The sequence below is a fragment of the Anomaloglossus baeobatrachus genome, chromosome 10, assembly GCF_048569485.1.
Source record: "Anomaloglossus baeobatrachus isolate aAnoBae1 chromosome 10, aAnoBae1.hap1, whole genome shotgun sequence".
Taxonomy (NCBI): Eukaryota; Metazoa; Chordata; class Amphibia; order Anura; family Aromobatidae; genus Anomaloglossus; species Anomaloglossus baeobatrachus.
In genome coordinates this window covers 42,302,877-42,367,175 of record NC_134362.1, presented here as the reverse complement: position 1 = coordinate 42,367,175, position 64,299 = coordinate 42,302,877, and the positions used below count along the sequence as shown (strand labels likewise).

Genomic DNA, 64,299 nt, shown 5'->3' with positions numbered 1-64,299 from the left:
GCCCTGGTCAGAAGGCCATCTAGGCTGGGATAGTGTGTTAAAAATTGCTGGACAACAAGGTTCAACACGTGAGCCATACAAGGCACGTGTGTCACCTTGCCCAGGCGAAGGGCCGCACCCAGGTTTGCAGCATTGTCGCACACGGCCTTACCAGGCTGCAGGTTGAGTGGAGACAACCATTTATTAAACTCAGACCGCAGAGCTGACCACAACTCCTCAGCTGTGTGACTCTTATTCCCAAGACATGTCAAGCTAAAGACCGCCTGATGCCGTTGCGCTCTGCTGCCAGCATAGTAATGAGGGGTGCGTGATTCCTTCTGCGCAGTGAGAACGCTGGTGGCCTGACCAGGCAGGCTTGGGGCGGAGGTGGAGGACACAGATGAGGTGGAGGAGGCAGAAGCAGTGGCGGAATTTGGACAGACAGAGGATTGACACACAAGTCGTGGGGACGGCAAGACTTGTGCAGCAGACCCTTCACCATCTATCACCATAGTTACCCAGTGCCCAGTCAGCGACATGTAACGTCCCTGTCCATGCTTACTGGTCCAAGTATCGGTGGTGAAATGCACCAGTTGACACACAGAGTTTCTCAAGGAAGCGGTGATGTTGTGTGCGACATGCTGGTGTAGCGCGGGCACACCTTTCTTAGAGAAGTAGTGGCGACTGGGCATCTGGTACTGGGGCACAGCGACAGACATAAGGTCTCTAAAATCCTGTGTGTCCACCAGGCGGAAAGGCAGCATTTCGGTAGCCAAGAGCTTACAGAGGGATAAAGTCAACCTCTTAGCTTTGTCATGGCAAATTTTACAGATCACATAATTTGGGCGATCTTTTTCTATCTCAAAAAAGGACCAGGCTAGGCAAGGCTTAGAGGGCATGCGACCTGCTGAGCCCCCCCGAATAGTGCTCAGAGGCAGAGTGGTGACTGATGATGCAGTTGTAGACGTGCTACCAGTGCTCCGACTCTGTCCAGGAAGGCGCAAGGTAACTTCGTCGTCGGTTGCATCCTCCTCCACCGCCTCTGTTGACCTCCTTGAGTGCCTGACTGTGGGTTGACAGTAGGTGGGATCTAGAACTTCCTCATCAATTGTTGTGTTTGCACTCCCCTCACCCTCAGACCGAGCCTCTTCTTGCCCTGACCGAATATTTAAGTTGTCATCCCAATCTGGTATCTGCGTCTCATCGTCATCAGTATGTTCCTCATTGTCTATAACCACAGGTGTTACAGTTTGTGACAAAGGGTCAACATTATGCTCAGAAACTTGGTCCTCACGGCCTGAATCAGAGTCACAAAGGTTCTGGGCATCACTGCAGACCATTTCCTGGTCTGTACTCACTGTAGCTTGGGAGCAGACCTCTGATTCCCAGGCTATAGTGTGACTGAACAGCTCTGCAGACTCAGCCATCTCAGTTCCACCATACTGTGCAGGGCGGATGGAGACTTCAGAGCTGGGAGAAAGCAAGTTTGATTGGGATGACAACTCAGAGGACTGGTGTTTTTTGGATGCGGTAGTTGAGGTGGCTGAGAGGGCACTTGTTGGACCACTTGAGATCCATTCAAGCATTTTCCTTTTTTGGCCATCATCTACCTTTGTTCCAGTTGTTTGTGTCCGTAAAAAAGGGAGCACATCGGATTGTCCACGGTAAGTAGTAGACATCTTACTTTTGCTGGTAGATGGTCTATCTTCAGCAGATGTTAATGGAGCTTTGCCACCTTCCCCACGGACAAACCCTTTTTTTCCTTTTCCAACACGCCTCTTCCCCTTTCCACCAGCATCTGTCATTTTGCTACTCATGTTGATTGCGACAAGATTGTGCACTTAAAATGTGGTAGTAAAAATTGAGAGGTGGTGTAGATTGCAGCGGTGGTCTATCTTTATTAACAGCAAAATAAACAACAATAATTATCCCTGACAATGCAACTACGGCCCTTAAAATGGCAGCATAAATTGCTAGTATAATAGCTTTGTAACAATGAGCTTGGATGTTCAATGCAGACGTGCTGCAAATATCTTTGCACTAGTGGGACAATACAGAAGTCCAACAGCCACGTTTAGGATGCCACTAAGTTCACTCAGTGTTTGCTAGTATAATGGCTTAGTAACAATGAGTTTGAGTGTGCAAAGGGCAGGAGGGTACAGTGGCAGGGTTGTGGGTCTCTTGGTAGAGGAAAGGAAGCCTGCCTTTCTATCCCTCCTAATGGGGAAATGCAGCGAGGAAATCCCTGACCTTAGCTACACAGACGCTGTCATCTTGTGTAGCTGTTAAACTCTGTTTTCACGGACCTGTCACCTATGGCTCTGACCCTGCCGGTATTAGACCTTAAAAGGACTGATAGAAAGTGCTATCCCTATGCTGTCCAGCGCTGTGTATGGAGCGTACACAGCAGTATCGGAGATAGGAGCTGCACAAGTGATGACTGACACCAAGGACGCAGAAGGCAGATAATGGCGTGCTGGAGGAAAATGTCCGGTTTTATAATGCAGGGACATGTGACATGGACATCCTATCACACATGCCGTTGCTTCTCTGGCTAAAAGTCCACTTAGCTGTGTGTGTGTCTGGGATTGGCTGACATGCTGGCCCGCCCCACTACACGCGCGCGCTTAGGGAAGGAAGACAAGGAAAAAAAAAAAAAAATGGCGATCAGCAGTGATCTGAATGTGCTGTTCCCGCACACTATACACTGAAATGTCATAATAGTGTGAGTCACAGAGTGACTTCCACTATTACAGCGGAAAGCCAGCTAGGAATTAGCTGGTAATTTTGCTGCTAGAACCGTTCTCAAACGTATCTAGAACTATCGAGCTTTAGCAAAAAGCTCGAGTTCTAGTTCGATCTAGAACAGCCCCCAAAATCACTCGAGCCGCGAACTGGAGAACCTCGAACCGCGAACCGCGCTCAACTCTAGTCCTAACCTGTGTGTTGGTCCTGCCTATCTGCTCTGATCTCCCAGTCTCCAGTCCTGCATTCAACCAGTTCTGCTCTGCTGTGTCTGTCCTATCTGTTACCTGAACCTGTCATGTCTCTGCTTCTGTTCCCTGGTTCCAGCCTGTAGTCTGTACCTGTGCCTGTACCATTGTGTGCATCTGCCTGTATCCTGTAAAATGTGTCCGTACCCGCTTGCACCTGTCGTCCTGTCTGCCTCAGCCACCCCGGCTGCATATGTGTCCGATTTCCTGTACTTGATGTCCCATGCCTATCAGTGCCTGATGACCTGGACCCTGAGAACTGGAGTTCTGTGCCTGATGACCTGGACCCTGATGACCGGAGTTCCACAAGATGTCCTGTTCCGGCTGCACCTGTATCCGATGTCCTGTGCCTGATGTCCCTTGCCTGGTGACCTGAGCCTGATGACCCTTTACCAGAAGTTCTGCAGCTGCCTGTATCCGTACTGCTTTTCCATATCCAGACTATGTTCCTATTCTGCCCTGTTTGTCCCACTAGCTCGGTTTGTCCTGCCTGCACCAGATGCCAGTTACCAAGACCCCAACTCCAGTGCAGGAAGAGAGGAAAATGTATAATTTGGTTTTGAAACATTATCAGTTTTTTAGACAGTCATTTTAAGGAAGTTTCTAATACGCAAAGCAGAAAAACCACATAATGTAGATTGTGTCAGATAATCTCTGAAAGATAAGAATAGGGAAATTTCATTTTTGCACCTCATGATATGATTAAAACTTTATAGTTTCTAATTCGCCATTTTAGTGTTGTTCCTAATTATCCATGCATTGTAAAGCAACGTGCCAAAAGTAGTTGCATGCAACTATGAAACTTCTAAGTGACGAGATGAAACTAAGGGGTACTTTGCATGCTGCGACATCGCTAGCCGATACTAGCGATGCCGAGCGCAATAGCACCTGCCCCCGTCGCACATGCGATATCTTGTGATAGCTGCCGTAGCGAACATTATTGCCACGGCAGCTTCACACGCACTTACCTTCCCTGCGACGTCGCTCTGGCCGGCGACCTGCCTCCTTCCTAAGGGGGCGGGTTGTGCGGCGTCACAGTGACGTCACACGGCAGGCGGCCAATAGAAGCAGAGGGGTGGAGATGAGCGGGACGTAAACATCCCGCCCACCTCCTTTCTTCCGCATTGCCGGTGGAGGCAGGTAAGGAGATGTTCCTCGCTCCTGCGGCTTCACACACTGCGATGTGTGCTGCCGCAGGAACGAGTAACAACATCGTATCTCCTATTGGTGCGACATTATGAAAATGTCCGACGCTACACAAATCACCGATTTACAACGCTTTTGCGATGCATCGGTGCATCTAGGCTTTACACGTTGCGACGTCGTCACCGGCGCCTGATGTGCGGCACTTTCGATTTGACCCTGACGATATCGCAGTAGCGATGTCGCAACGTGCAAAGTACCCCTTAGAGATGGTAGATTTTGTTTAGTGAGACAGCAGGGTACAGGAGTGGATTTCTTTGGTGGCCCAGGGCTGGTACAGGAGTGGATTTCTTTGGTGGCCCAGGGCTGGTACAGAAGTGGATTTCTTTGTTGGCCAGGGCTGGTACAGGAGTGGATTTCTTTGTTGGCCAGGAATGGTACAGGAGTGTATTTCTTTGGTGGCCCAGGGCTGGTACAGGAGTGGATTTCTTTGGAGGTACAGGGCAGGGTATAGGGGTGGATTTCTTTGGTGGCCCAGGGCTGGTACAGGAGTGGATTTCTTTGTTGGCTAGGGCTGGTACAGGAGTGGATTTCTTTGGAGGTCCAGGGCAGGGTACAGGAGTGGATTTCTTTGGAGGTACAGGGCAGGGTACAGGAGTGGATTTCTTTGGTGGCCCAGGGCTGGTACAGAAGTGGATTTCTTTGTTGGCCAGGGCTGGTACAGGAGTGGATTTCTTTGTTGGCCAGGAATGGTACAGGAGTGTATTTCTTTGGTGGCCCAGGGCTGGTACAGGAGTGGATTTCTTTGGAGGTACAGGGCAGGGTATAGGGGTGGATTTCTTTGGTGGCCCAGGGCTGGTACAGGAGTGGATTTCTTTGTTGGCTAGGGCTGGTACAGGAGTGGATTTATTTGGAGGTCCAGGGCATGGTACAGGAGTGGATTTCTTTGGAGGTACAGGGCAGGGTACAGGAGTGGATTTCTTTGGTGGCCCAGGGCTGGTACAGGAGTGGATTTTTTTGGTGTCCCAGGGCTGATACAGGAGTAGATTTCTTTGGTGACACAGAGAAGGCTAGAGGAGTGGATTTCTTTGTTGACCAGGGCAGGGTACAGGAGTGGATTTCTTTGGTGGCCCAGGGCTGGTACAGGAGTGAATTTCTTTGTTGGCCAGGGCAGGGTACAGGAGTGGATTTCTTTGGAGGTATGGGGCAGGGTACAGGAGTGGATTTCTTTGGAGGTACGGGGCAGGGTACAGGAGTGGATTTCTTTGGTGGCCCAGGGCTGATACAGGAGTGGATTTCTTTGGTGACACAGATAAGGCTAGAGGAGTGGATTTCTTTTTTGGCACAGGGCAGGGTACAGGAAAAGATTTGTTTGGAGGTACAGGGCAAGGTACAGGATTGGAATTTCTTTGGAGGTACAGGGCAGGGTATAGGAGTGGGATTTCTTTGGAGGTACAGGGCAGGGTACAGGAGTGGGATTTCTTTGGAGGTACAGGGCAGGGTACAGGAGTGGATTTCTTTGGAGGTACAGGGCAGGGTACAGGAGTGGATTTCTTTGGTGACACATGGCAGGGTAGAGGAGAAGATTTCTTTATTGGAACAGAGGGAGGATAGATGAAAACACAAAAAGACAAAACAGGGTGAAGTTATTAATCACCTTTGTTAATGTTGACGTGATGTTTTCTAGTACATGTGCTCCCACGGGGGAGGCGTCAGATGTTGCAGAGGGGAGAGCTGGGAGATGTAGTTCCACTGGCAGCAGATGGTACTGTCACGGTAGCTGAAGTGGGTTGCTAGACCCCTAAACTCTTTCCTCGTGTCCACAACCGTTGTCAATAGCGGGAGGTGGCACGTACGGAGATGGTATAGGACCCCCGGGAGCGCTCGTATGGAGGTCCTGTCTGGATGCAGGAGTTGAAATGCCGTGATGTTTGTGCAATTACAAGCGGCCAGACATACGGGTGATCTTCTAAACATAATGCTTTACTGAAGGGGAAAACAGGGTACAGTCTCTCTTATAAAGGCAAAGATGCGGAAGTTCACTGTATAGGATACATGTAGTATTTTGCCTATGAAATACTCCTTATGAAACAAGCAAGATAAAGTCTCTCAGGGCGGCTGGAGTACAGTTCTCTACAGTTTGGGCCTCTCAGGGCGGCTGGAGCACAGTTCTCTACAGTTTGGGCCTCTCAGGGTGGATTGAGTACAGTTCTCTTCAGTTTGGGCCTCTCAGGGCGGCTGGAGTACAGTTCTCCTCACTTACTGATGGAGGAAATTTTCTGTCCAGGTAATGCTTTGCTGATGGAGGGACCTTCATTGGTCGGCTCCCTGTGGCCACACACTAGTGATATGGAGCTACTCATGGTTTTGGCGCTACCGTTCCCTATTGCAGGGGGTAGAGCAGACAGAATTTGTGGCATAGAAGTCACGTTACACTGATTCTGGCTTGAAGTGCATAAGAAACCAGTATGGAGGAGAGCTCATGTTCAGCCTTATATCTCCCGGCTGTATGAAGCTTCACTCCTTTGTGGAGGTGATTATATGAAAAAAAAGATGTCCCGTCATCATGGACTGGAATAGAGATTCTGGGAGATTCTTCTCTGTTTCCTGATTAGACCTGTTTTATCCAGATTACTGGATGTGTCAGCTCTGAGGTGGAGACTCCTCCTAGCTGTTTCCATGGCAGCTTGTTGTGAGGAGAATGAACACCTAACTTTCATACGCATACATCGACCAGTAGATGGCAGCAAAGTACATTTAACAATCCCCAGAGTATGCACAGCATAACACAATGCATTACATACTGCCTGACTCACGGTGCACAGAGTAATTCTGGCACACTGAAACAGATATACTACCACGCGACAATTGTACATCTCAGCAGTAGTGGAACGGGTAATGAGATACCACACATGGAAGTGTGAGGAACATACCTCAGTATATTGCTCCAGTGGTGGTCTTCTTGTGTGACAACAGTGGGACTTAAAAAGACTGTCAACACAGAATAACTGTTCTAACCAAGTACAGGTGCATCATGGCGGAGCTAGTCATTTAACTGCACCTTCCCACCTGCTTGTTTTCCATCTATCTCTGCTCTGTGAAGCCAGTGCTCTTAATGAAAGAAGAGTGGAGGGGTGGAGTTGAGGGAAAACAAGCAGTTGGGATGGTGCAGTTAAATGTTTGGCCCCACCATGATGCACCAAGCGCCTGTACTTGGTTTGTACAGTCTTTCTGTGCTGACAGTCTATTTAGAAGCTTTTTTCCATTTTCATATAGACAAAAAACGAAGACACGTACACAGATATATAAAGTACACATATAGGCATACACATACTTGAAGACATAAAAAAAGAAAAAAAACAAAAAGCCAGCACTAAATGTGCACTTCAGCACTAAAAATTCCAAACTGTACTTATTATAAAAATTTTGAGATTTTTGGCAAAAAATTGCAATTTCTTGAGCTACCTACCCCGCCATGTCATGGCAAATCTCATTTGGGGCAGTCCTACACTAAAATAGTTTTATAAAATGTGCCATATGGCCTCACATATGAATAGTAGAACTGCTCTTAGCAGCACTCACCTGGTCTATTTCAATCCCGTACCCATGACTGAGTCATGGCTGTGGGCGGGACAGGTCCAAGCAAATACTGCATGAAATACATCCCAAATTGGGGTGCATAGCAAGGTGGGGGTCAATTCAATGAAGAAAAAACAAAAAGCCAGCACTAAATGTGCACTTCAGCACTAAAAATTCCAAACTGTACTTATTATAAAAATTTTTGGCAAAAAATTGCAATTTCTTGAGCTACCCCGCCACGTCACGGCAAATCTCACAGTCTGAATAATAGAAATATCTGCGACCAGTAGGCTATAGAACATAACCGCTTCTCTTCGGCCCGTTTTCATGTGTGTTTATAAGATCAATGTGTATCTAAGTAAATATCTTCCTTTTTGGCAATTTTTCTAGCGTTGTGTTTTATCGCGCCTTCACAATATGAGTGCTAATAAAAATATCTGAGTATGACATACATTATAAGGCCTTACACCATAACCGCCACTATTTGATTTGCCCCCTAGTAACTATGAGGGTCTCTCATATCTGAGAAGTAGTGACTGTTTTATATAATATTTTTTTTTTTTCACTCCTGTTGTGTATCTGAGCTAACACTCCTCTTTGAATATCACTAGCGCTGTGCTTGTCACACTTGCGTTACGTAAGCATCACACCCTGTAATCACGAGGGTGTTGTCATTCTGAAATTTGGTTATTCTAAAATGTTTATAGTGCTGCGTCTCTTGCACATGCGCTTTTAAAGCATTACTTTCCCATATTGCTTTTCTCGCGAATGCGCAGTGCAAACGACAAAAACCACACGATAGGTCTGAATCATTTGATTCAGCCAAGATGGCGGCCGCCATCAGCCTAACTATGCGCCTGGCCTCTCTAAAGCTACACACTGGTAAGGGATTATCAATTAATGATGTCAGTTAAATAGGGCACACTTTGAATGTTTTTTTGCCCCTTTCTTTCCCCTGAGGAAGCCACTTCCTAAAGTGGCGATACGCGTGGGGTAGGGTAATCACGCCACCAGAACCCGTCCTCTCTGCACTATCAGACCGGTTAGGTAATCTGCCTGGGCTAGTCTATGGATTTTCATAATGCACTATTTGGGGTATTAGGCCCTTTGTAGGCTTGCCTACATATTTCTGCCAGAGTAGCAGTGTTTTATGGGATCTCTCATTTTGCTTGTTATTTTGGCTTTTTCAGTATGTTACCATTGATCTCTTGCTAAAACTGCTATTTTATATATTGCTTTATCGCAGGTATTCTAAGCACTATCTGGCTTAGTGATGCTTTGTATTACCTGGTCTGCTTTAGGTGGATTCTAAATTGCTCCAGAATCTTGTTTTCCAAGCCTCCTGGGCATAGGTGCACCTGTGCCCTTTAGGAGCTGTATGTGACCAGTGTGCCATTGTGCATTTATTCAGTACTGTTTCTCATATACTGTGTATATACTTCCATTTCCCAGCCATTTTTTTGGCCTATATAAAACTGACTACTATCAGTCTGTATAGTATTATATCTTGTTGGAGTATTTGATACACAAATTTGCACTTGTCCCATTTATTCCAATAGTGTTTAGTTCACACAGGACTAAAGGGGGCTTTACACGGTAGCGATATCGCTAGCAATTTGTAGCGATAGCGAGCGTGTAAGTACCCGTCGCGCATGCGATTGTTTGTTATCGCTGCCGTAGCGAACATTATCGCTACGGTAGCGTCACACGTACTTACCTGGTCGGCGGCGTCGCTGTGACTGCCGAACAATCCCTCCTTCAAGGGGGAGGGACGTTCGGCATCACAGCGACGTCACCGCAACGTCACTAAGCGGCCAGCCAATCAAAGCGGAGGGGCGGAGATGAGCGGGACATAACATCCTGCCCACCTCTTCCTTCCACATTGTGGCCGATGGCAGGTAAGGAGTCGTTCCTCGCTCCTGCGGTGTCACACATAGCGATGTGTGCTGCCGCATGAGCGATGAACCATCTGCATAAACAACCCTTACCGATTTTTGAGTTTGGGACGACCTCTCCATGGTGAACGATTTTCACCATTTTTGAGGTCGCTGGTCAGTGTCACACGCTGCGATATTGTTAATGACGCCGGATGTGCATCACTAACAACTTGACCCCGACGACAAAACATTAACGATATCGTAGCGTGTAAAGCCCCCTTAAGCCCTTGACCTACCCTTATATGTATTGCATTGTACTATAGCAGGCCAGTACTAATTTGTTAGTCTAGCTAATGCGATTATATCCTTGTTATAGCTGTAACTGCATTAATATATGTATTCTATCGGTCCCTTAGGCATTGACCTATCTATGTCTCCTCTGAGGAGCTATATGTGAACATTGCTATTCTGTACTTATTTTGCATCTGTTTTCCAGACACTATGTATAGCTATAGGCCTTTAATTAATTAACAATTGTTTTTTGCCTACCGGTTTCATTATAAGGAGGTTCCTACAAGCATTTTACATGCTACTATTTCCTCATAGAGGGTTCTGACTTTGAACTGTATGCCTGATTGGCTTTTTAAATTGTTTTTAATCTACATTTCTTGTGTGTCCCACACTGCCAGTGTGTTCGGTAGTGTGGTTTCTGTGCTTTCAAATAAAGATTATGTATCTATTTAAATACACGTGTTTGGTGATCCCTGCTATGGTATACTCTTTTTCTTGATGGTCTAGCAATGCGGCCTAGCGTAGCGGGCCATCCACCGCCTGCCCCTTCCAGTGCATCCACGCGCTCTTCATCTTCTATGACTGTGGGGACAGCTGTCACATCTGTTCTTCCAGATAACAGATAACACAAGAGATAGGTGTTCAGTTGCCGCGCCAAAAGATCACTTCTTGCAGGTGTTCAGATTAATGTCACTTTATTGTGCTTCTTGCAGGTGTTCAGATTAATGTCACTTTATTGACATTCATTGACTATCACAACTACATTTGGTGAGTATTCTGACTCCCCCCTCCCTACCCCATACATATTGGGGTAAAACCCTATGTGCGCTTGTTTCTCCACAGCTCTTTCTCTACGTGGTGCTGTTTTTGGACCTGGCAAGACCAGATCTTCTTTACCTGTACATAGTAGTTGTGACTATCACAACTACATTTGGTGAGTATTCTGACTCCCCCCTCCCTACCCCATACATATTGGGGTAAAACCCTATGTGCGCTTGTTTCTCCACAGCTCTTTCTCTACATCTGTTCTTCCACGCAGACCTTCCACCTCTTTAACCTCAACAGGCAGTTTGCTTGGCAGGTCGTCAGTTGGTTTGGAAGGGGAAACAAGTGCGGGTGTACAGCTCTCTCAGACATCAATAGCACCAACGTTGGATGAAGGCAACATCATGTCTCCGCCTGCACTTTCCTCACAAACCTGCATTTTTCCAGGGACATACTACTCGCTACCGTCTCCACACAGCAGCCAGATCTCTGTCCCTCAGATGTGGACAAATAAAAGGCCATTTCCTGCGACCCATGACAAAGCTAAGAGGTTGACTTTATCCCTCTGTAAGCTCTTGGCTACTGAAATGCTGCCTTTCCGCCTGGTGGACACACAGGATTTTCGAGACCTTATGTCCGTCGCTGTGCCCCAGTACCAGATGCCCAGTCGCCACTACTTCTCTAAGAAAGGTGTGCCTGCACTACACCAGCATTTCGCACACAACATCACCGCTTCCTTGAGAAACTCTGTGTGTGAACGGGTGCATTTCATCACCGATACTTGGACCAGTAAGCATGGACAGGGACGTTACATGTCGCTTACTGGGCACTGGGTAACTATGGTGCTAGATGGAGAAGGGTCTGCTGAACAAGTCTTGCCGTCCCCACGACTTGTGCGTCAATCCTCTGTCTGTTGAAGTTCCTCCACTGCTTCTGCCTCCTCAACCTCGTCTGTGTCCTCCACCTCCGCCCCAAGCCTGCTTGGTCAGGCCACCAGCATTGTAACTGCGCACAAGGAATCACGCACACCTCATTACTATTCTGGCAGCAGAGCGCAACGGCATCAGGCGGTCTTTAGCTTGAAATGTCTTGGAAATAAGAGTCACACAGCGGCTGAGTTGTGGGCAGCTCTGGAGACCGAGTTAGGTAAATGGTTTTCTCAAATGGTTTTCTCCACTCAACCTGCAGCCAGGTAAGGCCGTGTGCGACAATGCTGCAAACCTGGGTGCGGTCCTTCGCCTTGGCAAGGGGACACACGTGCCTTGTATGGCTCACGTGTTGAACCTTGTTGTCCAGCAATTTTAACACACTATCCCGGCCTAGATGGCCTTCTGCACAGGGCACCAAAACTGTCTGCTCACTTCCGCCGTTCAACCGCCGCAGCTGACCGACTTGCATCGCTCCAGAAGTCTTTCGGCCTGCTGGTTTATCACCTGAAATGCGATGTGCCGACACGCTGGAATTCGACTCTCCACATGTTACAGCGACTGTGGCAGCACCGCCGAGCACTGGTGCAATACGTCATGACGTATAGCCTGGGCCAACGAGATGCAGAGGTGGGGAAGATCACCCTGATGGAGTGGTCTCAGATCAAGGACCTATGCACCCTTCTGCACAGTTTTGACATGGCGACGAATATGTTTAGCACTGACAATGCCATTATCAGCATGACAATTCCAGTCATTTACATGCTGGAGCACACTCTAAACACTATTCGGAGTCAGGGGGTGGGACAACAGGAAGGGGAGGAAGTACAGGAGGATTCATATGCGCAAGGGATACCAACATCTACAAGGTCCAGACGTTCATCATCACCAAGGCAGCAGGCATGGGACGGTGAGTGAGAGGGATCAACAAGGGTGCTTGGTAGCAGGCAAAATGTGGAGGAAGGTGCAGGTGAACATGAAGAAATGGAGGACGAACTGTCCATGGACATGGAAGACTCAGCGGATGAGGGAGACCTTGGTCAAATTTCAGTTGAAAGAGGTTGGGGGGAGATGTCAGAGAAAGAAAGCACGGTTAGCACCTCTATGCCACAAACACAGCGCAGACTTGGTCCGCATGGATGTGTAACACACATGAGCGCCTTCTTGCTGCACTACCTCCAACATGACCCTCGTATTGTCAAAATTAGAAGTGATGATGACTACTGGGTTGCCACACTATTAGATCCCCGGTACAAGTCCAAATTTTGTGAAACAATTCCAGCCATAGAAAGGGACGCACGTATGCAGGAGTATCAGCAGAAGCTGTTACTCGATCTTAGCTCGGCTTTTCCACCAAACAACCGTGGTGCACGGAGTGAATCTCCCAGTTGAAACTTGACAAACATGGGACTGTCTCGTCATCAACAGTCTAACCGTACCAGCAGCACCGTATCTGGTGCTGGTAACAGCAATTTTATTGAATCGTTTCATAATTTCTTTAGACCATCCTTTGCAAGGCCACCAGAGACAAGAAGTCTGACACATAGTCAACGGCTGGAGAGGATGATACAGGAGTATCTCCAAATGAAAATTGATGCCATGACTTTGCAACTGGAGCCTTGCTCATTTTGGGCTTCAAATCTTGAAAAATGGCCTGAGCTCTCCACTTATGCCTTGGAGATTTTGTCATGTCCAGCTGCCAGCGTTGTCTCTGAACGTGTCTTCAGTGCTGCTGGGTGTGTGCTGACAGATAAGCGCACGCGTCTGTCCAGTGACAATGTGGACAGACTAACGTTCATCAAAATGAACAAGTCATGGATCCACAAGGAATTACTACCCCTGTGTCATCCTGGGGAGAGTAAATGCTTGTGGATTTGGAATGTGCTAGATAAAAAACTACCTGTCAAGTTTACAACTGGGGCACAAGTGCTGCCACTGAAGGGGTGGGTGTGTGTGTGGCCCAATTTTTGGAAAAAGGGAGACTCCGGTTGGAGTAACCCTTACTGTGTTTTTTAAAATGATCCAAGATGAACAGATCTGGGATCAGCAAATACTTTGCTACCTACCCCGGTGTCATCCTGGGGACAGTTAAGTATGGCGTATTTTTGAATGTGCTTGATGCAAATCTATCTGTGAAATGTACAACTGGGGCACAAGTGCTGCCACTGAAGGGGTGTCTGTGTGGCCCAATTTTTGGAAAAAGGGAGACTCCGCTTGGAGTCCCCTTGCGGTGTTTTACATGATTTTAGAAGGGCATGCCATGCCTATATCTGTGTCTCGTCCTATTTTTCCTCGTCAAGCTGTTTTGTTTTCGCATGAGAATTTGTTCTTGTCACTTTCCCATGTGTTTGAGTTGTGTTGTGAGTTGTTTGTCACCTTTTGGACACCTTTGAGAGTGCTTTCTAGGTGTTTTTATGTGTTTGTGATTGCCTCCCATTGTTTCCTATGGGGTTCGAGTGGTTCGTCGAACGGTTCGCCGAACCGAACTCAAACGTAGCCTCCGTTCAGCGAATCGAGCCGAACCGTGACCGGTTCACTCATCTTTACTGACCACCGCCATGCCATGCACGCCTGACCTTGGTTTGCAATATATTCCTTCTGCTGGTGGCTGTTCACATTCAGCTGCTTCACCCTTTTTCCACAGGCATTTCTAATTAAGCACCATACTTGGGTCTGGTCTGCCTTTATTTATGGTTGCTGGTCTGGAACTGTGAAGGTCAGTTCTGACATTGTCCTGGTGTGTGTGGTGTCTCATGCACATGCTGGGACCTGGGCTGCCTGTTATTCACAGCTGCCTCTTTTTGCAACAGGGAAGCGGTTGTATATAGGTTACAGGTATGTTTGCTCCAATATAGTTCTGCTTTTTATTTATCTAGGAGGCTGCATTGGCACATGAAATACATAATATAGAGTAGGACCCCCCCTATTGAGACTTGCCGTGACGTGGCAGGGGTGGCTCAATAAATTGATCAATTATTTGCTAAAAATCTCATTTTGTATTATAGTACAGTTGGAATAAATCTGTGAATTTGCACTTTTTATATGATGCATTCAGATCATGCTTGCTCCCCTACCTCTTTAATGCTAACTCCTGGACTTGATGCAGCTGACAACAAGCCCCCCAAAATTTTACCCCGATTGCCTATCGTGATGCGCCACTTCTGGGGTGGGTGCAGGCTGGTATTTTTAGGATGAGAAGGGCCAAATAACTATCAACCTTCCCAGCCTGATAATATCAGCCCTCAGTTCTCTGCTTTCCCTTGGTTGGTTATCAAAATTTGGGGACCCCATGTAATTTTTTTTTTATTTATTTATTTATTTCAGTTCAAAGCAGCGACCTCCCCCATGCTGTTTCCTTCCATTTTAGCGATTTTAGGTGGGTTAGCGAATTCCAGCACCTTTCCCAAAAAATGATATAGAAAGATATCAAAACTAGTTATGTACCCCAATAACAACAGAGATCTATTCCATGAACAGGGATGTCCAAACGTTTGATCAATGCGGTACAAATATTCCTACTGTGTTTAGAGAATGTGTATGGTAAATCGGTCGGATTTTGTAATTTGACACCGATATATTGAAAGAAAGGCCGTGAGAGATATGGCAGTGGCAATATTGCCGATAACTTACATTTTCAGAAACATTCATAAAAGTAGACAACTATTGCTTTTAATATTTTATTTTAAAATAATGTACTTTAATATTTTTTACATTCATTTTGCAGAGGAAGCGGAAGCCGGTGTAATACAATGCAAGTTAGCCAGAACATTAATCCAGTTTGGATACATTTTGGCATTAAAGGACTGTCTGGGATCAACAAAAATTAGCCAGTGCATTTCTAGTGCACCCACTCTGCTGGTTATTGGTCATCATGCTGCAGCCAATCATTGGCCTCAGCGGTCACACCCATGTGACAGTGATTGGCTGCAGCAGTCATATGTTGAGATGATGTCATCGCTGCAGGTGATTAATGATTTCATTTTTATCTCATGGCTTTCCCCCTCTTAGTCTATTTTTGTTGATTCTAGATAACGCCTTTAAACCTATCACAGATATTAAAATTCAAGGACACATTTTTTTAGGCAGGACAATGAAATTTGTTCTTTTTTGTCTTGGACGCAATGGCACTTACAGGTTTCTCTGCAACGCCACAGATATTTTTACCAAAATAGAACCGAAAAAATCCCTGGAGAAGAGAAAATGTCTATTAGTATTCATGTTATTGTCATCATTATAGCATACCAACAATTAAAGGGAATCTGTCAGCAGGTTTTTGATATGTAGTGAAGTCAAGAGATTTCAGCATTCGTTTGTACAGGTAATTGCAGTCTTTATTCAACTAGCATCTGGACGTTTCATCCTTTCTCAGGCTTTCCACAGTTGTGCAAATCCTGGGAAAGGCTGAAATGTCCAGACGTGAGTTGGATAAAGATTGTAATTATGCAATTAGCTGTACAAATGAGTGCTGAGATCTCTTGACTTCACTACAGACTGATATATCCACGTGCACTGTTGCCTGGTGGGAGTGCTGATCTTTTCTCTTTTTGTTTTTTGATATATAATCTGAGAACAGCATGATGTTTGGGTTGAGACCCTGATGCCAGTGATGTGTCACTTACTGTGTTTTTGGTTAAAAAAAACCAGTGTTTTATCAGTAGGAGATTCTCACTACAGGACTAGATGTCTGGTGCCTCCTGGTCCAACCCCACCCCCAGCAGTGATTAGCTTCTTTGTGTCCATATACAGTGTGCACAGGAAGCTGCCAATCAGTGCTGTGGGCGGGGTTATACAGGGCTCAGCATTCCTAGATCTGCAGCATAGAAAACTGATCTTATCACAACTGCTGCACCCCGTAAGCTAAGTGATACATTGCTGGAATCAGGGCCTCTGTCCCTACATCACGCTGCTGTCAGATTACATAGAACATACCTGCAGACAGATTCCTTTTAAGCCACCATCGAAAAGTCTGTTATATTTCTGAAAATGTGCATATACTATAATTTCAAGCTATTTCAAGACCCCAAAACAATGATTACCTGATATGAATAGAAATTTGCTTAGACCAAGCCCCTTAAATGCTCTGGTTTGTCAGTGTGTCTTGTGAAAATTGGGCTTCTTGATAAGAAGAGTATAATGCAAAGATAGATATAGAACAAGTGAGACACAATTGTGAAGGTGAATGATATTTATTGCTTATTTTAAACTTTTGTAAAAAAGAATAAACCCAAAATTGGGACGTGCAATATTATTCGGCCCCTTTACTTTCAGTGCAGCAAACGCACTCCAGAAGTTCATTGAGGATCTCTGAATGATCCAATGTTGTCCTAAATGACTGATGATAAATATAATCCCCTGTGTGTAATCAAGTCTCCGTATAAATGCACCTGCTCTGTGATAGTCTCAGTGTTCTGTTTAAAGCCCAGAGAGCATCATGAAGACCAAGGAACACAACAGGCAGGTCCGTGATACTGTTGTGGAGAAGTTTAAGCCGGATTTGGTTACAAAAAGATTTCAACAACTACTGAAATGGAAGGAGTATCATACCACTGCAAATCTACCAAGAACCGGCCGTCCCTCAAAAAATTAATCTCAAACAAGGTGAAGATTGATCAGAGATGCAGCCAGGAGGCCCATGATCACTCTGGATGAACTGCAGAGATCTACATCTGAGGTGGGAGAGTCTGTCCATAGGACAACAATCAGTCGTACACTGCACAAATCTGACCTCTATGGAAGAGTGGCAAGAAGAAAGCCATTTCTCAAAGATATCCATAAAAAGTGTTGTTTAAAGTTTGCCACAAACCACCTGGAGACACCAAACATGTGGAAGAAGGTGCTCTGGTCAGATGAAACCAAAACCGAACTATTTGGCCACAATGCCAAACGATATGTTTGGCGTAAAAGCAACACAGCTCATCACCCTGAATACACCATCCCCACTGTCAGACATGGTGGTGGCAGCATCATGGTTTGGGCCTGCTTTTCTTCAGCAGGGACAGGGAAGATGGTTAAAATTGATGGGAAGATGGATGGAGCCAAATACAGGACCATTCTTGAGGAAAACCTGTTGGAGTCTGCAAAAGACCTGAGACTGGCACGGAGATTTGACTTCCAACAAGACAATGATCCCAAACATAAGGCAAAATCTACAATGGAATGGTTCACAAATAAACGTATGCAGGTGTTAGAATGGCCAAGTCACAATCCAGACCTGAATCCAATCGAGAACCTGTGGAAAGAGCTGAAAACTGCTGTTCACAAATGCTCTCCATCCAACCTCACTTAGCTCCAGTTGTTTACAAAGGAAGAATGGGCAAGAATTTCAGTCTCTCGATGTGCAAAACTGATAGACACATACCCCAAGCGACTGCAGCTGTGATCGCAGCAAAAGGTGTCGCTACAAAGTATTCACTTAAAGGGGCTGAATAATATTGCACGCCCCAATTTTCAGTTATTTATTTTTTAAAAAAGTTTAAAATAAGCAATAATTTTCGTTCAACTTCACAATTGTGTCCCACCTGTTGTTGATTCTTCACTATAACATTAAAACCTTTATCTTTATGTTTGAAGCCTGAAATGTGGGAAAAGGTTGAAAAATTCAAGGGAGCCAAATACTTTCGCAAGGCACTGGATGGAGATATATATATATATATATATATATATATATATATATATATATATATATATATAATATATATATATATATATATATATAGGGCTCACTCAGATAACACTGATAGGCGGGGAAGTTTCACATTTCTACATTTCTATACACACCCCTGCAGTTCTTATTGGTGCTTAGTTCTGAGGAGTTATTTCTTTGTTTGGGATACTATATAAACTGGTCACGTGATGTAATAAAGCAGAAACTTTCAGTGCACCACAAAACGTGTGTGGTGCAATGATTTTCCAAATGCTCGTAAAATAAATTTTACTAATTTGGAGTTCCAATGGCATAGAAGGAGTGGATTTTGCTCCCAAGCTGAAGCTTTGCTTCCAACTGTGCCCTCCTAGGCTCTAAGTCCACCTTTGGAAACGTTTCTCTGCCTGAATCCCTTTAGATCTAATTCTTTTCTTGGCACAACAAAATATGGTTTCTACACAGCTGAATATTAAAAGGGTTATCCCAGACTTTGCTTATACTCCCCTATGTGGCTAAAACCTTAAAGGCAAGTAGTTTCTAACCTAACTACACACCTGTTCTGCCAAGTGCCAATCTTTGCCGGATCAGAGAGGTCACGGACGACACTTGATGGGGCGATTCTGCTGCTTCACTTGACCTAATGTCAACAGAGCAGCTCATTCTCTTCTGGGCTGCTTTGTCAATGAGGTGTCACTGCTGATGCTATGCTGATTGATGACCGGTTCCCCTCGGGCAGTTTGGAGCTAGCTGTCAATCAACATGACATTGGTGGTAGTGATGCCCCATCGACAGAGCAGAAAAGAAGACACTGCTCTGTCAACGTGACGTCACCGAAAGCTCCTGATGGTGATTCTGCTGCTTCACTTGACCTAACGTCAACAGAGTAGTTCATCCTCTTCTGGACTGCTCTGACGACGATGTCATGCTCATTGATGGCCGGTTCCCCGCCGTTAGGCAGTGAGGAGCCAGATGTCAATCAGCATGACAATGCTAGTGATGCCCGGTCGGCAGAGCAGAAAAGAAGACACTGCTCTCTCAATGTGACGTCACCGGAAGCCACAGAATTGCAGACAGGCGTGGACCAATACTGTTCTGAATGGGCAGAGATTGGCACTGTGCAGAACAGACAGATAATTAGCAGCTTTCTTAGCCCATAGGGAAACAAGCGAAGTCTTGAATAAGCCCTTTAACACCCTGTAAAAGTAGCCTATTATTAATATTACTTACGCTTTCTCCCCAATTATCGCCCCAGCTGTTTTTTATGATCCAATAAGGGTCTTTAACACCTGTATAAAACAAAAGGGAAAAAAAAAGCTTCTATAATCTCTGTATTACTGTATATAGCTGGAACCATTTACCTTCTACAGCCCATTACAGCACATATCCGCCTTCAGAATGAGTTTACACTGCACCTGTCATTCGGCTCATTCTGGCCTCGGGATTTGTAACCTTTTATCTTTTCCTGAACTATTTTATACTTCAAATTCATAAATCAGCTTAGAAAACTTTCAGTAAAAAGCTGTGATATCCGAGCAAACCCACTAATGAATTCAGTGTTCCCTCATCCTGCAGCCTCCTATGTCCTGAAAACAGAGCGGCTGTAGAAACTAAACAGTTAAACATTTTTGAGGAACAGCCTTGAAAAAAAAATATTGTTTTAGCAAAAAAAATATATAAGTAGAAAAAAAACAACCAAAAGGTGTTCATACAGTATTTTTTTCACTACAGTGACATTAAAGTGAACCTGTTAGGTACAATATGCACCCACAACCAAGAGCAGTTCTGGGTGTATATTGCTAATCCCTCCATAACTGTCCCTGTATCTAGTAACATAGATGGAGATGTTTTAGAAAAAGTATTTCTAAAGATCCTTTATGATATGCTAATGATGCCAGGGACTAGTCGCAAGGGTATTCAGTCCCTTGGCTAGTCAGCCCCCTTAGCATGTAAGCACACCCACAGGGGCGTACTTACATGCTAAGGGGGCCGACTAGCCAAGAGAAGTTACGCCCTTGCGACTAGTCCCTGGCCTCATTAGCATATCATAAAGGATCTTTAAAAATACTTTTTCTAAAACCGCTCCATCTATACTACTAGATACAGGGACAGTTAGGCATGGATTAGATATATGAACCCAGAACTGCTCTTGGTTGTGGGTGCATACAGGACCTGACAGATTCCCTTTAAGAAGAAAATTCTGTTTGTCTATAAAATAGACATTTCCCCAGTCCCACTAGTTACTTTATGGGCGCATTTCCTCTACACATTAGCTATAAAATGAGATATTTTGTGAGTGACTCTAAGGGGTACTTTACACGTTGCAACATCGTTACCGTTATATCGTCAGGGTCACGTCGTTAGTGACACACATTCGGCGCCGGTAACGACATCGCAACGTGTAAATCATAGTTGCGAAGATGAACGAGCGCATCAGCGTAAAAAATCGCTGGTCTGTGTAACATCGTTCATTTTCATAATGCGATGTTGTTTGTCGTTCCTGCAGCACCAAACACCGCTGTGTGTGAAGCCGCAGGAACGACAAACATCTCCTTACCTGCGTCCACCGGCAATGCAGAAGGAAGGAGGTGGGCGGGATGTTATGTTCCGCTCATCTCCGCCCCTCCGCTTCTATTGGCCGGCCGCTTAGTGACGTCGTGGTGACGCCGAACGCAACTCCCCCTTGAGGGAGGGATTGTTCGGCAGTCACCGCAACATCGCCGACCAGGTATGTGCGTGTGAAGCTGCCATAGCGATAATGTTCGCTACGGCAGCTATCACACAATATCGCATGTGCGATGGGGGCGGGTGCTATCGCGCTCGACATCGCTAGCAATTGCTAGCGATGTCGCAACGTGTAAAGCCTGCCTAAAGGCTACTTTACACACTGAGATATCGGTACCAATATCGCCAGTGTGGGTATCCGCCCCATCGGTTGTGCGACACGGGCAAATCGCTGCCCGTGTTGCACAACATCGCCCTGACCCGTCAAACAGACTTACCTTCCCTGCGACGTCGCTGTGACCGGCGTACCGCCTCCTTTCTAAGGGGGCGGTTTGTTCAGCGTCACAGCGACGTCATAGCAGCGTCACTGAACCGCCGCCCAATCAAAGCGGAGGGATGGAGATGAGAGGGACGAACATCCTGCCCACCTCCTTCCTTCCGCATTGTGGCCGGGAGGCAGGTAAGGAGAGCTTCCTCGTTCCTGCAGTGTCACACGGAGCGATGTGTGCTGCCGCAGGAACGAGGAACAACTTTGTTACTGCTGCAGCAGCGATATTTGAGAATGGACCCCCATGTCACCGATGAGCGATTTTGCACGTTTGTGCGACGATGCAAAATCGCTCATAGGTGTCACACGCAACGGCATCGCTAATGCGACCGGATGTGCGTCACAAATTCCGTGACCACAACGACTTCGCATTAGCGATGTCGCAGCGTGTAAAGCCCCCTTAAGGCCCGTTTCACACGTCAGTGAAAAACACTGACGTTTTTCACTGGCGTGTAAAACACGCACATGTCCCTCCGTGTGCCGTGATTCACGGCACACGTGGATTGTCTAAGTGCAATCCGGGCTCCGTTCTCCGTGGCCCGTGATTGCACTTAGTAATCAACTCACCTGTGCGCGCTCCCGCTCTCCATGGTGCTGATCTCTCCCGTGGTGCAGCATCCGGCCGGCGCTGACCCCCGCAGCAGCTGCTTCCGGGTCGGCTGTGTCACGCATCATGAATATGCGCGACAGTAATGAGCCGGCTCTGAAGCAGCAAGCTGCACGGGCTGCAGAGGACATGGCTGGACGCCGGGTGAGTAAAAATGATTTTTATTTTAAAAGCACGTTTTTTTCTGGCACGTGTTTCACGGATCACACCACTGCGTGGTCCGTGGAACATCAGTGATGCCAGAAAAAAATGGACATGTCTCCGTGCGGCAAACACGCACACGCGGGTACGCTGCACGGAGACACGTGCAGTGAAAAATCACTGACGTGTGAGCAGACCCATTCATTATAATGGGTCTGCGTATGTCAGTGATTCTGGTACGTTTAAAAAAAAGCACAAACGTCCCAGAATCACTGACGTGTGAAAGGGGCCTAAGGCTGTGTGCCCCCATGGTGAGTTTTTTTTAGTTCAGTATTTGATGATGTGTATTTTCTCTGCTTAAAATATGCAGCATCTTATAGTTCCAGCAAAGTGGATGGGATTTATAGAAATCTATAAAAAATGTTTTATCATAACCTGATCTGCGGTGCGTGTTTCAAATTTGTAACATGTCCATTCCACTTGTGGTTATGCTCCGTTTTATGTAGAAATTTTTTCATAAACTTGATTTAGATGCAAAAAATCTACCCGTAAAAAAAACGTACATGAACTTTCATTACTTTTTAGTTGCGGAACACATCAAAAACGCAATAAAAAAACCACAATCAACCGTATTTATATAATAGGTGCAGAAATGCTGCAACGTCAAAAACGCCATCCTTTATGTTTTCTGCTGTTTGTGAATCCACTTCTGTCCTTGGCTCAAATTAGGGGACCTGATAAAAGTATCTTATGAGCACCTCATTATAGGAACAAATTAAACAATGAATTAATTAATATTTACCTTTTGAATATCCCACTATTACAACTCCGTGGTTTGTTTTTTTTGGATCGCAGGATGTAGGATGAATTACTCCTCCTTTGTAATGCTGTATTAACACAAAAAGAAAGTCAGTATTTAGTAGTAAGAATCTGGACAAACTGCATACATATTATTGCATCTGTGCTGTTTTATTTTAGGCAAATGAGCTGTCAGTCATGCAGGGGGAGGCGGTGCTGGGCGGGGAATAGAGCTGGAGTGACGGAGGCTTCAGATCTACAAATAGCTCGTCAGCCTCATGCAAATGCTGACTTCTCAGTAAAAGAAGAACGGATCGGCCATGTAAAGGAATTGTCTTTAAAAGAGCTACTTGTGCCTAGAAATATGTTGAGGTGTGAAATCCTGCTGACAGATTTCCTATAATTGGTCACAATTGGTGTTAACACCGTTGCGGCAGGATGTGAAGTATACATTACAGCTGACAGCCCACTGCTTATGGTGCCGTCTCTGCTCTTTAGCGAGCACCATCTCCATGATGTTCTGTTACAACTTAGTGCTGGAATACTCTGCCGGCCATGACGCAAAAGTATGTTATAGTGCAGGAAGGGGTTAATCATTGTACAACTAAGACAAAGAAATCCGGCAATCAACACAACAATTAGACCAAAAACACAGTGCTATAGGTGCAATATTTGGTTTCACATTCACATCCGCCCTTGCTAGAGATGTCACTGGTCTCCATCATGTCGGATATTCTGACACCGCGCTGTTGCTGGCTGATAATTACTGATCTGAGACAACAGAGCAGATGCTGTAACTGCAGGTCACACTGTGCACACCGAGCAGAGATGAACAGAACTGACCCTGAAATGAGTGACACAGGGGGGGGACTGTGACAGTGATTGCAGCCTCTGCTCCCTGCTCTGATGATGCTTTGTTTGATTATCCCAGCATGCATTGGGATTCTCAAGCAAAGCGTCATCACAAAGGAAATAGGAAAAAAAAGAGAATAGCAGTTAGGGAATGGTAGGGCATTTTATATTTCAAGTATATTCGAAAATAGCTTAGATTATGGCACTAAACTGATAGGGATTTAGAATGAAATTCAGGTTGACTTCAGCTCGTCCCTTTAGGCTCAAAATTGGCTCTGTCACCAAGGAATATATATATATATATATATATATATATATATATATATATATATATATATATATACACTTTTGAGACTATTTTTTTTTTTAAACAAAGAGTCAATCATCTGCTTACCTTCAGACCTGTACTGTTTACACGCACAATAACTGTTCCATTGACCTTTACAAAATGGGCCATGGCTTAGAATAAAACAAAATCAATATAGAATTATATATGCATTTATGAATACAGTAATTTCATTGTTTGCTCTTATTGCTTTAACTGTGCTACACTGTATTTCCCTTCATGCCAACCATAATATTTTAGTTCCCTATCTATAATGATAAATTTGTCCCGTCCTCTGCTCTGTCCGGTCTCTTCTTTCCTCCACCATGCATCATGCTCTTTGGGCATCTTCACTGTTTTGATGCCCTGTAGACTTCTGACGTCTGCCTGCGGCTTTGTCTGAGTCTCTGTCTTTGGTTATGCACATTGTGATGTTGTGATTAAGCATCCAAGGTGTTGCCCAAAAGTAGGCTTTGGGTGTCAAACGCAAAGGCCTACTTGATACTGGTGGACAGTAAAGATGTCCAAAGACAAAGAAGATATTCCGGAAAAATGCTCGTTTCCTATTGAGTTCCATTATGCGCGGTACTTGTCCGACCTGCTCGTTTCGAGTATCCAAGCACCCGAGCATGGTAGTGCCGCAAAGCATTCACCTGCAGTAAAGTGCTGACCGCAGCGGTGGCTCCGTGCACCGGACGTGATCATCAAGGGGTGCTTCTTGCGGACCGCAGGCAAATAGATCCGCCCATTATCACGTCCAATGCACGGAGCAGCCGCTGCTGTCAGCGCTTTACTGCAGTTGAATGCTCTGTGCAGCCGCCATTAAGCATTTAACTGTAGTAAAGCCATGATAGCAGACAGCAGCACAGTGCATCGGACACTATCTTGGAGGTGTCTATGTGCCTGTGGTGTGCAAGAAGCAGCTAAGGACACCATGGGAACGGAGGACAGGTGAGAATATATTTTTTTTAAGAACCTCACCTGAGTATAAGCCGAGAGGGGCGTTTTCAGCATAAAAAATGGGCTGAAAAAATCTGCTTATAGTCGAGTATATATGGTACTCTGCCTCTCAGACCTCACTCCTGAGGACTGCAGTCAAGTGGCGCAGGCACGCATGTGCGAGATCTGAGAGGCAGAGTAGCATATATACTTGAGTATAAGCAGAGTTTTTGTGCCCATTTTTTTATACGCCCTATAAGACGACATCCAGCATATAAAGCGGGCTTTACACACAGCGACATCGCTAGCGATGTCGCTGGTGAAAGCACCCGCCCCCGTCGGTTGTGTGTCACGGGCAAATCGCTGCCCGTGGTGCACAACATCGCTTACACCTGTCACACATACTTACCTGCCTAGCGACGTCGCTGTGGCCGGCGAATCGCCTCCTTTCTAAGGGGGGGGCGGTTCGTTTGCCGTCACAGCGGCGTCACTAAGCGGCCGCCCAATAGAAGCGGAGGGGCGGAGATGAGAGGGCCAAACATCCCGCCCCCCTCCTTCCTTCCTCATTGCGGGCGGCCGCAGGTACGATGTCATTCCTCGTTCCTGCGGTGTCACACATAGCGATGTGTGCTGCCAAAGGAATGATGAACAACCTGCGTCCTGCAACAGCAACGATAATCGGGATAGGAACGACTGGTTAACATTAACAATCAACGATATGGTGAGTATTTTTGATCGTTAATGGTCGTTCCTGCGTTTCACACGCAACGACGTGGCTAACGAGGCCGGATGTGCGTCACGAATTCCGTGACCCCAATGACATCTCGTTAGCGATGTCGTTGCGTGTAAAGCCCGCTTAAGACTACCCCCTACTTTTGAGAAGATTTCAGGGGTTAAAAAGTCATCTTGTACGACGGACAAATACTACGATAATATGTACATATATATATGTATATATATATATATATATATATATATTCAAGCTCTGCTAAGAGTGCAACAGTATACAATGTACAGCAACATCCACTGAAATTCTTTGCAGTAAAATCTTCCACGTAAACAAAACATATATTTACACAAACATTATGTGTTTTACCTTCTTCATTTTTGGGGAGTGGTTTATAGCTTTTAATGGTAGTTTTAACAGAATTGATCTTTTTACATTTTTGTGCTACGGCTTTGTATGGGTAAAGTTTTTCAGACACCAAACCATCTATAGAGAAAAAATGTAGAATATATTAATAATTTTTGTAAGTTTTTTTTTTCGTTTAATATTTCTTTATTGTTTCAAAAATTGAAATAACAAAGAATGGGTATAAGTATTTTGTGTTGCCCAATATTACAAAATATGAACAGGTTTTAGTATAACCTGGGCATTTAAGTCTTGTACAGCATATATTGCAGTGAAATTTGTTGCAAATCTTACAAAGAGATAAATCTGTATAGCATCCTATATGACATCCTAACCCAAATATGCAGTAATCATTTATCTTTGTTCTGTTTAGAATATAAAAGGCAACATTCTTCTGTATAATCTTGTTATATATATGAACACGTAAACCTATATGCACTAATTAGATGAAAGGGAAGAAGAGAAGAGAGGAAAGAAAAGGAAGAGAGGGAGAAAGATGGGGAGAGAGAAAGAGAAGAGGAAGGAAAGAAGGGAAAAAGAAAAAAAGAGAGGAGATTCTGTGACATCACACCACACCACCTTCTTATTGGGCAATACACCCCACTCTCTCGAACATTCGTGCCCTTGAGTAGCTAGGTTTGGAATTGCTGTGTCTCTCTATATTGAAATTACGGATACCAGGTAGAGAAACATAAGGAGCCCCTCCCTTCATCAAAAGCTCTCATCTCCTCCAAACGTCGCAAAGCATCTACGGCCTCCACCCAGTCTGCTCTTTTCAATGTATAAGTGGATCTCCAATGCTTCGGTATGATCGGTCTCCTTGAAATCATGAAATACGAGATCAAACATCTCTTCGCCTTGGAGATTACCCCTGTGTACATCGACAAGAAGGCTATTTCTGGTGAGGGTGTCACTCCCGTACGATGTAAGTGAATATAGAGAGCAAAGACATCTTCCCATAGTGCCTGAATCCCCGGGCAAGTCCACCAAACATGCCACATGGTGCCCACTGAGGTCTGACACCTCCAGCAAGTGTCTGAAACCTCTGGAAACATTTTGTGTAGTCTGGCGGGTGTCCTGTACCACCGTGAGAGGATTTTATAATGGAGTTCCTGCATTCTACATAAAATGGTGGATTTGTGTGTTAGGTTAAATGACTTATGCCTCTGTGCTTTGCAAAAAGTCTGGCTCAATTCTGATTGCAATTGCCTTACGTACTCGGGTAGGTCTCCCCCTGTCTCCCCGGGCACTGTTATGTTGTACATTGTCGAGACTGTATGGGGAGGTGTTTCTCGAAGGAAACATAGCCTCTCAAATGGAGTCAGATCCCTATGTATCTCAGATCCCGGAGCCAGAGAGTCTATAAAGCTACGTAATTGTAAGTATTGAAACCAATGACTTGGTTCCCTTGGCCGATCACCAAGCAAGGATATCAATGGTCTGCAACCCTGTTGGGTAATTACATCTTTAACCCGTGGGATCCCTCCTGTCGGGGTTGAAATCAGACTGGGACGGAGCTCTTCAAGCCAACACTGGAACGCAGGGTTGCCCACCAGCAGCATCATAAGACCCGGTTCCCAAGTCAGTCCATATCGCCTATTGGCCTTCCTCCACGCTGTAGCCAAGGACAAGAGAATCGGGGAAACGCCCTGGGTCTCCAACCTGGTTCTAGATGACAACCAGAAGATTCCTTGTGTCATGGTCGGGTATAGGTCACACTCAATCTCCATCCACAATTTTCTGTCTTTATTATGGAGGAGATCCAGTATGCAGTTGCCCACTGCCACCGCGTGGTACGCTTTAAAATCAGGTAGCCCCATCCCTCCGCCCCAACGAGATTTATTCAGCATGGAGTATTTCAATCGGGGTCTGGTACCGTGCCATATAAAGTTGCTAATCATCTTCTTTAACTTGAGGAAGAAATTGTCTCCTAGGTTCAATGGGATGGTCTGGAACATGTATAGTATTTTGGGCAAGACATCCATTTTAATTGTATTGACTACCAAACCACGAGATGTGGAGGTTATGCCAAGCCGTGAGATCTTTTTGTATGTTTTTTTAAGAGGTCTGGGAAATTGTGGTCATATAGGTCTGGGTGTTTAGAAGGGACCCTAATCCCCAGATATTTAATGTAATTACTGCTCCACTTAAAGGAGAAAACGGGTTTGAGGGTATTCTCTTCTATAGACAGCGATACGTTTAAGATCTCTGTTTTTTGTAGGTTTACTTTAAAGTTGGAAAGTCTACCAAAGGTCTCAAACTCCTGTAGTATGACGGGTAAGCTAATCCTTGGTTGTGTCACATATATCAAAAGGTCATCTGCAAACAGTGCCAGTTTATGAGATGTTTGTCCTATCTGTATCCCTTTTACCAAAGGGTTTTTCCTGAGCGCATTTGCCAGGGATTACCAAAATGTATAGGTATGGTGATAGGGGGCACCCCTGTCTGGTGCCATTTCTAATATTGAATGGAGATGACAGGCATCCGTTCACGCCCATCTGCGCCGTTGGTTCATGATATAGGGCCTTTACCCATTGTAGTAAGTGCGAACGGACGCCAATTGCCTGCAGCGTGGCTTCTAGAAACCCCCAATGGACTCTGTCAAATGATTTTTCAGCATCCACTGTCAAGAGGCACATTGGAGTTTGGCGCTGACGAGCCTGAGCCACCAGGGACAGGGTTCTGATAGTAAAGGTTTTTTTTTAATAAATGAATTCATTATTATTTTTGTAACACAATAGAGCCAATATATTTCAGACATTACTAAAAATCCATCTGCATGGCGTTTCGATTAAGGAGTGTTACCGGCTGGGACATTTGTGGCTTTTCCATTTGTGATGTGATTTTCAGAGCTCCTTTAGAAAGAATGAAGAGCGCTGCGTCTGCTTTGCCCCATTTCTGTTATGGAGGCTGGAGTCACACTCGAGAGTGACTCGCATCGTATCACCCGGTACGACCGCACACTCTCCTAACTGCAACCAGTCAGCTGCATAGAAATACATGCAGCTGAACCATTCTTATCCGGAGGGTGTGCGGATGTGCCGGGTGATGTGATGTCAGTCACTCGCAAGTGTGACTCCGGCTTGAGAGTGTGTAAAGAGGCCACAAAAAGATTTGAAATAACTCTGGGTCACGTCTATCTAGCATTTGTGTGTTATCCTGTCACTATGCTATAAATGTTTCATAGGAGACAGCTCCTTTAAAAAACAAAAACAGACAAAGCCGGGAAGATCCCCAAAATATATTTAGTTTATGTTTTTATTTTAGCGTTCCTTTCAGCGATCTGATCTGTGATATACCGGGGGATGGACACTAATTAGCTCTGTTCCATGAAAATCATATTTTTTTTACTGTTACTGTCCTGGCACCAGCACCGGTATCTGCTCCTTTTCTATTATTGCTGCCGGGTTTTCCATGTAAACTAGAAAACTCATTTTACATCATTGTTTAAAGCTTGCAATTACAACTATGTGCTGTCAGTGTATTGAATGAGCTTTGCATTCAGTGGCCATGTGTATTTCTAGAGTTTTCCTCCCCGTCCATTTCTCACATCTGGTGAATCATCTCTTCAGCAGATTCCTGCTTGCTTATCATATATCTGCATTTACTTTGTGGCTCAGACCTGTGGTTAACCATTTGTTTGCAGCAAGCATAATAAACTCTGAAGCTGTTCACACTACAACCCTGCTCCAACAATCTGTAAGTAACCGATTTTCTTGTATACACATACCCATGGCTCTGTGTCTTCTGGTTTATCTTTCTCCGCTTGTCTACCTGCCATCCTGCTCGCCCTACTTTACTGAACCACGTGCTATCTGGCAAGTCCTGCCATCGGCTTGGTTCTATGTTGCTCCCCCAAATTTATCTACTTAAGGGGGCTTTACACGCTACGACATCGCTAATGCGGAGTCGTTGGGGTCACGGATTTTGTGACGCACATCCGGCCGCATTAGCAATGTTGTTGCGTGTGACACCGATGAGCGATTTTGCATCGTCGCAAAAACGTGCAAAATCGCTCATCGGTGACATGGGGGTCCATTCTCGATTATCGTTACTGTAGCAGTAACGAAGTTGTTCGTCGCTCCTGCGGCAGCACACATCGCTATGTGTGACGCCGCAGGAACGAGGAAGCTCTCCTTACCTGCCTCCCGGCCGCTATGCGAAGGGAAGGAGGTGGGCGGGATGTTACGTCCCGCTCATCTCCGCCCCTCTGCTGCTATTGGGCGGCGGTTCAGTGACGCAGCTGTGACGTCGCTGTGACGCTGAACGAACCGCCCCCTTAGAAAGGAGGCGGTTCGCCGGTCACAGCGACGTCGCCGGGCAGGTAAGTATGTGTGACGGGTCTGGGCGATGTTGTGCAACACGGGCAGCGATTTGCCCGTGTCGCACAACCGATGGGGGTGGGTGCCCACGCTAGCGATATTGGGACCGATATCGCAGCGTGTAAAGTAGCCTTTACTCACCAACTAGAACTCTTTAGTAACAGTCTCTTGAACAGACACCACCGGCCTCCATCCAAAATAGGCCCAGTTTGCACCCTTCTAAACCCAGTAATGACTGAACCATCCAACCACTGGACACATTTTGGGATCCTTTACAGTAAGCATAAGGTAACTTACTTTTCATGACCCATTTTAACGCCTTCTCAACTTTCACTCCTTTACAGCCATTTTTGGAAGGAACACAATCCACAAGCTCTGTAAGAAAAAAGTAAGTAAGAAAATGTGAATGCAGAAGTAAAGTTACGAGGAGGAAAATTACAAAGAAGACATTCAGCATGACGGCAGAAATATTTATTTTAACATATTAAAGACCAGCCTAACCTTTGACAAGGGATGTTTTACATCAACATATTTGAAGAGGTATAACTTTATCTGTCATCAAATCAGGGTTTTTTTGCAGAACAATGTGGGTTATATTAAGAGATATTCGGGACTTTGTTTTTTTGTTTTTTTTTCCAATGAGGCTAAGAACTTACCCACGAGTTGTTGATCACTACCTGCCTGCTCCGTCCTGCAGCGATCTCTCCCGACTCAGGCCAAGTTTACTTGAATACCAAATTTATATAGTTTAAGTTTTAGTAATGCAACCATGTGTTACAGAAGGAAACTATGAGAACTTTACGTTTTACATTTTTCTTTCGATGTAACCATGAGGGTGCTTGTTTATTTTATTTTTTTTCTACCATTTAGAAATGGTACAAAAATTATTGTAAATTTCTTAAAAAAATTTCTTATGGGTAAAAATTGCCATTTTTATTTTTAATCATGCTGCAGCCAGTTTCTGATATTTTTTTCCCTTTTTATACCCTTTTTCCATTTATTAAAATAGACATTTGAAAGCTATTTTTTTTTTTTTTGGAGGAATTGTGAAACATCATTTATTTTGTTTTTCATAAAATGTATTTGAAAATCGGATAAATATTCCAAATGCCCTAAAATACTGAAAAAAACACTCAATTCCATTAAGGTATTTGGTTTTCACAACATTTCGGGTGCGGTAGAAATGATCTGGCATTGTCATTCTCCAGGTCAAAATGATTAAACATATATATATATATATATATATATATATATATATATATATATATATATATATATATATATATATATATATATATATAATATTTTTTTTTTTTAAATTATTATTTTAGTTGTTAAAAGAATACAGACATTTTTAAAACATTAATATAGACTTTAAGGAAGGAGGAAAAGCAACACTTCATTGAAGAACAATTGCAGTATATTTATTGCGCAAAATACAGCACAATTACAGCATGGATGGGGAGGGGGGAGTGCAGGAACGCCGGCGTTCCTGTACTGCCCTATTCCCATCCATGCTGTAATTGTGCTGTATTTTGCGCAATAAATATACTGCAATTGTTCTTCAGTGAAGTGACGCTTTTCCTCCTTCCTTAAAGTTTCTATTGGATTCCTATATTCTGGCAGAGCACCACTGGAACAGGCTGGAGATCCGGGATCCACTTGAACCATATGCTTGTAAGTACACACCTGAGCCTGCAGTGCCTAGCCATCCTTTCAACTTTTTCTAAAGCATTAATATGGTTTGTGATATTTCCTGAGATCTTTTTCATTTCCCATCATTGGACGTGTATAGTTGCCCTCCTTTTCCCTCTTTGTCACATGATGTTTTGCTCTAAACTCACTGAGTGCCATTAGACGCTATTCAGACCTCACACTCTGACACCAGTTTCTCTCGGGCATCGACCAGCTGTGTGCTCATTAGTGATCGGGTTAGCAGGAGTTAGTTTCTGCTAGCCTGCTGATTACCTTTTTGATCAAATTTTGCAGGAGGCCTATCACAGAAACTCCATTTTAAGATGGAGGAATTTGTCTTCCTATGCCGACTACAGCTTTCTGCGTGTTGCTTGGTGTGCAGTGGAATTCCTCCTGTCATCTGGTTATTTCCTCCCTGCTATAGTTTTCTGCCTTATCACTTGTTGTCTGATTACTCCCTGTGAGCGTGCTATGGGATGGAGTTTTGGTTTACAATGTTTGGCTATCACCATTGGTGTTTACACGCTCCTGTACAGGCTCCTCCTTCCCCCCAGGCTAGTAGTAGATCAGGGCTGGTCAGGAGCATGGGTAGGAAGGCGGCCCAGGCATTGTCACCATCAGACATATCTCTGGGTTCATGGACAGCTAGGGCCCCCCTTGCCTGAGGGCCAGTCTAGGAGCCCTGGTCTCCTGTTATCCCCTTCTCATCAGATCATTCCATTCCTCTGCTTCCAATATGTCTGCAACAGTGATAAATCTAAACCTTGACTTCACAGTCTTTTACGTGTAGCAGTATAGGAAAGACAGGAGCGTTGTCCCAAGGAAGGATGGTTACTTACGCTGAATTGATAAGTTTACTGGATGTCCAAGGATTGCCCACTGTGCCTCAATATTTCCAACAGTTGAAAAAGCCCAACAGGAACCACATTTAGTGCCCTGGAGAATAAATGTAAAGCACAGTGTATTATATGTGTTATATTACACATTATCTGGGTTGCCAACCATCCACAAATTCCAGGAAGTCTGCATAAATAAGCCGGTTGTATTTCTAAGATATTAGTGGCCATCAGGATTCCATATTGGCAGTCTGTCTTTAAGGAACCCTTTAAGATATTAGACAGTAACAGCTTATTTTTCTGTAATTTTCCCAAACACCAGGAGTCATAGCTCTTTTATCAATGTTTAGTGAGAAAGTCATATTTATAGTATCACCCAGTACCACATAGCTCTTTTATCAATGTTAGTGAGAATGTACATGTTTATTGTATGGTAAAACATTTGGTACCAGTAGCCTATGGCATGTCTCATTCGGTGACGTATTTGTCCGGTGTAGATTGACATCTAAAGAGTTGGCCACACAGAAGAGGGATACTATATTGGAAAATTATAACCAGTTAGACTTTATGTAGCACTTGGTTACGCAAGCTTTTCTTTTTACGTGAGATATAAACTGGTGAAGATTTCAGCAAAGTCAGAAGCCTGTTAACCTGTGGACTAAAAGTGGACACCCGTGACACCACAGTGTGGATCCCAGGAGTTTCTCTGTCTTCGCAATTTTTCCTTCTCACAGCTGATGTTCCCGGACAGATGATGTGTGTTACTCCTTGCAAAGTTTTTCTATGTAGTGTGCAATGTAAGTACTTTACCTTTTGTGATTTATGCAAAATTATACGCAATATCACACTATTTCCTATTTTTTGTAATCATTGGCCACAATACTACAAGGGTGGGCAGAATACTACAGGGATGGCCACAATACTACAAGGGTGGGCAGAATACTACAGGGATGGCCACAATACTACAAGGGTGGGCAGAATACTACAGGGGTGGCCACAATACTACAGGGATGGGCAGAATACTACAGGTATGGCAGAATACTACAGGGATGGGCAGAATACTACAGGGATGGCCACAATACTACAGGGATGGCCACAATACTACAGGGATGGCCACAATACTACAGGGATGGCCACAATACTACAAGGGTGGGCAGAATACTACAGGGATGGCCACAATACGACAGGGATGGGCAGAATACTACAGGGATGGCCACAATACTACAAGGGCGGGCAGAATACTACAGGGATGGCCACAATACTACAGGGATGGGCAGAATACTACAGGGATGGGCAGAATACTACAGGGATGGCCACAATACTACAGGGATGGCCACAATACTACAGGGATGGGCAGAATACTACAAGGATGGCCACAATACTACAGGGATGGCCACAATACTACAAGGATGGGCAGAATATTACAGGGATGGCCACAATACTACAAGGGTGGGCAGAATACTACAGGGATGGCCACAATACTACAGGGATGGGCAGAATACTACAGGGATGGGCAGAATACTACAGGGATGGGCAAAATACTACAGGGATGGCCACAATACTACAGGGATGGGCTGAATACTACAGGGATGGGCTGAATACTACAGGGATGGCCACAATACTACGGGAATTGGCAAAATACTACAGAGCACAATACTACAAGGATGAGCACAATACTACAAGGATTGGAACAATATTACTGGGCACAATACTACAGGGCACAAGGATGGGCACTATACTACTGGGCACAATACCACAAGGATGAGCACCTTACTACAGGGCACACGGATGGGCACAATACTACAAGATTTTGGCTAAGATTACTATATGATGCTGCTAATTGTAAAACAATTACAAGAAGGTGATAAAATGTAAAAAAAAAAAATCCTAAAGCATGAGTTTTTTTATTTACATTAAAAATGCTTTTCTGTATATAAACTTAACAAAAAAAGTGCACGTTTGTTATAATAAACAAGCGAAAAATGTTTACAAAAGTGATCCAAGATGTATAGAAAAAAAAACATGGGTTCATTAAAAATGTTCACTTTGTCCTGCAAATAATGCGGCCCCCCTCATTTTTTTTTCTATATGCGGCCCATACACCCAGCTGAGTTTGAGACCCCTGATCTAACCCCTAAAATCAATCTTTAATATTTTAAATAGTCTGTACTTTATAAACTTTTGATCTTATTTGATAGATAAAGTATTAAATGGACAACTTGCAAATCACTTTGATCAAAAATTGTGTTGCCTTTCCTCTAAAATAAATAATTTTCTGTTGTTAAGTTCTTGAAGAGGACATGTCACCCGGTCATACAATAGCCAGTTCTTTCTTTCATGTTATTCACGCTGCTCCAGTGAATACTCTGGGTTTTTTTGTTTGCTTTTTTTTATAATCTGCCATCTGGTTCCACGAACATAGGTCTTTTTATTTAAGGATAATGGAGTGGAGCCTAAAGACACGCCCCTGAGGATCCTGTAGGCAACACCCCTTTTGATAAAGCCATCAAAAATTCACACTAAATAAAGACTCCATACTTCTGGAACCACATGGTAGATTTAAAAAAAAACAAACTGGTTCCTCAAGGGTCAGTTAGAATAAAATTAGAACACAAAATGGCCATTTTTGACCTCTTCTGTAAGTGTAATCCATCCCTAGCAGCAGAGATGCTAATACAGATTATAGAAGACAGGTGATGGACGTTGTCTCGCTCTCCAGTTTGCCAAACTGCATACCGGTGTACTGTCAGCTGGTTGTTGAAATGTGTTCCTAGACCTAAAATGTTTTCTGAAACCTTCAAAAGAAAGTTTGTAGATGCCTATGCTAGGAGGGATTCAGCGTTCACTGCAGGGGCGGACATATCATTGGTGCAACCTGTGCAGCTGCACAGGGGCCCAAGGGGTTGGCCCATTTCTACTTCCAAAGGAAGTGGAATTGTGAATTTTGATGAGTGATTGGACTGAAAAGGGCCCATTTACTGTTCTTGCACAGGGGCCCTTTTCTGTCTGTGTTCGCCAGTGGTTCACTGTCCAAATGGTTTAAGGCAAGGAACTGCAAAAAATACGGTTTAGCTATAAACAGAAGTTTTCATTAAAACAATGTCAGATAGTAAAAATAGTCCAAACTAATGGTAACAGGTTTTCACGCAGAGGAATATCTCTGTACATTCTCTATTGGAAAATAATGGCCTCCAGTAACCAGGGCAATGACATGGACCTCTGTATGGTTCATGCAGAACCCTGTGGTTCACGGACACTTTCAATCTCTGGATACCATTCTCAGACATATTTATCTTCTTGGCCGCACAATCAGTATTAGGAAGAGAGACTTTTCCAACATGGTGTGGACTCCTATCATGGTGAGGGTTTCAAGAGAATTTGTCAATGTGATCTACCCTCCTAAGTCATCTATACGGGCCTGTAGGTCATAGAAAGTTGACTAAAATTATACCTTCATATCTGCAATCCAATGACTTTTTAACAGAGAAATCCACATTTTTCTTAATATGTAAATTAGCTGTTAAGATCTATAGGGTGGACACAAGTGTCCCTGACAATGTGCCTACAGAGCTTAATTTGAATAAAAGTGGGTGTCACCAGAGTGAGACATGTAATGACCAACAGACTGCTCTCCTGATCTCACTGCAGAGTTGTGAGTGGCTACAGCTCACACAGTACAGCCGAGCTAAACTGTGTCTCATTACAAACACATTTGCAGTTGTCTTCTCACAGTTCTGCTGTACTGCCCTTACCTCACACTGGCCACCTGTGAGATGGAAGGTGAGCACTATGAGAGGACAACTGCAGCTGCAAATGTGTTTGTAATGAGACAAAGTTTAGCTCTGCAATAAACTCCCTGAGAAGGAGAAGTGACTGCACACCAGACTTACACACATACAGACGCAAATGGTACTACATCCTATCTATTCAGTACTAGGGGCTAGAGTCTGTCAAAACAAAAAAAGTTAAAACTTGGTGAATCCTCGTTATGGCTGAGCCATCCAGTTCTTCCCACCTATTTGTTTTCAATCTATCTCTGCCCTGCTCTTGTTACAGGAGACAGATGGAAAGCAGTAAATAGGAAAGTGCACTGAACTGTTCGACTTTTTGTACTTCAATGTTAGGATTGTATTCATATCTTACCTGACTTTTGGCCTGTGAAATGACTCCTGCCTTGCGCCAGTCACAAGATCCTTTAACTGAAGCAGCCTCCACCTTCAGTGGTTTCACATTATTTGGAGGAACATCATCAACATCAGTCAAGAAATTTCTTGTGAACTCTTCATCTATACACACAAAGACAATTTTAGTAAAAACAGGAAAGTCTTAAAGCAGATCTGTCATCAGAATTCATAATACAATCTGTATACATTACAAGATATAACCCTAAATGGGGCTTTACACGCAGCGATATCGCTAACGATATGTCATTGGGGTCACGGAATTCGTGACGCACATCCGGCATCATTAGCGACGTCGTTGTGTGTGACACGTATGAGCGACCGCTAACGAGCAAAAATACTCCCCTAATTGTTGATGGTTGACACGTCGTTCATTTCCCAAATGTCGTTGCTGGTGCAGGACGCAGGTTGTTCGTCATTCCTGAGGCAGCACACATCGCTACGTGTGACACCCCGGAAACGATGAGCAACAGCGTTCCTGCGTCCTCCGGCAACGAGGTGGGCGTGTCATTAATGCGGCTGCTCTCCGCCCCTCTGCTTCTATTGGTGGCCCGTAGTGTGACGTCGCTATGACGCGGCACGAACCTCCCCCTTCAAAAAGAGGTTGTTCGCCACCCACAGCGGCGTCGCTAGGAAGGTAAGTATGTGTGATACTTTCAAGCGATATTGTGCGCCACGGGCAGCGATTTGCCCGTGACACAGAAACGACGGGGGCGGGTGCGATCGTTAGCGACATTGCTAGCGATTTTGCAGCGTGTAAAGCGTCCTTTAGACCTGATAAAGATGTTGTATTTGATTTGATAATTGTAAAACTGGCTAATTAATACTTTGAGAGTTTCTCAATCATCACCCCCCGGCTTGAATCACACATCCTCAGAGACCTTCCTCCCTGTTGCTGCTTAGATTTCACACTGCTTACTACAAGCTGCAGCTGTCAGTCAGGCTGGGTGGGAAGAGATTGAATACTCGTGGCCTATTTGTTCGTGCTATAGCTAGACTCATAAAATGCTTATCTTATCTGGGTGCATGACGCGTCCTACATCATGCACTCAGGCCGGCATTGAGATCCCGCGCATGCGCACTGATCTGCCCGGCTCAGGGCAGATCAAAGTGCGTTTGCGCAGGACCACGATGCCGGCCTGTGTATATGACGTAGGAAGCGTCATGCATCCAGGCTTCAGAAGAAGGAGGACAGAGATGGCTGAAAGAGGAGGCGCCGGACCCAGAGAACAGGCACACCCATCCGACCAGTCTGGACTGCACCGACCCTTAGGTGAGTATTATAAAGTGATTTTTACGTTATACACAGCAGCCTGGGCTCTTATATACAGTATTCTAGAAGGCTGTATATAAAGGGTCACTGATGGTGTCCGCAGCTTATAGGGACTAAATCTGGTGACAGGTTCCCTTTAATGAGTCAGTACCAGTCTTTTGCTGCTTATTTCTTTGTGGCTGCGGAAAAGTGATATGTACAGAACAAGAAGCATAAGTCTAACATTAGCCCAGTGTGAAAACTGCAAGATTTTTTTTTTTTTCAATAGATGTGCAAATACAAAAATAAAAAAAACATTATCAAACCGATAATATGAATACATTTAACATAAAAATCCAATTTAAACAATAGGTCGTTTTATGATGACACATTCGATTTAAGAAACGCTATGGACATGTACCGTAACAGTGGTTAATTATAATTATTAAAGAAGACCTTTTGCCATTTTAAGAATGATCACACAGGTGCATGACAAAAAAGCGGTTTGATTATTTTCATCTAATTTCCATGTATTTTGATGTGCTGAAAACAAAAAAATATTGAAAAAATCCTGGACGTCAGGATTTGCCCCAAAATGCAAAATTCTCTTCAAATTTAGTAAATTTGTCTCAATTTTTGGTATTTTTTTTTTTATTATTTTTATTTTTATTTTGCAAGCTGAACATATGGGCTCGGACATGCTCGGGCTTGTTTTATCATGATTCTCGCCTGTTCACACTTTTTCATCTCAGTTCATGTTAGCTCGTCATTATTCAACCTTGCATTACGGCTCAGCGGAAGTATGTTACGTCGCCTGACACTTTCTGTAACATTTGTGGTGAATATACAGTGATGAAGCAACAGCTGAGTATTACAGACTTTGTGAAAACAGTATACTTTGCATACTTCGAACTAAAGCTTGGAGATCAAAATAAAGCTTGGGCGCCTCATAAAGTGTGCAAACAGTGGGTTGAGAACCTCCAAAATTGGTTCAAGGGTAAGAAAAAAGCTTTCCGTTATGGGATTCCTTTGATATGGTGAGAGCAAAAGAACCATCGTGACAATTGTTACTTTTGTTCATGCGACGGGAAAGGGTATAATTCAAAATGGAAGCATTCAATTTCATACCCCAATCTTCACTCACTAATTCGTCCCATCCCCCATGGCACAGATATACCCAAGGCCCCTGCTACCTTGGAAGAGATAACTATGTCCGATGAAGGTGGAGTCATACCTGAACCAGATGAATCAAGTTCTGACTTTGAAGATGATACAAGACCAAAATTGTTTTCCCAGGAGGAGATGGATGAAATTTGGTAAGAGACTTGAATCTACCCAAATATGCCGCTGAGTTACAGGAATTTATTGTTGCCAGGAGGGTCTTTTTCATGGTTCAGACATCATGAAAAGGATGCCCAGGAAGACAAGTTGGGTTATTACATCGATGTCGAAGGTTTGATGGGTTAATTCAAAATCCAATATCATTCGGCGCAACGGCGTATTTTTATAGATTCTTCAAAGTAAATCTCAAAGCAGTTTTACTCCACATGGGCGGTTTTTATGCTTTTAAGATTACGTGGATAATCAAAACAGCTCTTGAAAAATTTTTTATGGCTGACCTGTGTAATTGACCCCATAATTGATGTCATGCGCTGTCCGGTTCCACACACGCGCATTGCTACTACAGCGTCGGACTCTGTTCACATTGCTGAGTCCAACAGGCAGCCTGGTCTCGGTTTGTGCTCAGCTCGGCTGGGCATTGGCTGAGTTGTTTCACTGCTTCCAGCCTTTCAGGGGTTATTCTTTTTTGGAGCAGTGTTTAAGGCAGTTATGTGGGGGGTAGGAGGAATACAGCAGAGCTGAGTGTGAATACAAACACTTCCAACTTTCATCTCATGGCAGTTAGTGTGGGGGTAAGGGTAGTAGAGCAGAGCTTATTACTATTCTGTGCAGAATACATGCAGGGGGCTGGCAGGGTAAGATGTCTACGTGGTGCAGCTCCACCCAATAGTTGATGAGTGAGTAGCATGTTCAGTACCGCAGCAGAAGCCCATGGTATAAAACTGATAGTTCATATGATTACAGTAAGTGCCCTTTACTTAGTATGAAATTTTTGTTATTGAATCACTTATTGAAGGGTTATCCTAGGGGTAAGGGGTACTTTACTAGCTAGCGATTGCTAGCGATGTCGAGAGCGTTAGCACCCGCCACCGTCGTATGGCCGATATGTGGTGATCGTTGCCGTAGCGTCACACACACATACTTGTTCAGCGACGTCGCTGTGACTGCTGAACAATCCCTCCCTCAAGGGGGAGGCGCGTTCGGCGTCACCGCTACTTCACTAAGTGGCCGTCCAATAGAAGTGGAGGGGCGGAGATGAGCGGGACGTAACATCCCGCCCACCTCCTTCCTTCCGCATTGCCGGTGGACGGAGGTAAGGAGATGTTCGTAGCTCCTGCGGTGTCACACATAGTGATATGTGCTGCCACAGGAACGAGGAACAACATCGCTACTTACCTGACAACGATTTTTTGTTATTAAACAACCTCTCCAAAACAAACGTTTTTTGTCTTTTTTGCGATCATTTTAGGTCGCTCCAGCCTGTCACACGCTGCGACGTCGCTAACGGCGCCGGATCTGCGTCACAAACACCGTGACCCCAACGACATTGCTTGAGCGATGTCGCAGCGTGTAAAGTACCCCTTACAGTTATGGCTGATTGGTTTGGATCTGACCTATATATGTCCTTTCCAAGAATGCCTCTTTATAGATTAATTTAACTAAAAATGACTCACCTGTAAGGTCGCTGAACTTGGTGACCCCATATTTTGCTGTTCCTAGGTCCTCTTCCTGTAGGCGACGAGCAGTGTTTAAATTTGCTCTAAAAACCGACAATCGATATTGATATTCTGTAGAGATATAAGAACGAGATGTACAGTTACAGAAAAGAGCTGTAATGTTCAAGAAGCCTAGATATTGTATTGTTCACATCTTATCAATATATATATATTTTGGAAAAATGTCCTGGCATATCATGTGATGTGTCTCCATGTAAACACCACATACTGGGAAGGTATACGGTATATCTGTAGGATATATGGTCTTTACAATGAGAGTCGAGGAACGACTGCAGTGATATGTTACAGAAGTACATTGGGGAACGCTCCCGGCCAACACCCCCTTCGTGTCTATAAAAAGAGATGTCAATAGAGCCGTATCCAGAAGAGCGAAAACGACTAATAAGTGGTAGGCTATTTTGCTGTTAAAGTTAAAGAGAAGCCATTAGTAATACATTTTTTTGTTCAAGCAAAATATAAAAGTAATAATAACTTTTTATTGAAAATTATTTATATATATATATATATATATATATATATATATTGTGAGACTGTGACCGGGGTTATCTATGACGGCCGGTATGTCTCGCCCCGGTTGTGCTCACTCCATGATAGAAAGTAAATCCACTATAGGGTTAATGCTGTTTCCCTACAGGCTGAAGGAAGGGTTAAATAGAATCAGGAACAAGGGCAGGTGTGCCGGGTGTGAGGGAGTGAACAGAACTCCCTGAGTTTTCTGCTGGAGAGGCACATGTATTTGGTGGTGGACTTTTGTTTGGAGATTAAAACCGTGTGCTGTGAACCTTTATGCCTGGATCCCGTGTCTTCTGCTGCGCAGCCGACCGTGCTACCTCACATATGGTGGAGAATCGGCGAGCATGACAGCCGGTGAGGTGTAGCATCCATCCCTGGGGACCCAGTAGCACATGTCCTGGATTCGAGCGGCTATACTATAGCCCAAACCCAGCGACGCCATGGAGGAAATACTAAAGCAGCTGGCACACGCTAATGCACAGCAGCAACAGGCTAATGCAGAGCAGCAACAGACCAATGCACACCTGCTCCGGGCGTTGGAACGTCAGCAGCAATCCTTGCAAATGCAGGAACAAAAACTCCAAGAACAGATGGATCAGGCCAATGCACGTCAGCAGCAATCCTTGCAAGGGCAGGAAAAAAGGCACCAAGAACAGATGGTTCTCCTGGCCAAGTCGATCCGTGCCGGACCGGCAGCAACAACCCCGGGACCGGGTGACGACGGCAGCGTCCGGAAAGCGGTGAGACAAGCGTTGCAAAAGATGACCCCGGGGGATGATGTGGAAGCGTTCCTGGCGGTGTTTGAGCGGGTGGCCGAGCGGGAAAAGCTGCCGACCGCCCAGTGGGCTGAGGTACTGTCGCCCTATTTGACGGGGGAACCCCAAAAAGCGTACCTGGACCTCTGTACCGAGGACGCCATTGACTATGTGACCCTGAAAGCCGAAATACTGGCTCGGATGGGGGTGAATACCTATGTACGGGCTCAGCGGGTAAATCAGTGGTTCTATGAGGAAGCCAAACCCGTACGCTCCCAGGCCTATGACTTATTGCATCTTGTAAAAAAGTGGTTGTGGTAAGTAGCAGATGGGGTCAGATCAAGGAAACAAAAAAATCCTAAAACATAACATTTATTAGATATACAGATAAAAGTATCCTGCTCTGGTTCTGATTTTATGGGGGGTTGTATGTGTTTTTTATAGGGTGGAGTATTGTCCGATTGATCTATTGGCCTTTCTGTCTAATTTGGTATCTGTAATGTGTTTTGGATGATCCTGTGATTGTGTAGGCCCCTTGCACCTTTACTGAACACAAGGATTAATACCTTGTTGTCATTACTAGATGTAGGCGCAGCCTGGTTAATAAGCATATGTTTACCGGATACTTCCGGTTTTGCTTCGACTATAGGCTTTGCGTTCCAGGCTCCTGCCTATGACGTCGGCGGCGCAGGTATGGTGATGCGGCCGACGGGCATGATGGTGACGTTGTGGCTTCCGGCATAGTGCATGCTGGGACTTACGTCACGACGCTGCGGTGGACCTACCGCGCATGCGCGGCCCCTATAAGAAGCGCGGTTTTTAAATTAACCGGCGCGGCACCTGCGGCTGGGCGTTCTTCCCTGCCGGACTTTATTTGGGGTAAGCAGTTGGTCTATGAGACTACTCCTCACGTCTGTATGATCGGATAGGCAGTAAGGTATGATTTTTTTCTTCCACAGTCCGTCCTATGGGGCAATTTTGATTATATATCAGTCTGGTATGATTACTGATACGATGACTTGTACCCTGAAAAGACTCCCCTGATGATAATCCTTTGAAACGCGTCGGGAGGTACCTTGGTATGGTTTGAGCGAAGTAAAGGTATTTATGCAAGACCTACATGGGGTCACCTGACTTTGAGCCGTACCATCATATGCCCTTTTGAAAATACGGTAAGGCCGTTTTTTCTATTTGTATGGTTGCCAATTATTGTTTGATCTTGATGAAGCAACCATCCCAGCTGTTATTACTTATACAGGTTTGAGTGTGACTTACATTCATACCTCTTGTAGTGTGTGCCTTATATATATACTGTTTGGGGGCTGTTAGTTTACATTCTGCAGCCCTTGACAAACATTTTATTCTTTTATGGTGGCAGTCCACCCTTTTATCTGTATATCTAATAAATGTTATGTTTTAGGATTTTTTTGTTTCCTTGATCTGACCCCATCTGCTACTTACCATTTCTGAACAGGGGGATTTCAATAAGGTTATTGCTATTTGTGACTTTGAAGTGCCGATAAATGGCAGGTTTTCTTTCCTCTGACCTCGATACGCGACAGTGGGTGAATGAGGCCAGGGAGGTCTTTTCGGACAGAAATCTCACTCTTAAGAGATATACACCTACCTTAAACGGGGCATTCAAGGACCTCACCAAGGTCTATAAGGAAAGAATTATTTCATGGTGGGAGGTTCAGACCTTGGAGAGCTACTTGAAAGAAAAAATAGTGCCACGCCACCTTAGGATTACCCTGCAGCCGGGATTTAGATTTAAAAACGCTGATTTTCTTGCAAAATGGGAGAAAGAGGTTACTGAGAGCTCTCTTAAACTTATGAAATTATTGCTAGAGGAGGAGAAGAAAAATTTGGTGAATCTTGAGGAATCATTAAAAGAAAATATTGAGATTACCAAAAAATTCTCTGGGGAAACGGAGTTTCAGACAAAAGAATTAGCCCTTCAAGGGGTTGTTGAAAAGTTCCAGTATAAACTGAAGGAACGTAAACATAGATTCTTTATCAGGGATTTACAAGATTTTAAGGATAATAGAGTCTATGTTTACACTAATAACCGTGGGGTGAGAACGTACGACACTGATATCTCATCCACGGATGCTGAACTGTCTGATGGTGAGGGGAGCAACAACAATAGTAACTTTCGTCCGCAACAGCGCTATAAGAAACCCGGTGGCAGGGGTAGACCAGGACGTGGGTCAGCACAGGCCCCAGGAAGGGGCGGTTTTTTAGACAGCCAATACTTTTTGAGAAGCAGGAATCAGCAACATCCGCAGGCATGAAGGCTCCTCAGATAGTGAATCTATCCTCCAAAAGTTTGAGTACAACTGAGTTACAGGTATTGAACAGGGGACTTTCTTTCGTACCCACTTCCAATTTTGAGGAGTTTGGGACTATTAAGGATTTACATCTCTTTGCCAGACTCCTTAAATGGAAGATTTTTCATGGGAAGGAAGCAGAGAAATCTGCAAATGAGCTGGGCATATCCGAGGATCTCTTACAGGACGTACGTTTTCTGTTTCATCTGGATGATCGTAATCCCAATGATTTTGGTGAGGGACCATTTACGAACCTTAAGAATAGGAGCAGTAGGATGCCACCAAATACCTCCTCGGTGGATGTAGTTGACATTTTTGTCAACCTTGTGACAGAGGAGATACAAAAAGGATACAACTCTTGGGATACGAAATATAATCTTACAAAGGCCGAGATGGACAGTCTTCGGGCTTTGGAACAGGACTCCAGTATCACCATAAAGCCCTCGGACAAAGGGGGCAATGTGGTGATACTGGATACCCAGAGCTACAGAGACCTATGTTGGGACATTCTTAGGGATGAGGATTGCTATACCTGCCTTTCATCTAACCCTATCCCAGGATTTAGGGATGAATTGAAGAGTCTCCTGGCGGAAGCCCTGAGAGATGGTATCATTGATAAAAATGAACATGATTACCTTTTTCCCCATTTTCCGGTAATGGCAACTTTTTACACACTGCCTAAAATCCACAAGGGACTGTCCCCTTTGAAGGGGCGCCCGATTGTGTCAGGGGTGGGCAGCCTTACCGAAAAATTGAGTGTTTACGTGGATAAAATCCTACGACCGTTTGTTGTCTCATTAAACTCTTATTTGGGAGACACGACTGATTTCTTGAAAAGAATTGATGATGTTTTCCTGGAGGAGGGTATGCTGCTGTGTAGTGTGGACGTTGAGGCTCTTTATTCGTCAATCCCACATGCAGCAGGGTTGGAGGCCACGAAATACTATCTGAACTCAAGGGGTAACCATCTGTCTGGTCATAATGAGTTTGTGCTCAGGGCTCTGCGTTTTTGTTTAACTAAGAACGTGTTTGTTTTCGACGGTAAGTACTTCCACCAGCGCAGGGGCACTGCGATGGGGAGTTGTTGTGCCCCATCGTATGCCAACCTGCTCCTGGGCTGGTGGGAGGAAACCGTCGTTTTTGGAGGGGATGTGGACACTGAGGATGTTGTACTGTGGTTGAGGTACATCGATGATATTTTTGTCATTTGGAAGGGTCCCGAAACAGGGTTCCTGACTTTCATCGATGTCCTCAACCACAATGGGATCGGCCTACGCTTTACCTGTGAGGTTAGCAGTGAGAGACTGGCCTTTTTGGACATCATGGTGGAGAAAGGGGAAGGTGGTCGTTTAATGACCAGCACTTATAGGAAGCAAACTGCCTCAAACTCTCTTTTGAGGTGGGAAAGTGCTCATCCTAAATCCCAGAAAAAGGGTATACCTAAGAGCCAGTTTGTCAGAATGCGACGTAATTGTTCTGAGGAGTCTGGCTTTAGAGCACAGTCTGCTGACCTCATGGGGCGGCTCGATGATAGGGGCTATCCCAGAAGGGTGGTCATGAATGCCTTTGATTCTGTGGCAAGGATGGATAGGGCTGCTGTGTTGAACCCAAGACGTGAGCGAGAGGATCAAATCAATACCCTACGGTTTATTACTACCTTCTCAAATGGTGCAAATGATTTGAGGCGCACTTTGACTAAATTCTGGCCCATTCTTAAAATGGATCCCGTACTGGACAAACATCTTTCTGATTACCCCTCTGTCACTTTTCGGAAAGCGAGGTCACTCAGGGATAGGTTGGTGCACAGCCACTTTCGTGAGAATCAGGCTGTCCGGACTGACAATAACATCAGGGGCTGTTTCAAATGTCGGGATTGCGTCAATTGTAAGCTGATAGAGGAGGGTAAGACTTTTTGCAGTATAGGGAATGACAAGACTTTTGAAATCAGGTCCCTTATTACCTGCAGAACGAAGGGAGTTATTTACAGGATCCTGTGCTGCTGTGGTAAACAGTATATTGGCAAGACCATTCGTGAGCTGCGCAGGAGGGTGGGGGAACACAAAAATGATATTCGGAAGAATAACGACACGCCCGTAGCGAGGCACGTTAACAGCTTTCATGGTGGGAGGGAGGATGCCATTAAGGTGATGGGTATTGATCACATCAGACCCCCAGTAAGAGGAGGTAACTGGGACAGACTACTATTGCGGAAGGAATGTTTTTGGATTTATACCCTAAAGACTGAGGCACCGATTGGACTGAATGAACAGCTGTCTTTCCTCCCTTTTTTAGATGCACCTTAGTGTAGGGTGCATTGTAGGAGGGATAGACGACGGTGAGTGGGGGCGCCACTGGCGTGGGGCTCTAGGGTGCCGACCTCCACATGCCAGGTAGGGACAGTTCATAATTCTAGGGCATGTGCAGTGTGCACTTAGGCTTTTTTCCTCCCCTTTTTTCTATCTTATGGTCCATGACGGTTCCTCTCTGGTTTTGGGTGTTGTTCCCTCTTTATTGACGCTTTTGTAGTTCGGAGTCTGTCGGATGTGTACATAAACTAAACCCCCCCCCCCCCCCCCCCCCCCCCCCCCCCCCCCTTGGTTTCCTGTATAACCCTATGGGTCTTTTGCTCCTGCTCACGAAATTCGTGGTTCTGATTTTATGGGGGGTTGTATGTGTTTTTTATAGGGTGGAGTATTGTCCGATTGATCTATTGGCCTTTCTGTCTAATTTGGTATCTGTAATGTGTTTTGGATGATCCTGTGATTGTGTAGGCCCCTTGCACCTTTACTGAACACAAGGATTAATACCTTGTTGTCATTACTAGATGTAGGCGCAGCCTGGTTAATAAGCATATGTTTACCGGATACTTCCGGTTTTGCTTCGACTATAGGCTTTGCGTTCCAGGCTCCTGCCTATGACGTCGGCGGCGCAGGTATGGTGATGCGGCCGACGGGCATGATGGTGACGTTGTGGCTTCCGGCATAGTGCATGCTGGGACTTACGTCACGACGCTGCGGTGGACCTACCGCGCATGCGCGGCCCCTATAAGAAGCGCGGTTTTTAAATTAACCGGCGCGGCACCTGCGGCTGGGCGTTCTTCCCTGCCGGACTTTATTTGGGGTAAGCAGTTGGTCTATGAGACTACTCCTCACGTCTGTATGATCGGATAGGCAGTAAGGTATGATTTTTTTCTTCCACAGTCCGTCCTATGGGGCAATTTTGATTATATATCAGTCTGGTATGATTACTGATACGATGACTTGTACCCTGAAAAGACTCCCCTGATGATAATCCTTTGAAACGCGTCGGGAGGTACCTTGGTATGGTTTGAGCGAAGTAAAGGTATTTATGCAAGACCTACATGGGGTCACCTGACTTTGAGCCGTACCATCATATGCCCTTTTGAAAATACGGTAAGGCCGTTTTTTCTATTTGTATGGTTGCCAATTATTGTTTGATCTTGATGAAGCAACCATCCCAGCTGTTATTACTTATACAGGTTTGAGTGTGACTTACATTCATACCTCTTGTAGTGTGTGCCTTATATATATACTGTTTGGGGGCTGTTAGTTTACATTCTGCAGCCCTTGACAAACATTTTATTCTTTTATGGTGGCAGTCCACCCTTTTATCTGTATATCTAATAAATGTTATGTTTTAGGATTTTTTTGTTTCCTTGATCTGACCCCATCTGCTACTTACCATTTCTGAACAGGGGGATTTCAATAAGGTTATTGCTATTTGTAAAAAAGTGGTTGCAGCCTGACACTCTGAGCCCGGCGCAAATGGTGGAAAGGGTAGTAGTGGATCGTTTAGTGCGCACTTTACCCGTCACCGTTCAACGGTGGGTAGGACAGGGTGACCCGAGTACCCTGGACCAATTAGTGTCCCTGGTAGAGCGGCATGTGGCTACGCAGGACTTGATACGGGACACTGAGACTTTGCGTACCGCCCGTCGGTCCGGCCCCTCCAAGCCTAGGGCCAAGGACCCACCGCTGACAACAGTGCAGGAGTCCCCTACCGTCCCGTCTGAGGCCGCGGCCGCCATTCCTGAGGTCCGGAAGGTTCTGTACCCTAAACGACAACCCGTCAAGGGGGTTTTCGTCCCCATTAGATGTTGGCGGTGCCAGCGGGTGGGACATATGGAAGCCCAGTGTCCACTCACCACGGAGCCCATGGATTGTGGGGTTACCCGGCGGGGTTCAATGTATGCTCAGGTGGTGTGTACCGCTGACCTGGTCTCCCCAGAGACGGAGCCCCACTTGTGCCAAATACAGGTGAATGGATGTCCGGTTACAGGATTGTTGGATTCCGGAAGCTTAGTGACCCTTGTGCGATCAACCTTGAGGGCTAAAGTAAAGGCCACAGGACGCACCGTGGGGGTGGTTTGCATACATGGGGACCGCCGCGACTATCCCACGGGGATTGTCACCATCACAGCACCTTGCGGTCAGGTGCAACATGAGGTGGGACTTCTTAACACTCTTCCTTATGACGTGATCCTAGGAAGGGATCTGCCCTATTTTTGGACTTTATGGAGGGGACCCCCTAAGTCCCCTCAGATATTGGTCGGTCCGGGACCTGAGCCCTACAATCCTGAATCCGGGACACCTGCCGTAGGGGTCACCATGATAGGGACAGAGTGTGAACCCGATAGGTCGCCCCTAGAGGTATTGGCAGGAGAGGCTGAGACGGTCGAGCCCATCCCGGAGTTGGAGGCGTCCCCGGATACGTTTGGGACAGCCCAACTCCAGGACCCTACGTTAATACATGCCCGGAGTCGGGTGACAGTAGTTGACGGGGTGGCACAGCTGCCCGGTGCCCAGGTAAGGTACCCCCATTTCGCTCTTAAGCAGGATTTACTCTACCGGGTAGATGAAATACGGGGCGTGGGGGTAGAACAGTTGGTGGTGCCCCAGCCGCATCGCCGGCGGGTCCTCGACTTGGCTCATAAACACCTGATGAGTGGCCACCTAGGGGTCAAGAAAACGCAGGAGCGAATATTGCAAAGGTTCTATTGGCCCGGGGTCTTTGGGGAGGTAAAACGGTTCTGCGAAACCTGCCCGGAGTGTCAGCTTACCGCACCCCTGACCCATTTTCGCAGTCCGTTGGTACCGTTACCCATTATAGAAGTCCCTTTTGAGCGGATAGGGATGGATCTGGTGGGGCCCCTCGTAAAGTCCGCTCGAGGGCACCAACACATCCTAGTGATCGTTGACTATGCCACCCGGTATCCCGAGGCGATACCTCTCAGACATACTGCAGCAAAGCTTATAGCTCGGGAGTTGTTTGCTGTGTTCTGCCGGGTGGGGTTGCCCAAGGAGATCCTTACGGATCAGGGGACCCCATTCATGTCTAAAGTGACCAAAGAGCTATGCCGGCTACTCCAGATCAAGCAGTTGCGTACGTCTGTGTATCATCCTCAAACGGACGGTTTAGTCGAGCGTTTCAATAAAACCCTGAAAACCATGCTAAGAAGGGTGATTTCAAAAGACGGGAAAGACTGGGATATGATGCTTCCCTATTTGATGTTTGCCATACGAGAGGTGCCACAGGCATCCACGGGGTTTTCGCCTTTTGAATTGTTATACGGGCGACATCCCCGGGGATTGTTGGACCTGGCAAAGGAAACATGGGAACAAGAGCCCACCCCCCATAAAAGTGTGATCGAACACATTTTAGGTATGCAGAACCGCATAAGCGCGGTCATGACAATTGTGAAGGAGCATTTACAGGAGGCTCAGGCCGCGCAAAGCGGCCGCTACAATAGACAAGCCACCGTGCGGACCTTTAAACCCGGGGATCGGGTGTTGGTATTAATCCCCACGGCGGAGAGTAAATTCCTGGCTCAGTGGCAAGGCCCCTACGAGATAAAGGAAAGAGTCGGGGTGGTTAACTATAAAGTATTGCAGCCCGGTAGGCGGAAACCTGAACAAATATACCATGTCAACTTATTAAAACCTTGGCAGGAACGGGAAAGCCTGATGGCTGTTTTCTCCCCATCCCCCTCCTCTTCGGGTCGTTCACATCCGGCTCCAGCGACCTCCGGAGAGGACGAACCGGAAGTAAGGATTGGAGAAGCCCTCACCAAGCAACAGAGGCGAGAGGCCAGACGGTTGGTTCAGCAGAACCCCGATGTCTTCTCTGTGCTGCCCGGTAGGACCAGTCTGATACGACATGATATTGTCACCGAGCCCCACCTGAAGGTACGCCTGAAGTCATACCGGGTACCGGAGGCTCGACGACAAGCCATATCGGAGGAAGTAAAGACAATGTTACGCCTGGGGGTCATTGAAAAATCCCGGAGTGAATGGGCTAGTCCGATTGTCCTAATACCAAAACCCGATGGCTCCTTAAGGTTCTGCAATGACTTTAGGAGATTGAACGAAATATCCAAGTTCGATCTCTACCCCATGCCCCGGGTGGATGAGCTGATTGATAGGCTGGGACAGGCGCGATATTTTACCACGCTCGACCTGACCAAGGGGTACTGGCAGGTGCCACTGACGGAGTCCGCCAAGGAGAAAACCGCTTTTGTTACGCCGGAGGGTCTCTTCCACTATGTTGTCTTGCCTTTTGGGTTACATGGCGCTCCGGCCACGTTCCAGAGGTTGATGGACTTAGTGCTGGAACCCCACCAGGCGTATGCATCAGCGTACCTGGATGACATCATTATTTACAGCTCTGATTGGCAGACCCACTTGGAACAGGTACAAGCGGTGGTGGACGCGCTTCGAACAGCCGGATTGACAGCCAATCCCAAGAAATGTGCATTGGGACTCACGGAAGCCCGCTACTTGGGCTACGTGATAGGCCAAGGAGTGATTAAGCCCCAAATTAACAAGGTTGAGGCGATCCAGAAGTGGCCTAGACCCCTGACCACGAAGCAGGTTAGGGCCTTCCTGGGTATCGTGGGGTACTACAGGAGGTTTGTAAAGGATTTTGCGGGACTATCAGCCCCCTTGACGGACCTTCTTAAAGGCAAGAAGTCCGTCATGGTGCGCTGGACTCCGCAGGCCGAGGACTCCTTCCGGGCCCTGAAGGAGGTCCTGTGCGGACAGCCCGTTCTGGTCAACCCTGATTTCCGGAAGGAGTTCATAGTACAGACTGACGCCTCGGAGGTCGGCCTGGGGGCAGTGCTGTCTCAGGTGGTTCAGGGGGAGGAACACCCCATCACCTTCTTAAGTAGGAAGCTCACCCCTCCCGAGCGGAATTATAGCGTAGTGGAGAAGGAGTGCCTGGCGATCAAGTGGGCCTTGGAGTCCCTACGCTATTACCTGCTGGGACGTCAGTTTCGCTTGGTGACGGATCACTCTCCACTGGTCTGGATGAGGTCCGCCAAGGAACGGAATGCCCGGGTTACCCGGTGGTTCCTTTCTCTGCAGAACTTCCGGTTTACGGTTGAACACCGGCCGGTGGGTTGCAGGGCAACGCCGATGCCTTGTCCCGCGGCCCGTGTTTGATGGCTGGAGTTCAACCCCGCACGCTTGAACTGAGGGGGGGGGTATGTGAGACTGTGACCGGGGTTATCTATGACGGCCGGTATGTCTCGCCCCGGTTGTGCTCACTCCATGATAGAAAGTAAATCCACTATAGGGTTAATGCTGTTTCCCTACAGGCTGAAGGAAGGGTTAAATAGAATCAGGAACAAGGGCAGGTGTGCCGGGTGTGAGGGAGTGAACAGAACTCCCTGAGTTTTCTGCTGGAGAGGCACATGTATTTGGTGGTGGACTTTTGTTTGGAGATTAAAACCGTGTGCTGTGAACCTTTATGCCTGGATCCCGTGTCTTCTGCTGCGCAGCCGACCGTGCTACCTCACAATATATATAAAAAAAATATATATTTTTTTTATATTTAGATTTTTTTATATTTTATTTAGATAAATGTACTGTATATATCCCAAAAAAAAAATTCAAAATTCATTTTTAAAGTCAATGACTTTTTAGTTGCTCCTAGACATCACCCCGTTGCGTTGCCATCTTGCGGCTCCATTGTCTGTCATCTCATGGTGTATTATAGCATCATTTCTGAAGCTACCGTCACATGCATATTATTTCATTGTATGAAGCTGAAGTTCCCCAGCTGTGTCCACTGTAATGGCCATTCTAGGCAGCTGAGCTGCAGTACTCCCTCCCGAAAAATGGCTAGAAAAAGGTAAAAAAAAGAATTACCATATGCACTGCAATGTCAGAAGGACTTGCTGTTCGTATGTTTATTCTTTTCAAGTTTCTTCTCACTGCTTAAGGCGTCTTTTACACGTCCGTAAAAATCACGCACGTTTTTCACGGACGTGTCAAAGGTGCGTTTTGCCCTCGGTGAGCAGTGTGTTTGGCACACGTGTGTTCTCCGTGTGTTATCCGTGATCACACACAGAGAACGGGAACTTTGTACTCACCTGTCCCTGGCGTCGCTGTCCGTGGTGCTGATCTGCGGTCTCCGGTCCTCCTGACTCCCCGCTGCTGCTGCTTCCGGCAGTGAAGTCAATATTCAAAGAGCATAATGAGCGGCGGTCAGCAGCAAGTGACAGCAGCGGCAGAGACAGGAGGGCAGGAGAAGGTGAGCAAAGCTTTTTTTTTTCTCACAGACACATGTCTTTTCTCCGGTGCATGTCACACGGAACACATCCGTGTGGTCCGTTTGCATTACGTGTGACACGTTTGTGTTCCGTGTGACACCCGTGATGCCGGAGAGAAAACGGACATGTTGCCGTGAGAAATACACGTAATTACGGAATGGACACATCTTTCGTGCAAAAATACTTACGTGTGTCCAAAACTATAGGAATACCTAGGTCTACGTGTGTACGGTCTCCAGTACGTGAGAAAACTGCCAAACACGTACCGGAGGCATGTACGTGTGAAAGAGGCCTAAGGCTGCTTTCACACATCAGTTTTTTGCCATCAGTTACAATCCGGCAAAAACATCAAAAAACGGATCCGGCGTCTGTTGCCGCCGGATCGTTTTTCCCCCCCATAGACTTTCATTAGCGCCGGATTGTGCCTGATGACCTTGCGTTTCATCCGTTTTTTGCTGGATCCGGCAAAATTTACTTGTCCGGCGGCCGGATGAAACGTTGAAGTGAGCGTTTTTGTGTCCCGGCAAAAAAAACGGACGGCGCCGTACGGCGTGTTTTATAATGGAAGCCTATGGATCCGGCTTAATGCTGCAAAAAAAAACGGATCCGGCCATCAGATCTCAGATCTGATTTTTTTGAACTGAGCATGCTCAGTATCACACCAGATCTGTCAAAAAACAGAAGGAACTGATGGAAAAAACTGATGCAACTGATCCGTTTTTTCACCGGATCTGTCGCATCAGTTTTTTCGCCGGATCGTGTCTGATGCCAAAAAACTGATGTGTGAAATCAGCCTTAGGCTAAAAGAAGTGACCTGACCATTTTTCAGGCTCTTGGAAGCTGCCACTATTTTTTATGTATAATTAAAAAATAAATATATAATGTCAGCAGCAAAGCCTCTGCAAAAAAGAAAAAATTATAAATGACAAAGGAGACTCGTCAGGAAAAATACCATCGGTGTTTTCTTGAAGTGTCTTCTGCTTCAATAGTGATGATGTTACACAGTTGTCTTAGGCTATGTGCGCACGTTGCGTCGGAGTACCTGCAGTTTATTCTGCACGTTTTCCTTCCCTTGGTTTTTGACCAAATGGCTTTTGACCATTTTTCAGCGCTAAAAACGCATACGTATTTACCGCGTTTTTAGTGCGTTTTCAGCGCTTTTTACCTGCGTTTTCACCTGCGTTTCAGCAGATGCGTTTTGTAGATCAAGACACTGAGAAATAAAGTTGAAATAGTCAAAAAGAATGAAAAAAGAGAAAAAAAAGGATAAAATTAACTTTTAATAAAACTATATGGAAAATATCATTTTTAATGAAATAATAGCGGTTATGCACATTTTAACAGAAAAATAGGTAAAGTTTATTATTTTTTTGCATTTAAATTTTCGGTTATTGTGTGTGTGTAAAGGAACATTATAACCCTTTAATTTTATGCCAGAAAAGCATGCATTTTTGAAGCCAAAAACGCAGTGGAAAAGCAGGTAAAAAGCATGAAAAACGCAGGAAAGTTGATTTTGGTTGCATTTTGCCATTTCTCATTGACTCCAATGTTAAGGAAACGCTGCAGAAATGGCAAAAACAACTGACATGCTGCTTCTTTTTCAGCATGGTTTTTGACCCAAAATATGCAAATTAAACGCTGCAGAAAAAAAAGCAAAGTGCAGACAGGATTTCTACTTTTCCCATAGACTTTGCTGGAAAACAAAAACGCATGCGTTTTAGCGCAAAAACGCTGCAGCTAAAAACGCTGCAGAAACGCGGGAAAAAACGCAACGTGTGAACATAGCCTTAAATAAGTTTTGTAGACATGCCCTTAGTGAAAAAACTGACTATAATTGTTGCACATCCATAATGTAAGCAGTGACGCGTTTTAACTCCTATTAATTGAGCAGCCATTAAAATAAGTCGTTTTTTTTTTCAATAAGATGTTTTTGGAGGGTTGTCTTCTTCTCTGGACTTTATAGGGGGCTTTACACGGTAGCGATATTGCTAGCAATTTGTAGCGATAGCGCGCGTGTAAGTACCCGCCCCCGTCGCGCATGCGATTGTTCGTGATCGCTACCGTAGTGAACATTATCGCTACGGCAGCGTCACACATACTTACCTGGTCGGCAGCGTCGCTGTGACTGCCGAACAATCCCTCTTCAAGGGGGAGGGACGTTCGGCATCACAGCGACGTCACCGCAACGTCACTAAGCGGCCGGCCAATCAAAGCGGAGGGGCGGAGATGAGTAGGACGTAACATCCCGCCCACCTCCTTCCTTCCGCATTGTGGCCGGCGGCAGGTAAGGAGACATTCCTCGCTCCTGCGGTGTCACACATAGCGATGTGTGCTGCCACATGAGCGATGAACCACCTGGATAAACAACCCTTACCGACCATTTTTGAGGTCACTTAAGGTCGCTGGTTAGTGTCACACGCTGCGATATCGTTAATGACGCCGGATGTGCGTCACTAACAACGTGACCCCCGACGACAAAACATTAACGATATCGTAGCGTGTAAAGCCACCTTAACTATCCATCCCTCTATCCCTCTATCTCTATCTATCTATCTATCTATCCCTCTATCTCTATCTATCTATCTATCCATCTATCTCTCTATCTATCTATCTCTCTATCTATCTATCTATCTATCCATCTATCTCTCTATCTATCTATCTCTCCATCCCTCTATCTATATCTATCCATCTATCTCTCTATCTATCTCTTTCCATCTATCTATCTCTCTATCCATCTCTGTATCTCTCTATCTGTCTATCTATCTTTCTATCCTTCTATCTATCTCTATCTATCTATCTCTCTATCTATCTATCCCTCTATCTATCTATATATCTCTTTCCATCTATCTATCTCTCTATCCATCTCTGTATCTCTCTATCTATCTGTCTATCTATCTTTCTATCCTTCTATCTATCTCTATCTATCTATCTCTCTATCTATCTATCCCTCTATCTATCTATATATCTCTTTCCATCTATCTCTCTATCCATCTCTGTATCTCTCTATCTATCTTTCTATCCTTCTATCTATCTCTATCTATCTCTCTATCTATCTATCCCTCTATCTATCTATCTATCTATCTCTCTATCTATCCCTCTATCTATCTATCTCTCTATCTATCTATCCCTCTATCTATCTGTCTATCTATCTGTCTATCTATCTTTCTATCCCTCTATCTATCTATCTATCTATCTATCTATCTATCTCTATCTATCTCCATCTATCTATCCCTCTATCTCTATCTATCTCTCTATCTATCTATCCCTCTATCTATCTATATATCTATCTATCTATATTTCTTAATTCACTGAAAAACAAGAATAAGGACAAAAACCATAATAACTGGCGTACATTACATGTGAAATGGATGATGTACTTACCTTCTTCATTCTTATAAACCTTATTGAATTGTTTGATAAATGTTTCAAACTGTTCCTAGATAACAAAAAAAACAACAAAGATATACATTAGAAATATGTTAGGAATTAAGTGACATCTAGATAGGAAAGAAGGAAAAGCAATTTGGTAATTCAGATTGACAGAAAAGAAAAAAGTGTACAGTGATATTTTTTTAAAAAAAACAACAAAACAGGTAATCACCAGTTCGGTATTTCCTAAGACCATAGGTATGAAGATGCACAATGCAGAGAGGAGTGGAAATGCAAGATACATGGTGAAGGATCACGTCTGATCTGCAATGTCTGCTCAAATGTAGCAAGTAAAGAAAAGAAAGTACAGCCTGCGAATATAAATGATCTAAGAAGGAAACCACAGCTGTTAAAAAACAATGTGAGTGGTTAAGCCTGGGTCAAAGATAAAACAAAATTTGGGCTGTGACTGAAAAAAGTAAAGATAAAAATGCAGATATGTGATTATATGATTAATCAGCCCCTTCAGAAATGGGTCTCTGTTGGGCTTTAACCCCTTCAGCCCCCGGGAACTTTCCGTTTTTGTTTTTTGCTCCCCTTCTTCCGAGAGCCGTAACTTTTTTATTTTTCCGTCAATCTTGCCATATGAGGGCTTGTTTTTTGCGGGCCGAGTTGTACTTTTAAATGAAACCATAGGTTTTCGCATATAGTGTACTGGAAAACAGCAAAAAAATTCCAAGTGTGGAAAAACTGCAAAAAAAGTGTGATCGCACAATAGTTTTGTGGGATGTTTTATTCACCGTGTTCACTTTATGGTAAAACTGATGTATCTATGTGATGCCTCAGGTCGGTGCGAGTTTGTAGACACCAAACATGTATAGGTTTACTTGTATCTAAGGGGTTAAAAAAAATTCACAAGTTTGTCCAAAAAAAGTGGCGTACGTTTTGCGCCATTTTCCGAAACGCGTAGTGTTCTCATTTTTCGGGATCTATGGCTCAGTGATGGCTTATTTTTTGCATCTCGAGCTAACATTTTTAATGGTACCATTTTTGCGCAGATGCTACGTTTTGATCGCCTGTTATTGCATTTTGCGTAAAACATGCAGCGACCAAAAAACGTAATTTTGGCGTTTGGAATTTTTTTGCCACTACGCCGTTTACCAATCAGATTAATTGATTTTATATTTTGATAGATCGGGGATTTCTGAACGCGGCAATACCAAATGTGTATATTTATTTATTTTTTAACCCTGTAATTTTCAATGGAGTGAAAGGGGGGTGATTTGAACTTTTAGGTTTTGTTTTTTTTGTTGTTTTTTAAACTTTTTTTTTCCTTTTTTTTTTTATTTTACTAGTCCCCCTAGGGGGCTATAGCGATCAGCAATCCGATCGCTGATCGCTATCTGCTGATCACAGCTATACCGCTGTAAACAGCAGAAATAGTCACTTTCTTTTTCCCTCTGCTTCGTAGCTGCAGGCGTCATCACATGACCCTGTGCTACGATGGCAACCACCAATAGTCACGTGATCACGCACGTGACTTCCGGTGGGGGCGGTGGTAAGTAAAAAACATGGCCGCGCGCATTTAGATCTTGCTGCCAGACTTTGGCAGCAAGATTTAAGGGGTTAATGGCCGCGGGTGGAAGCGATTCCACCCGCGGCTAGCAGGCACACATGTCAGCTGTTGAAAACAGCTATGTGTGCCGACCGCCGCCGCCTGCCCGCGGCAGGGGGCGGGGCTTAACGGGACACGATCCATGACGGATAGATCCGTCGAAGGTCGTGAACGGGTTAATATAAAACATTTTTTTGGGTTGCGCATTACTGCATTCACAGACCAGAACAATTTAATTTCTTCAGTACTTGTAGCCAAATAGTGCTTATTTTTTATTGTAGGACACATTGTATGTTGTAAAAGCCATCATTTATTCATTAACGTTGACATTTTACGAAATAGAATTGAAAGAGCAGGTTTAACATTTTTTTTCTGTGCCTTAGGCCCCCTTCATACATCCGTGTCTCACTTATCGGAGACACGGACACACCTAGACCCATTAAACTCAATGGGTTTACTCACAAGTCTGTGTTTTGACGTGGATCAAGTTTTGACATGGATCAAGTGTGGAACACTTTCATGTCCGTGTGCTCCATATGGCGACATGTCCATTTTCTACCTGCAGCACGAGTGTCACACAGACGGTACATAGAGTTGCGCGAGTACCTAACTATTCACACTCGCTATAGTCATAACGAGTACCGTCTAATACTTGCGTATTCGTTCCGATCAGCGTGTGCAATGCAAGTCAATGGGGAAAAACTTGCAATGTAACGAGTAACCTGAATGCCGCACTATTCGCTACTCGCATGAATAGGATGGCATTCGGGTTGCTTGTTACATCGCGAGTTTTTCCCCATTGACTTGCATTGCACACACTATTTTGAAAAAATACGCTAGTATTAGACAGCATTCGTTACAAGTGTAGCGAGTGCGAATAGTTAGGTACTCGCACAACTGTAAGTGCACACTGATGTGATCCGTATCGAAGAAAACACATGTCACTTAAAAAAAAAAAAAAAAAAATCTTATACTCACCTGTCTCCAGAGCTATTGTTGCTTCCGGTTCCTGCTCATTATGCCTCATGAATATTCACTCCACTGACAGCGGACCTGGAAGTAAAAGCGGTGCTGGAGACAGGTAAGTATACAAGTCCATGCTGTTCGTGTGCTATCTGGATGTCACATTGGTAGCACATGGAAAGTACTCATAGAACACACACACGGACAGATGGATGGCCTTACATACCTTCCCCGTAGACCGTCACACACATGCGTTTAATGCACAGATGTGTAAAAGAGGTTCACAAGATCACTTATTCCCCAGCTTTTTGCTTGCCGGTGGGCTGTGCTCCCCTGAAGATTGACAAGTCGATTCAGCATCATAGTTGAAACACTGGCCAGTTTCACAGCTGCACTTGCAAACAGCAGGTAAGCCCTGATTTACTTGCCTAGGAGACTGGCTACCTCTGATAGACTACAGAGATGGCCGATAACCCAAATAACAAGAAGTAACCAATAGAATTAATAAATCCTTCAGTTCTTAAAAAATCGAGGATTTTTAATAAACAGTAAATTGAGTAAATAGAGGTTCCAGTTTTATGGAGTGTCAATAAAATGAATCAAAGTGATAATTATTTGGGACTGTGTTATTTTTGTATTATGAGCCTAAGAATTTATAGGCAGGTAGTGATAACGATCTGCCTTATATGCTCAGCAGTGATTTCTACCAGCACAGAGAGATCACAGACCGCTCCTGGAGGCAAATCTGCAGCTTCTTCTGATGTCCTCCCTGACTCTCGTCCTCCTTACTGCGTCCATCCTCCCTGACTCTCGTCCTCCTTACTGCGTCCATCCTCCCTGACTCCCATCCTAACTCTCCAGTCCCCTCTCTGTTTTTCCGTCTCTTTGTTCCCTGACTACTACCTGCTCTCCTGGCTCCCGACCTCGGCCTTCTTACTGACTCCGGTTTAGCCCTCCTCTGGTCCCTAATGATACTTCACAGCTTTTGACCTGGACTCTGACTCTGCCTCCTCCCTGGTACTGCATGATCTCCTGGCTCTGACTTTGGCTCTCATGACTATCCTATGGATCCACTGGTGGAGCTAGTGACAGCTAGTGGATTCATCACCACCCTGCGTATACATACGTTCCGGCTCCCCCTGCTGGTACATTTCATTACGGGCTCCCCCTGGCTTGACTGTTGTGAATACGTTTTCCAGTTTGGAGCTCCCTCTTGTGGTCAGTGCTGGCAGTGCAGTTGATGTGTGGAATGGAATCGACACACCTGTAGAGGACTGGCAATCAGGGTCAGATTGGGCTATTTAACTTAGTAGCTTTCTCTTGTTACTTGCCGGTGGTCAATTGCTCCTGTGTGTCCAGGACATTCTGCAACCAGCTCTGCTCACTTCCAGAACTCCCTCAGATAAGTGGTTTTGTACCTCTGTTATTTGTTTACCACCTTTTGTTGTTAAGTGAAAACGTTTGGCAGAAAGTGATCTGGCGGTAATCCTCAGGAACCAGAGAGTAGTCTAAAAAAATCCATTTTATTGAAAAGATAAAATCCAGCAAAAATAGTGATGACAACACAGGAAGTTAGTCATAGACTAGTTTCGGCAAAAGCCTTCTTTCTGTCACAGCTCCTCCATTATACCTTGGTTTTACCTTTTGTTGCTGTTCTGCTTTGATACTATGCATGATTCCTATTTTGTATGTGTGGAGTTCTTGGTGGAATGGGATCATTCCCTGCTGGGAGTGTCTGTATACTTGGCTCCATGATTCTGCAAGATTTGTGTTTTTGGTATGCTTGGTATTATTCAGTCCCTCATCTGTTTTAGTGTTTTTGGATCCCAGTAACATCTGAGTGCTGGTACAGTGGGGGAGAGATTTAGTAACCTCAGGATTTTTCCATATCGGTAGTGCTGGTATTTATTAGGGTTTTTACGGCTGCAGACAGTTGCTCTTTCCTATCCTTTTGTGCCTCGCCTTTGCTGAAATCTGTCCTGTCTGGCTTTGTATTGTGTTTTTCTATATTACCGTAGCCTTTACATATGGGGGGCTATCTATCTATCTTTGGGGACTGCTCCGAGGCAGATTAGCTTTCTTATATTTCTATCTGTGAGATTATTTAGTTCTCCAGCTTTGTCGAGGCGTCTAGGTCATCGTAGGCACGCTCCACGGCTACTGTTAGTTGTGTGTCAGGATTAGGTCTGCAGTCCGTTAAGTTTCCAGCCACTCTGTTACCTTTTGGGATTACGCATTATTTAATCGTCCCCGGTCCCTCAATCATAACACTTGACATTACAAACACATTGACAGTTCAACAAGATCTGATTCCATAGTACAGCATGCAATCACTCATTGTATCCAGGACGCACTCAGTGGATAAATTGTGACATTACCAAAAGGAGGGGGTCTGGCGCCGTAGTTCCTGTATTTCTTTGTATTGCTACAACCTTGTGGCGGGTTGTAGTATGCATGCATGGACAACATGGTGGTGCAAGGGACTCCACTATTACAAGAAGGATAAAAAAAAGTTACAAGGCTCAGTAAATGGCAACAATCCAAATTTATTTCATTTTTTTATGAGTTTTCCCCCAAAAGTTTTCATTTTGTAAATTCAAAAAAATACTACACATATTTGGTATTACAATTAACAAAATATTCCGTATGATGTCACCATGAGTAATAACATGCAAATCAAAAACCCCCCAATAAGAATTCCCAGAGATTCAAATGAAAGGGATAGTGACTCTCGCCTACCTTGACAAGCTTCAAAAGGAACCTGAAGACCCACCTCTTCCGACAATCCTACAACCTACCGTAACCCTCAGTCTGATATAACGCCGAACAACCAGCTCTACCCTCACCTACTGTATCCTCACCTATCCCTTGTAGACTGTGAGCCCTCGTGGGCAGGGACCTCTCTCCTCCTGTACCTGTCTGTGTCTTGTATTGTTTATGATTATTGTACTTGTCCCTATTATGTACACCCCTTTCACATGTAAAGCGCCATGGAATTGATGGCGCTATAATAATAAATAATAATAATAATAATAAAGATTAAGGATATAAAATATACATTTTTATTAATTTTTAACATTAAAAATATCAAGTGCAGAAAAATAGTAAAAAAACAACTACTGGAATGGATCAAATTCCCAAATATTAGACGCGGATTAATAGGTTTTAGAAAGTGCCTAGAGCAGTGACCAGATGATAAAGATTATATATATCCTGGATATAGATGTGATTAAAGGTCGTCCCCAAACTTAACAAGTGCCAAAAATATATGAATAAGCCCAAATTATATAAATCATTATAGGGGTTCAATACCTTAGGATGGTCACAAGTCCTGAATACCACTATACCCCGACGCGCGTTTCAAGCATTGTTTTCCTCAGGGGGCGCTAGGAGAATATATAATCTTTACCATCTGGTCACTCTACTAGGTACTTTATAAAACCTGTTAATCCGCGGCTAATATTTGGGAATTTGATCCGGTCCAGCATTTATGTTTTTTACTATTTTTTTTTGCACTTGATATTTTTAATGTTAAAAATTAATAAAAATGTATATTTTATATCATTAATCTGTCCCAATCCCTTTCATTTGAATCTCTGGGGGTTCTTATTGGGTTTTTTTTGATTTGCACGTATTTGGTATTAGCAGAATTGTACTGACCTGGAGGATCAAATTGTTGGTCATTTATTCCACATAATGAATGCCATAAAAACAAAAAGGAAAAGCAATGGAGGAATTGTGTTTTGTTTTTTTTGTATTATCACCACTCTTGGATTTTTTTTTCCCCCACCCAATGTTCCAGCACATTGTATAGTAACTAGAGATGAGCGATGTTCGAGGTTCGCCAATATCATGTTCGAGTGATTTTGGGGGTGTTCGAGGGGTTCGTCGAACTCGAGCTTTTTGCTAAAAGCTCAACAGTTCGAGTTACGTTCGAGAACGGTTCGATCACCAAAAAGCCTAGCTAGTTACTAGCTGGCTTTTCACTGTAATAGTGTGAGTCACTGTGAATCATGCTACTATCAAAATTCAGCATATGGTGTGCGGGGGGGACGGGGTTTAGATCAGTGCTGCTGCTGAGTGCTGAGAGAATGCCGATCGCCATTTTTTTTTCCCTAACCGCGCGTACAGTGGGGCGGGCCAGGCTGTCAGCCAATCATAGACACACACACAGCTAAGTGGAATTTTGCCAGACAAGCAAGGGCATGTGTCATAAGCTGTGCATGTCACATGTCCTTGCCTTATAAGACACGGCCATTTTCCCCTTCGCCGCCATTATCTCTCTGCTGCGTGTGGGTGACGGTCACCGCTCACGCTGCTGCTGCTGTGTGCGCTATAGAGATACAGTGGAATCTACACAGAGCTTTAGGGATTAGGTACTGCTGGTCCTAATCAGGGCTGATTTACAGGCGTTCATAGCCATAGCTGCTAGGCAGGTCCGTGCTAACGCTGTGCAGGGCTTTAGATAACAGCGTCTGGCTACATCAGCTCAGGCAATTCCTTGCTGCATTTTTTCATTAGCAGGGATAGAAAGTGAGGCTTCCTTTGCTGTCCTGCTACCCACAGCACCCGTGCATTCTATCCACCTGCCCATTTTTGCCACACTATTTTATTTGCCCAAAGAGCTGACACTTTTTGTGCATCCTAAAAGTATCTGAAATACTAATGTACCGCCCCGCGCTCGGCTGCAGCCGAGCCGCTCGGATCCAGGCTCGTGTGTCAGTGGCTCGAGCGCCTCCGGACCAGGGGTCACGTCGCTCTACAAGGGGGCTGGCGCTTTGAAGGGGGATTTTAGACTTAAAGTTCGTGACGCCACCCACGGGTTGTGGTGAATGTAGGCACCACCGCTGCTGGTTACGGGGCACCCCGGGGGAGATGTTGGGGGCAGCTTGTGATGTTAACCCCTCCGTGGGCAGGGAGTGGTGGCCCCGGGACCCGGTTGATATGGTGCAGTGCCGGTGCGTGGCCCGCAGGCACAATGGTACTCACTCGGACA

At 44.9% G+C, this 64,299-nt stretch overlaps 1 protein-coding gene across 2 annotated transcripts; it reads right to left on the bottom strand.

Moving 5' to 3' along the window:
- Positions 1-15,223: 15,223 nt before the first annotated feature.
- Positions 15,224-57,062, bottom strand: LOC142254492 (cathepsin W-like). 2 transcript variants are annotated; one of them, XM_075325575.1, is made up of 11 exons: positions 56,958-57,062; positions 56,738-56,792; positions 41,121-41,234; positions 37,036-37,178; positions 32,896-32,992; positions 30,659-30,736; positions 26,004-26,120; positions 24,038-24,102; positions 22,796-22,880; positions 19,424-19,482; positions 15,224-15,739 (listed from the first exon to the last, which is right to left on the bottom strand). In XM_075325575.1, the coding sequence occupies exons 1-11, from the start codon at positions 57,027-57,029 to the stop codon at positions 15,632-15,634; spliced, it is 993 nt and encodes a 330-aa protein (XP_075181690.1). In that variant the 5' UTR covers positions 57,030-57,062; the 3' UTR covers positions 15,224-15,631. The 2 variants fall into 2 exon arrangements, 1 of the variants encoding a protein (XP_075181690.1); XR_012727238.1 differs by lacking the exon at positions 24,038-24,102 and having other exon boundaries at positions 15,713-15,739.
- Positions 57,063-64,299: the final 7,237 nt, after the last annotated feature.

Coding starts and splice junctions, on each gene's coding strand:
- LOC142254492 (XM_075325575.1), bottom strand. CDS start 57,029: ATGTATCTTGCATTTCCACTCCTCTCTGCATTGTGCATCTTCATACCT. Junction 37,179..41,120: donor CAAGTTCAGCGACCTTACAG/GTGAGTCATTTT, acceptor TTGTGTGTATAG/ATGAAGAGTTCACAAGAAAT. Junction 22,881..24,037: donor TAAACAGTACAGGTCTGAAG/GTAAGCAGATGA, acceptor GTGTTAATACAG/CATTACAAAGGAGGAGTAAT.